Here is a 72,089-nt window from a genome sequence, read left to right as displayed (position 1 = left end):
TCTACTTGCGTTTCAGCACTTTCCGCGTTTAGCAACACCGGAGATAAGCAACGCCGTCATCCACACCTCAGAGATATAATCCTTTGGCTTAGTGGTCCCACAACTCCTCTGTCTCTCCGTATGTTCCTGCTCCAAGATGGCGTCTTATATCGCTACAGTATGCATCCTGACGGACCTGAGCTGCTGTTGGTCATACCACAACATATGCGTCAGACTGTCCTTGCACAGTTGCATGATATTCCGACAGCTGGTCACCTGGGAGTTTCAAGAACTTATGACCGCGTTCGACGTCTCTTCTTTTGGCCCGGTATTTACCGATCCGTCTGCCGTTACGTAACCTCATGCAGATCCTGTCAACACCGCAAAAAACCAGCAACCCTTCCAGCGGGACGCCTTCAGCCCATTCAGATCCCATCCGAACCATTTTATAGGGTAGGTGTTGTCTTACTAGGACCGTTCCATTTATCGGCCAGCGGAAACAAGTGGATAGCAGTCGCCACGGATTACACCGCTCGGTATGCCATCACACGGGCCCTTCCTACCAGTTGTGCGACGGACGTCGCTGACATTCTCTAGAAGACGTCATATTACACCACGGCGCTCCTCAGCAACTGCTCACTGATCGAGGTCGCTACGTTTTACCACAAGTTATTCAAGACATATTACACTTTTGCGCTACAAAGCACAAGTTCACAACGGCGTATCATCCTCAAAACAACGGCCTCACGGAGAGGCTAAGTAGAACCATCACGGACATGCTCGCCATGTACGTTTCTTCCGACCATCATGACTGGGACTCCGACCTTCCATTTGTAACATTTGCCTATAATACGTCTCGGCATGACACTGCAGGTTTCTCGCCATTTTTCCTCTACGGACGAGAACCTACGTTGCCTTTCGACACGCTCCTTCATGCCGTTAGCCACACGTCAGAATATGCCCGCGATGTGATTTCTAGAGCTCTAGAGGCACGTGAGATTGCTCGCCGGCGTCTGAGCGATTCGCAGGAATGACAACGACAGGTCTACAACGCGGGCCATCGTGATGTACACTTCGGTCAAGGTGACACAGTCCTTCTCTGGACGCTGTCGCGGCGAGTTGGCCTGTGCGAAAAGCTGACTTCACCCTACTCGGGTTTGTACCGTGTGGTGCGCCAAGTCACCGACGTGACCTATGAAATAGAACCTCTTAACGCCACCAGCACGCGATCGTGTTCTGATGTTGTTCACGTCACTCGGCTGAAACGATATTACTCAGATCAACCAAGCACCGAAACGGTGCCTTCGCCGCCGGGGGTGATGCTACGGGGTGCCACAAATGAACATTGTAGAAAAGAGGACGATGTTTCGGGCGAGCTCGTGCAGACCGGGCTCCATATTGTATGCCTGCCTGTTTACCAGAAGTAAAGGCATTTTTCAGACGCCTTCTCCCCGTAACAATATATATATATATATATATATATATATATATATATATATATATATATATATATATATATATATATATATATATATATATATATATAAATGAGGGTAAGAATTGTACACTCGTTTTTCTGCGTTTTGACACAATATTGATGAAATCTAACAGACAATAGTGCCAAGTGAGATATAGGGGAGGTTATTAGACCGAATTATAAGGTAAATGTGAAGGAAAAAAAGTGAATGAAAAGATAACTTGCTGTGAGCAGTAACCGAACCTGCGACCTTCGATAACGCGTTCGATGCTCTACCACTGAGCTACCACGGCGGCTATCCTCCCAGCCACTTTATTGGGTATATATGTGCATCTAAACGTGGTAGTGTCAGTCAGCGCCATCTGTAGCCATGGCGGCGAGTGTGGCACATTCTTTTGAGCCTGTTTAGCGTCACGTAGCACATGAACTTTTTACAAGCTAGCAGCTGACCAATGGTCCCTCGTATTCAACCTAAGGCACCAAGTCTGCCATTACTAGAACCTCGTTAACGAATAAGAGAAAGAAGTGTATACTTAAGTGCTTGTTTTTCCATGTTTCGACACAATATAATAAATCTAACAAACAATAATGCCAAAGAAAGTATAGGGAAGGTAATTAGACCGAATTATATGGTAACTGTGAAGAAAGAAAAGTGGATGAAACGATAACTTGCAGTCAGCAGGAACCGAACCTGCGACCTTCGAATAATGCGTTCAATGCTCTACCACTGAGCTACCATGGTGGCTATCCTCCCAGCCACTTTATTGTATATATATATAATAAAGACGAGAGTCTTTCTTGGGGACCTTCGATGCCAAAATTTTTGCCTATCTGTCTGTGCATTGGTATGTTTGTCCGTGGTAACGATATGCCTAACGGTACCAAACAAAGCCTCAAACGGCCAACCCAATCCGCAATGCCCGCAATTATTTCTCAAGTTTGAGCGTTCATACTTGTGCGATTGTCAATTAAAAACAACTATTGCGCATATCTGAGGCACCATAACAACTCGTAGATGTTTTGTATGTGTGGCTTTTTACTGGAGAAGGCACACACAGGTAATTCCAAGGACCATAGCGTTTATCACGCTGCGCTGACAGTGCAACGCTGTGCTCAAAAAGGCAAGTGTTTTCAACGCTTTGCTAAGAGGACACATATCTGTCTATGCAGCATACACAGATGTGTCGATGCTGATTGAAAAAAGCAAGTTACGTGACACATGTGACCTATGCATTGCAGCATTTGTAGAGTGGAGATTGTGTTGTACTTACTCGCTTATAGAGCACTGCCGACATATATGGCTCAATATTTATCGGTGAAAATGGCGATTGCTTTTTCACACACAGGCGATAAGGTATAAATGTGGCACGGCTATCATTGCAATCAATAAACGCCGCACATCAAATAGAGTAGCGTGGCGTGCGAAATTGGAGACCTCCGCAGTGGGGGTACAATTGCATCGGTCCGCCTTCTGAAGGCGACATGGCTAAATTTGACAACATGTGCTGCACGCGCTTGTCCTTTTCTATCTACCAGACTGTTATTTGATTTGCTGGTTGATTATTCCTAAAATTTTGCTTTTTGATGGTTCTGAAAGCATGTGTACTTTTACAACTATCACATTAGATACCCTTCCGTGTCATCCAATGGCGACTTCAAAGAGGTCGTCCTGATACCGTACAAGAGTACTGATCCTTATCAAAGTTTTCTGGACGGCAGCTCATCTCTGTTTAGAAATATCTATATAACAGAACTCTTTTTGAGCACGTTCCACGAAATACTGTTCTAACGTGTGCTTTGTGCAGCCACAACCACGCCGCAACCTCTTCTGTGCTCGGTCTCCGAGACGGCCACGCTGGTTTCCCTGTACCCGGACGACAACCTGTGCGACATCGTTATGTACACGCACGTTCGAGCAAGAACCAAATTGTGGCGGTTGACGACATGGACAGCTACACGACGTTCACCACCGTCTGTGGAGTCAAGTACTCGAAGACCACCTGTGGAATTTCATTCGACGCCCGGTGAGCGCACTTTGCCTACGGGCAGGAATGCACAAGATTAGTGTAGCATGGTCGGATTGTAAAATGATAGAGCCCGTGTCCACCACGGCTTCGCTGACTAATTTCCGTTACGCATATGACCTTGTAAAATGTATACTAACAGATCGCCAAGAAAAAAAATCTAGAAGGAATGATGCTGTCACCAGGTGTCGGACCGGCAAGCTCTCGATTTAGAGCGCGTGGCTCTAACCATTATGCCATGAAGCGTGCGTTGTCGGAAAGCTAACGGCAAGCCATTCATATATACCATACACCGTTTGGCGGTGCTCAGAAGTCCGAAACCTTAGAGCGTTTTTCTTCTGAGTAGCGAGATGGCATGATGGGCTCGCGTTGGGTAAATAGCTTTGGGCGTTGCGATCACTCTAAAGGTCGTCGCCTCGACGGAGTGCCACCTTTACGGAACGTGCTCTTTCCAGCTATGTCCTCCGAGAGGGCAGGAGCTTGGTGCACGCCTGCCATATCGGAGGCCATGCTCCTGCGTGCACGTTCATGAGACTCGCAATTCGGAAGCAGATGAGGGCCACATCGTTGGCTGCAGCGGCCCCGTTTACGTAGGGAGAGCACTGATGCACACGACGAGTTAAGAATTTTGACAGTAGTTTGCACTTGTACTGTGTATACTTGTGCGCTTGTTTCGTGCGTCTTTCAGTTTGAAGAGCGCACTTGAAAAGGGCCCTGAAACACTTTTCTGAGTAACCATTGAATTAATATGTGGAAAAGCGTATTGCCTCACAAATTTAACGCCGCAAAATATTTTAAGAATCTGTCCGGTACGAGCGGACTGACAAAGATATGTCAAACGCTGCAATCGCATTCTCTCTTCTCTTGTTTCGATGAAAGCGCTGGAAGCTAAGCAGAGAGGGATGGGAGGAGCAAAAAAAAAAAAAACGTCACGCATGCCTAGTGACCTTGAGAAGCTTTTTCTTTTTTTTCCTTCGAATACGCGGCTGTTTTCAGTGTGATCGTGGGTGCAACTTAGACAAGTGACGGCCTCTCGCAGCAATCGCTGTAACAAACGAGCGCGCCATGTTCAAATAAGCCAATCATTGATAGATGGGCAACCTACGTGTCATTTTTGAGCGCTATATGTAATTTGTCGAGGGAAGATAAAGCAATTTTTAGCCCACTTTGATATTTTATTGTGAATTCCAGGCCATGTGCTGTGCTATATCATCTGGCTTGCGAGTACTCGGGAGCCTCTACTACTGATCTTCAGCGTTTTTGGCCAGGCTCAAAAAGTGTTGCGGGGCCCCTTTAGGTGTCAAGCTGTAATAGTTAGTCCACACTCGTCCTGTGTACGCTCATTTCCTGCGTGCTTTCTGCTTGACATGTGCGCTGAAAGCTTTGACCTGCTTGCTGTTCATCACGTGACTGCAATTTGTTGCTGTTGCTAAAACAACTCACAATAAGCGCTCAACTATATCTGTGAATACACGTTTCACTTTCGTGTTATACCGATTCCTAGATAGGAAACTCGATGTAATATTCTTAAACTCCATTTGTTCCTTGACCTACTCTGCATTATTGCTTTATCTCAAGATTGACTTATCATATTCCATTGGATTGCTCACTCCGTTTTCCGGAACTTTATTTGAGCCCCATTTGTAAGCCTCCACGTTCATGCTCCGTAGGTAAGTACTGGTAATATGCCGCTGTTATATATACCTACCTCTTGAGAGATAGTGTTGGACAAACCATAACTAGGGCCTAATAAGCTAATAAGTAGGAACACTATTCTGCTTAAATTAAGTCATAATTAACTCTCATTATCTAAGTCAAGTGAAGTTGAGCTGTTGCAGTCTTCATTTTCAAGCATACCAAGTAGACTTAATACGCGACAAACTCAAAAAGCTGAAAGAAGCAAGGTGATCACATGTTGCTGTATTGCTCATATGGCTTGTAGAAGTAGTGCAAGCTGAACACGTTACTTTCCATGCATAGAAGATGCTACTTAGTGTTCGCTGCATAAAACGCTTTACAACTATACCTGCACCATGACAGTCGCAAGTTGAATTCCGGGGCCTTTTCAGAAGAGTGGTAATAAGATGGAAAAGAAGAGAAAAGTGAGCCCCGTAACTGTCTGAATCAGGGTGCGACACCTCAACAGTAGCACAAGGGATGGGGTTGAGGACGGAATAAAGGATAGGATTAAAAGTGTATATATAGAGAGAAACATGCGTTGGGACAGTGAGCGAAGACATATCGAGGGATAGGAGAGATAGGAAAGATGGAAACACGGTCACAGGAGTCCGAGGACGGGGCATCACTTGCGAGAGCTCTTGTCGGCGTCAGGAGATGGCGTAGGGCAAGTCCAGTAGGTCAGAGCTACGCTGTCGTCGGAGATCGACGTCAGGCTTTTTCAGTATCTAGAGTTTGTACGTGAGTTCACTCATCAACCACTTTTACGTGCGGAGCATCTCTTGCTCGGGTGTATGTACAGCGGCGTCGGCGTCCGCACTCTCTCAGCGCATGCGCAACTTCTTTCCTCTCCTACGCTCCCTCCTCTCACCTCGCCACGCCGATACAGGGAGCGTCTTCTAACGTACGCTCACTCTCCCCTCTCCTCCAGGCATTCCTTTCAGCTGTGTTTACACCCCCAGTTTGCATGCGCGTCCCTTGCCCTCTCGCACCTAGCAACTCCAACACAGGCAGTGTCTGCTAGCGAGTTTCTCGAGTGAAATGCCGACTGCTCGCGCTGCACAACCCTTCACTAACAACCCCATATATATAAGCAGTGGATCCTGACCTCCAACCACCATGATGCAAGTGCTCCTGTCGACAACCTGCCCGTATATTTGTCATCTATGTTTGATAGAAGCGAAATGAGCAGCACGACAGGGCTGCGCGTGCACCTCTGCTGCCTTCTGGAGTGGAAATTTCTATGCAGCAGGTGAAATGAAAGAAGCTCTCCGAATGCGACAAAGAACCTAGAACACGGCTGTGGGAGGCGCGATGTTGATAGCACGACAACAACGCTGACGTCGCTGCGCTGTTGAAGTGCTGACTGAGTGGCGGCGCTGACGTGCTCGCACGTGTTGTTTGTTTCATAAACTCTGGAAATACCCACATACATTTTTGACGCCAAGCTCGTTATTGTGTAGTCGTTTCTATCAACGCCGTTATCGTGCACTCCACACGGTATTCGTGTTATGACCACCGTAGTTCGAGGACGAAGGAAAGTCGTGCGCGCGAGAAGCCCGGGAAATCTTGCATAGCACCTTTGCTTGCGTTTTGTGTGTTTCCATGGCAACCTTGGCCTTGGCTGCCAAGTGCGACCACGGTTGCTCGCACAACAGCGGAGGTGGCGTACGCTGCTCCTTCTGCTTTCACGCAAATCTGCAGCTTTACGGGAGAGTTAGTGTAAGCGATTCATAACGGAGCGAGTTGCTCTGAGAAAACAGAGTGCACAAACCCTCCCCCTAATCGATCGGTGAAAGCATTTAAGAAGCTGTGTTGCTAGAGCCAACGCCACATCTATTTTTTTCAATGCCAGCCAGATGTGCCCAATTCAGCCTTTCACCGGAAGCTTCCGCAATGCTTTGCCAGCACTGGTGAAGCCAGATTTCGCCCTCCAAAGATCTCAGAGACATGCTATTTTCTGGTGGTGCCCACTTACAGATAAAGTGGTTTGGATTTGTTTGTTTAAAGAGTGCGTTAACTATAAATAAAAAGATAGGTGTTTACGAAGAAATAATCCGCAGGTACTAGTATCAGTGGCTTAATCTTCAATGAAATTTGTCTTTAATCAAACAAGTAACACAAAGATGCACTTTGAGCACTATCTGAACCTAAAAGTACGCCACGTTAAACTCGTTCGGTGTGCGAGGGAAACGCTCCTTCTCAATCGCTGACTGTGAACACCTCATCATGCCTCTAGTAAGATGCAAGCCACAGCCGCCATTTTACGGTTGCCATGGCTTCTCTTATGGGCGACAATATCCACTCCAGCAATTTTTTCAGACCTCCTTGAGGCCACCCAACGTTGGCGCCTCGCGACGGAAATCATCTGAAGTTATTTGTTGTTAAAGCTGCGTACGGATTTGTAGAAAGGGGGTCTTGCATACTTTGTGTTCACAACGTAGGCAGTCATGCTGGCTCCGAAAGAGATACGATTATCTGAGAAAGCGTGTCACCGTTTGTGGCACTGTGCGGGCAACCATAGAGGAAGCATCACTGCGACGCTGCGAGTTGCCGACTGTAAGAGCGCTGGGAGGTGGTGGCAGGAATGCTTCGAGCCACGAGGAAAGAGCACGAAGGAAGAAATCTGACAAACGTGTGATATTTGAGCGCAAAACACGTCTATCGTAACTCCATGGGAACGCACTCAGACGCATGTGTGACGCAAGCAGCGCTGCCCATCGCATCACAACCACTACCTTGAACTAAGGCGGACTGACGGCTATACCGTTGAGGAGCCTACGTTTGCACTAGCACTGAAGCAAATGCAAGAGGCGTTGGTAGGTAGAGCTTGGATGATGACTGCCCAGAACTAAGGAAACGTATGGAAGTGGGTACAAAAAAAAAAAAAACATCATGATATTGCATGTCGCACTTATGCGTGGTGATTCACAGAGGTTTTTGAAGGGTTTCTTGTATCTTTTCGCAGCTTTGTCAAGGCCTCGCAATTCACGAGCGACATATCAGAGGAGCTCGCTCTCTTACGGCGGCAGAACGTCGTGCATTTAGGCATCCTCAACATGTACGACTACGACAACAGAGTCCTGGAGGCGTCCTTCTACGTGGAGCCTGCTCTCGATGTAAGACGCATTTAAAAGCACTGACTTGGCGGCTGCCTTCACTACTTCGTAGTGCCTAATGATAGTTATTAAGAGAAAGCAATTAAGATGATCAAATACAGACGCTGATATAAAAAGCACAGCATAAATGCTTTATGGTATTTTGAAATAAGAAACATATAAATGGACAAATTGTATTAATACAAACAGAACACTATTTGCGCAGTTTGGTAATTGTTGATTCCTTTTCGTGTTAACGCTGGTCATTGCATCATTCAAGATTAATTGCTAGACTGTTTGTTATCGACAGATCAACCCTATTCGTTCGACGGTGGCAGAGGCAACGCCCAATGAGGAATAAGGAAATATATGGCATGATTTGTAACAGAGTATGCGGTTATAAGGACCCGATACCACTCCGAGTTTAAAGAAAAGAGAGTGTATTCTTTCTTGCTTTTACACCGGCACTAGCTTTTTCTCGCTATTTATTTCTACATAAAACAAGCCCGCAATGCCAGCACTATGTGTTGAGCCTATCAGGATAAGGCTTTCGGCAATACCCTATGATCTTTGTTTTCAAAGTAAAAAAAAATGCCTGAAATGAGGTGAAACGAGATGATCACGAGTGATAGTCATGCGAGAAAAGGCAGTACGGCTGCAAAGCAATTAACAACTTTATACCCTCGTATACGAACCTTTTGATAATACTAATAATAAAAATGAAGTTTTACGCCCTAAAACTAATAATGTGATGATGAGAGACGCCGTAGAGGAGAGCTCCGGAATTTCGACCATCTCGTGATCTTTAATGCGCACTTAATATGCACACTACATGGACCTCTACCATTTCACCTCCATCGAAATGAGACCACCATGGCCGAGATTGAACCGGTCACCTCCGGCTTAGCTGGTGATCAGCCCAACCACTGATCCAACGTGGCGGATGTATATGCAGCAATCAAGAACCTATTATGACGTCACGCAAACAGACTGCTGGCTTCGTGAATCGCGTCTAATGAAACAGAAAGCCAGAAGAGAATGGCGCACCCATTCTTCGTATTTTAGTATGCTTATGTTAGCTTTAAGATTTCGGGAAATGTGAAAATGAACTTTAATTAGCATGATTTTCAAAGACACACTATAGTGGAAAAAGAAAATTAGCGTATTTGGAAATTATAATTCCGCATTCCCAAAAATGTCACTTTTACCGCGAGACGACACTTCGTTAGGGAGCAAGCCCACGAAAAGAAAATGCGGGTGAAGACGCCCCCTTGAGATTCCCGCACTAAACAACATGACGTATATATATATATATATATATATATATATATATATATATATGATAATTTCATGGCGTCTACGAGATTCTACGTAGTTAATAATAGATAATATTGAAGTGCTTTCTCATCTGTGGGTGCCATAGACTTAGCATACGATGTTTCATAAAACTTCATCTAGCCAGTGTCACGCAAATACGATACAATTTGTTATCAGTGACGTAACGTGAGGAGATTTGGGCACAAAATTTGAGTATAAAACTTCAACATTGATTTTATCCTTATTTAATGAATCTATGATGACAAAAATTAGACAGTAGAGTGTTCAGAGTGCACTTCATCATTCTAAAATAATTCATCGTTCCACTTTTGTGTCCCCTTGAGCATAGAGTTTCCTATATATACAAAAGAGTGAACTCTGGCGCTAGTGTCTAAGGGAGTTTCAACGCACGGTGCTTCGCCGAGCATAGTACAAGGACTTGTCCAGTCTTCGTACTTCTGGCTCCGTGTGTGTTTGTGTGGCGTGGAGCTGCTTTCTCACGAAACAAAAATAAGTAACTGTTCAGTGGTTGCGCTTCACCACCTTATACCTTTAGGCTTACCGTTTGAAATCAACTAACGAAGTTGAAAAAAGTCGTTCTTTCTTACGAAACAAAACCTAAACACAGAAATTAACGAAGCCAAAAGTGCCATTTGTCCCCCGCAAGTACGAAGACTAGGCAAATTTGTGTACTACCAATCATTCCCATGGTCGCTGAACGGTAGCACTGCCAGAGTCCCCTCTAGTTAATTTTAGAAAGCTGTGTGCCTTTGAGCCTGTTGGCAGGAACAAGGCCCCGATATCAAGAGGGCTTTTGACTTAAACGCTTGATATCATCCCTTTTCAAACAGTTCGTTTTCAGGTGTTGTCTGTGTCAGTCACAGTTCCACGAAAAGTCACTTACGACGGTTTGAGCCGACGTGAGCTATGCGGGAATTACGAGACGTAATGCGGTGGTGATGTGCCTCACTATGGTAGACTACGAGGCTCCATGAACTGTTGCGCGGGAAAGGTTCTGGCACATAAACGGAGTATTGGGCATCGAAAACACCCCGTATAAACATTATTCCGCCTCAGATCTGCGCTTTGATTCGTAACGCCTTGTCGAGTAAATTTTAATATCACAGGTCGTACATCCCAAACCATGATTAGGAGACGTCGTAGTGGAGGTCTCCGGAAATATTAGGCCATCTGGCGGTATTTAACGTGCATGAACAATGCACAGTACACGGGCCTATATCATTTCGCCTCCACCTAAACGCGATCACCACTGCCGGGAGCAAGACCACGACCTCCGGGTCAGCAGCGAAGCACCATAGCCACTATTCCACTGAGGTGGATGTCGAGTAAATTTCAAGCTTAGAAAACGCTTATTAGACCAATAATTGAATAAACGAAAATTGTCTGGGATCCATTCACGATTACAAACATATCAAATATTGAAAAAAACTTCAGTGTTTAGCAGTACGGTTTATACTTAATAAATATCGATGGACAGATTCCCCATCTCAACTGTGTGCACTAGCAAAGCTACCCAGGATTGAAGCTAGGACAAAACACGAAACACTTAAGTATCTTTACCTCATTATTGATAACCGTGTTTATGGAAGGTATGCTGAATATTTCAGTAATTTTCGTACTAAAACTTCTAGGCATCGCCATTCAATACTTATTCCTGCACCTGCTGTTTCCACCAATTGTTTTAGGTATAGATTTTTTCCCAGAGCTATCAATGAATGGAATTCGTTGAGCGATGAAGAATTTCAAGCTCATCTATGGATATGTTTTTAAAACACCTATTGCACATATCCTGGTTCATAATTAATAATGCCTTTTTTGTCTCTGCATGGTCTAGTGCATTCAATGATTAAGGTCTTGGTTGCGCTATTGGTTGCGTTTTTTTTTGATGACTTCATTCTTGTCCTTTAATTTGTTACTTCTGATTATATTTGTTAGCTACGTTCTGTTCTTAGAGGGAGTGCTATTTTTTCACGTACTTTATTTCCCACTCCTGTAATAGCCCTATGTAAGGGCTGACAGTAGCCGTAAACAAACAAATAAATAAATAATAAAAGTTTACCCGTACTGCCTTGCGTGCTGAGTGATCAACCAGTGAGCTGCTCGACAGTTTCAAGAAAACTATACTATAACATAGGTATCAGAATGTTCACTAGCGAGACTGATGTTATTGCTGCAACACATGTCTTAGTTTTCACTAAAAAGTTCAATATCGCAAGTGCAAGGAAAGGTTTGGTTTTTCGGTATCTACGGTTGTGCGCCATTGTAGGAATTGAGACGGAAGAAACTCATTCTTTTAACAACTAAACAAAAACGAAAACGAGAAGTGGACTCGACCATGTTGACATCTTGCGGTCGTCTGCGTTTCTCGTGCGGTTAGCCACGATGAATAAGCGCCAATTGACCCATTGTTTTGTCCCACTTTCGATTAACAGTTTTCTCTGTATCCATTTTTGTTAACCAGAGAATAACGAGGCTGAAGGCACCAACGTCACGAGTTATTTATGGAATCGGCTTCTTCTTCTACAACAAAAAGATCTCTTGGAACAGGCTGCAGGTTCTGATCCTTGCGTCGAATGCGTAAGTTTTAGCAAAGCTTGAATTTGAGCTAGTTTGTGTATGGCATCGTAATGCTGCGCTAAGGGGGAAGGTTCGAAGATGTCATGAAACAAGAGGACAGGACAGATGGTGCATGGGCAAACTTTCAACTCTTGTAAGTTGAAAGTGTCAAGTCTCAACTCACGTGATTAAACTTGCAACTCAGTTGAAAGTTTGTGACCCTGTGTCCCGTGCTATTGTTTCGCACTTCTTTGTACCTTTCGCTCATCGCAACTACATTACACTACGTAAGTTCTACATCCCGGACACCATTAGCTGATCAATTCAAATACCCAATGCCTCAAGAGTGGTGTTAAAGCTTCCCTACTCAGTTTTATTAAGGCGCAAGTGCAGAGAAAGTCACAGCACGGATGAACCAGCAGGCGAATGAACGATTGCATGGATGGCTGCATAGGTGAACTGAATTTCAAAGAAGTCCCTCTCCAAAGTCGTAACAAAATGAAGGAACCGGAATGGCATGCGCGAAATATGAGATGAAGATGACAAGTCACTGCAATCACATCTCCAAAATGCAGATGTGTTCGTAGCGAAATGATAACATCGGGGTTAGGCACTGAACATGATGGCATGTTAGATATTCTGCAACAATCGTCATGGAAAAATACAATATAAGCATACTTATAAAAAATTCTTGTGACTGTAACACTGCTACTATCTCAATTCCTATTTTACATTGGATTTATTGAGCTGAAGAGCAGGATTGTAGATTCTTCGAAAAATATTTTTACTTATTCATAAAATATTTCACATTGCTCGATGATCCTCGTGCACTGAAATCTCGAGCATTAAGGGTTTCCCAAATGCAAAAAAAGCGCTATGGCTCCTTCATTAATCTATATATTTTCATCGGAACGCACCCGTCGAATCAGTCTCTCCGTAGCTGTCTTTTCTCTACAGATACATCGGTCACGTAATTTGTTTTCCATTCAGCTGCAGTTAAGTAGCTGTCTCATCGAGACCGTTCCTCGTATTACTGTGTTTGGTATACGCATTGCCTTGGTGAGTAATTTTTCTAACGAATGGTTTAAATTTCTTCGCTCTTCCTTATATATTCCGGCCTTCCGCAAGAGAAATAAGCGGGTGGGCTAACTAACTTCCATAAATCATAGCTCAGGCCACTTGTAGAATAAGTTCTCGTTAAAGCAACGTGTAAAGCCATCATTTTGGTCTATTGTGTGAACCTCTTTTCGCATTCAGGAAGGACATCATCGTTGTCATCACCTGCGTGCTGAGCGTGCCCAGCGCCAGTGCGTGCATCGCTCTGCCTCCGACGACCTTCAGGAGCATCAGCGACTACCCGCCCAGATTCGTGAGTGTGGACTGTCACATAATGGACCCTTTTGCGCTAAAGAGAAATACGTTTTTGACAAAACTTTGACATAGTCACATATTACTGGGCTAATTGACGTAACGTCTTCGATTCAGCAAGGCTTGAACTCGGGAAAGCTGGTGCAACATTTGAATGAAGTGGCCCTGAGTGAAACGCAGGAAGGTCTACAGACAAAGAGAGCGGGGTACCTATTTGGACAAACTTGGAACAGTTCATTTTGCTTAAAGGACGTCTAATGTTTTTTTTTTACAAGAATTTCATTAGAATTTTAGGAGCACATTGTTGGCCTCGTCTATGTCTCCCTGGCACATTGTGCCTTTCGCTCGGCGCAGTTGCATCAAAATATTCAATAGCAGCTTTGGCTGCTCTTTCGAAGAACTAAAGGCAGCCGTGTTAAAGTATCTCTACGGGCCATCATCAATAACAGTAACTGAGGTGTAACTATATAACTGTAATTTATACAAGAATATTTTACAGAAATACTTAAGGCTGCTACAGACATGCGTGCTAATCTTATTACCATTTTCTTAGTGAACCGCCCACCTGGCGTGCGTAAGAGGATATACCTGTAGCTACGGATACAATGATTAGCCAGCTGTGACAGCTAAGCACTATATTGACTGTTGTGATACATAACACATTAGACGAAGCATTCATGCTGTTCACTCACAACACTGTATTTGGAGCGCGCATATACAACTCACAGGGTCTCTTATGCATTGTGCTAAGACGACTCGTTGCAAAAGCTACCTACTTTTTCTCCTCTCTCGATGTACTGTTCCCATCTCGCCCCTCTCCGAAAGCTTACTGCCCGTAAGGCGGTTTTGTACTGCTTCCAGGTTAAACGCAACTTAGTAATCCCTCAAAACATTCACACATTCACACTCACACACACACACACACACCACACACAGCGCTCAAGTGCTGTGTGCTGCGTGTTATTCTTCAGTGGAAGCGAGTGTAAATGTGTGAGAGTTTTTAGGGATTCCTGTATATCGCTAAATCTACTTACAATATGAAGAGTTATCAATCAGCCCAACCGCAAGATTTAACTCTGCCTTTCTGCATCCCCCCTGTTTTTTCGTTTCTTTTTTTGTACTGCGTCCACAATGAGCTCACTACAAGGCAAGTGGCAGTGGCGGGCAATGTTGTCACCATGTGATGTCATCGCGATCCCACGATCACAAGCTTCGGCTATCTTTGACACCACGATGACGTCACGATGACGCCACGTGTTAATGGCATCACGTAAGGGTATTTCACATCACTCGTGTCGACGGCGACGCCACCAGACGCCAACGCCGATGGTCATTTTTCGTGTCTGATGAGCATCTAAGGCTTTCGCATTAATATGCACCCCAAGTATGGCACCTACAAGGCAAGTCCTTAGGGCAGGACAATAGCTCCATTTAGGTTAAGGACACAAATGCTGAGCGCGAGTCAGCCTGTCCTGAAGCACGTGTTTATACACCGGGCACAGTACCGCAAGTCTAAACAGATGCTTAGAGTGCCAGTTGTAGGGGCTAATGAGGCGTAGGTAACAAGATCAGTTTATTCATCGCCTAACGTAACTCCCTGAATGCCGATGCCTGTTATGTTAAGAATTAGCCGCTAGCCAGAAAACTCTATTTAGAAAGGCAACGCTGAGAGTATTGCAGTGTTCGCGTCTAACGAACATACAAAATGCTGAAAAGAATGTGAGACCGAATGAGAGGGGGTACTTTCCAGTTCTTCGATTTCTAGGTGAACAGCTGAAAAAGAATTCAAATAATTGGCCTTACTAGCAATTATATTTCATAAATATTTCCTAAATTTTCGTGAAATTTGGTGGCTATGTTGTCGACTTTTGAAAGTTATTGATACAAATGCACCTGAGAATCGTAGAATACGATGATAAAATATTTGCTGATGTTTTTTTAACGAGACCTTTGAGCACCCAAGGGCTTGATTGGCTGAATTAAGTAATGTTCTTGGTTTTCCAGTGCAACACAATGCCAATATTAAACAAGAAATTGAATTCGTAGTGGGCGCTGCTCACTCTTGGTAATTTATTCAGTTCATTGCAAAAAAAAATCACACTAGAATGCATTCTAGCTCAGTGTCATTTCTGTTACCGCTACGTTTACAAGATGCCAGATGTGTTAAATTCTACTTCTAGAGGTGTTCTAGTCACCAGGCATGCTACAACGTCTGTCGTTTCTGAATCCCATAAGCGCAATGTTAGTTGTGTGTTAGCCCTTCATAGAAGTGTGGCAGCTTGGGCTAGTTGGTATTACATGACGATAATTGTAGCGCGGAAACAGAACGACGACACACAGATGAGAAGGACACGTGTCTTTCGTGTTCTTCTTGTATCTGTGTCGTCCTTCTGTTCTCGCGCTACAACTATCGTTAGCCCTTCAGCTCTGAAAATTCCGGGAGCAAGATAGCTCGGACATGAAATCAATTAGGTATGCTATCAATATCTTGGCGCCATTTATGGTCCGAGTTAGTAACTTTACTAAGAACTATGCCGTTAAAGTGTTTTGAAAAATGCACATATTCAAGACCGTCTACTTAATGTGGAAGGCTCATGAAACACCCACAGAGCCATGCAAACTGCCATTCCTCTGCTAGTATTTAAAGATCACAGTAATCTATATCAGCGCAATCAATCGTTTATACAGTTATTCTGTTATAAAAGACTTGAAAATTCAATTCAGATGAGAAAGATTCTCAAGCTTGATAATATAAAATAATTATTTTTAATTTGCACCCTTGAACAAGAAGACCTTGCTCTTTTTATTCATAGAAACTGTGCATTACGATTCGGTTTGCTCATGAATGTATCAGTATTACGCTCGAATGAACCAGTGCAGCTTCAGAGGAACCAGCCTTGCCTCTATGAGGGGCAAGCTTAAGTATTCTGAACAAATTGAAGCTCAAAGTTATCCATCATCATTGTAATAACTGCGTATTTTTGGTCGCGCGCTTGGTTCCTTGAATTTTCTAATTTGTGGCAGCAGGCAAACAACTCACAGAGTTCCTCACTGAGTGAAAAAAAACAAACTCACGAAGCTGACTAGTTTCACAACACTCGCCAAATTCCTGATAACGACAGCAATTGCCCGAAGTTTGTTTACTGCGTTGTGGCGGAGTTCTAATTTTTCTCGCATTTTTCATCTCCAACTGGTACAGGACTACGTTGTGCAAATGGCTAACGACAGTTTCAAGCCCCCAAGCCAAGTTTTGGCGTTCGCCTTCCAGATGGGCACCCTCATCTACAACATGACTTATCCCCACCGGCGGCCCGCCGACGCAGTATACGAGAACTGTAGGGGCTTCATTATCGGCGACAGTTCACAGGTTAGCCGAGTTCTATGAACTGTGTTGTGTCAGAGGATATCAAAAGGGCACGTGGTGGACATAATTATTCAGAACCCTCCACTACGGCGCTTATACTAGCCTAAGTTGCTTTGTGTCATTGGAACCCATAAACCAAAACACTTGAAGAATTTCAGTATTTATTTCATAGAGACCTCTAGACTCTCCCTTATTAAGAATAAAACATTTTTAGTTTTAGTTGTGGGCAACCTTCAAGTTACCTTTAGCAAAAACATAGCGCGCTTTATTAAGCTATTCCGAGTGCAGTCACAAAAAAGAGCAAGAAAAAACAACCCGAGAACATTTGTACAATCTGAGCTCTAACAAGCGTGAAATCTGACCACAACCCGTTGTACAAAAGCGCATATGCTGATGAATACCCAGACAGGTTATAAAACACTCATTCCGAATTCTTTCAAATGTTTATTCACTATATCATTGCAGCTACAACCTCTAGAACGCTTTAGCTTTGCTTGTCATTTCCCAATAGTGATGTTTCCTTAAGATGCTAGTCATCGTCTCTCTCTAAAGAGCGTCTCGAGCGAGTTCCTCAGCGATGGTTGTGGTCTCCTTTGAGAATGGCATGACGTTGGGTTCGGCATACAAGTGTGATGTCACGTCATCGCCACATACGCTAGCCCAAACGCATGATTTGTCTTACATAGCGACAGCAAATAATGACGTGCGTACGAACCAGCGCACAGCCGGGCGTGGGGCTGTGTGGTCGGTTGAAAGCTTGCCTAAATGCATAGAATTATTTTAAAATTTCGCGGTGCATATTTCAATCACTACCCCACTTTAAATGCTTATAACTTCTAACTTGTCTCCCTAGCCAGCAGCTGTTTGGCGCTTTCATCTACTTCTGATTACGAGGGAGCCAGACATCTTTGTATTAGTAAGTGGATCTTTATTTTTATAACTTCTTGCCCTTAGACCTGCGAAGCTGAGGAAGAGATTCTGACAGCTGAAAAGGCCGCCGGTAGCGTCGCCAATGTTCAACGGAGGACGCTGTTCTACACCTATGACACCGTTGAAACGATGAGGGAAAAGGTACATATTCTCAGTCAGACTTTTCTGCGATAAAAACTAGAAGCAGACAAAAATATAGATTCATCACAGTTTTCACTGCCAAATTTCTTTACGACAGAGTTTTATTCGTGTAATAAATAATTCCGACACATCCTCATAACTGTACTTTTTTTTAGATGAAAAGGTGTGTGGATACGTTATGAGTTACTAGAAGTGCAATAAATACAACTTAGAATTATATCAAAACGCACTTGAAATTAACAGTGGAATACTTTAGGCTCATCGAAAAAGATACAACTGTGTTCGTATACACACGCTTTGTTTCTTTTGGGACCAACAAACGCTAATCACTACATCTTTTGTGATGGCACGCAAAGCAGATAAGCAAAGCGTCGTGCGCAAAAGCGGTGCGCGTGCAAGAGGTGTCAGAGGTAGCGAACTTGTGCCACGAGCAACAGGTCACTGAAAGCCTATGGTTGACAGACAGATGACGGCGTTGGAGGCAAAGAAAAAGAACGAGAAAACATTGCGGTGTGCCGTGCGTAGGATGGGCGCGCGTGCCACATGCCGCCGAAAAGTAGTAACCGATGTGCTTACGGATGCGTGAGACTGTCGACGTTCTCAAGCTCGATGAGAGCTTTCATCCGAGAGGGCTGTAACTGCGTGAGATTGTCAGCGTTTCGAATCTTGTTGGAGATGGTGCGGGTTATGTGGCGCAGTTGGCTTCAGGATATTTTCATAGGATGCCTCTGGTGTTCGGTAAAGGGCGTACGTTAAGACGTCCAGAAATAGAGAACAAACCACATTAAAAAGAATTTTGAAAGAGTAAAAAGAAGAAAACTAAACTTAAGTTTAAAGCTTTCCCTCAGGATTCAGCACACTCGATATTCCAGAGATGCAGCGAAATTCCAGAGGTACCACTCGTACCAGCCCTGCAAGCTGTGTAGTGGAACACCCTGGATTTATCCGCGATCTATGCATTTCAAGAAATGATTTATCCAGTGATTTTATTGGTATACAGTAGGTTAAAATGGGCGTACCTGTTTTGATTGAAGGAACGCACATAACATCCACGCTCTGCAACTATGAGCAAGCAAACTTTGTGCGTGGTACCAAAGACGACCGCTAAGAGTTCACACGAATCAAGTTAATTAGATACTACGAGATTTTCACTGCTCTGACACAAAGGATATCTTAAGAAGAATCGCTTTCAACTTTTGTATCCGTTACTTGTGTATTCTTTATTCTTTATTCATCAGATACCCCGCAGCACCCGAAGGCGTTACAGCAGAGGGGTTACATCAATAAATGACGTACATCTCCGTTCACCGACACAATACAACTTTGTTCACACATAAATAACTGAAATACATTTTCGTTCACACACATAGCAGAATTTTGTTCACACATAATATATCTTCGTTCAGGTTACAACACGGGTTTACAGCAGTGAATAAAATATATCTTCGTTCCCACTATGTACTTGCATTTCAGTTAGCCTGTTTCACTGTTTAATCGTTCTAGGAAGAAATGAATTGGCATACATGTTCGTTTTAGCTGGGTAATCCCGAATTTTTCAACTATGATCAAAACATTTTGAAGTGTAATGAGGGTTGTGTAGGTATATTTCTCTATTAATTCCAGTTTTATTGTAGTAAATGCAGTAAAGAAATTTTAATCTCTGCTTCTGGCGGCGGTCAGAAAGACACTCCCATCCTAGCTCAGCCTTCATGGCAGTGCAGCTCCTCCCCTTCCGTACCGTCCCAAGACGAACCTGGCAGCACGATTTTGTAATTGTTCCAGAGCAGCAATGAAGGTTACCTCGGCGGGGTCCCACACGACACAACCGTATTCTAAGATAGGTCTGATACAAGTAGTGTATGCCATACGTTTTAAATTCACATGCGAACATCGCAGGTTTCTTTGAATGAAATTTAAAGCCTTACCAGCTTTGGCTATGAGAGTGTCAACCTGAGGCCTCCATGAACATTCAGATGATAGTATTATACCTAGGTACTTATATGTACTCTCTTGTTTCAACTGTACATTGTTCAGATGGTACTGTGACTGAAATGGTTTCATCTTTTTGGTAAATGAAATATGTACACACTTTGTTATATTCAAATTCTTTTTCCATTTGGTACACCAGCTATAAATGAGCGATAAGTCTTTGTGAAGTTCTAATACATCATTGTGATCAAAAATTTTTCTGTACACAACACAGTCATCCGCAAACAACCGTATAGAAGATGAAATTCCTGCAGAGATATCATTAACATAAATTAAAATTACACGGGTTACACGGGTTAGACGTAAGCGATATTGGTCTATAATTACCAACGTCTTTTTTGGACCCACCTTTATGTATCGGTACCACGTGTGCAATTTTCCAGTCATGTGGTAAGGTACCTGTCGCTAAAGATCTTTCAAAAATTGCATAAAAATACATAGAAATTGGCCCCGCACAACGCTTGAGTACACGCGGAGAAATTCCATCTGGACCACTAGATTTACTCTCATCAACGTCCTTCAATAGTTTTTCAATTCCATTAACATTAAGCTCGACAGGAAGCATAGGCGAAATGCTCATAATAGTTTGATGATAATTACAGCTGTGTTTAGGTAAGAATACAGAGTGGAAAAAGTTGTTTAGGCATGCAGCCTTATCCTCGTCATTCGTAATTACCGTGTTGTTATAATTTAACTCCTGTATTCCAAAGGAATCTGAGCCACACTGTTTTAGGTACTTCCAAAACATTTTAGGATTTGATTTCATTTTGTTGCTCAGCTCAGTGAAGTAATCATCTTTAGCTTTTTTTATCTTTAGCTTATATTCGTGGGTAATCGACTTCAGTTTTTCAAAGTGAGCAACTGATTTGCTTTTCTTGAATGCGCCTAATGCCCTCTTCCTTTTGTTGAGAAGTTTTAATATATGTGCTGTTACCCATGGTTGTTTGTGCTTTTTTAGCCGTGATGAATGAACACTGGGGATATGTCTATTTGTTAACTCGGAAAGTATATTCTTAAATTTGTCCCACATATCATGCGAATTGCCCTCCTCAAAAAGACATTTGAAAACAGGGAATGAATTACGAAGTTTTTTAGAAATTGCATTGTAGTCACCCTTGTCATAAAAGTAGATCCTTCTACTCGTAGGTAACTTCGCACACACTTTTTTCTTTTGGATACAAGCAACAACAGCAAGATTATCACTAATTCCTGGAATCACAGTCACGTCATTTACGAAATTTGGCGAGTTACAAAACAACAAGTCTAACACAGCGTCATTGCGAGTAGGGGTGGTAAAGTACTGCGTCAAACCAAACCTGTCGACGATATTTTTCATCGCACGGTTCATGTGCCCGTTTATACTTATACAGGAACCATTACCCCAGGATAAGCCAGGCAGATTAAAATCCCCCCATAAGAGTATTGTCTGGGCTGATGCTTCAGAAAGAATTTCATCTAATGTTTGCATTATGCTACTATCTGAGCTCGGCGAGCGATAAACCACTCCGACCAAAAACGCGAAGTTATCAGGCAGTGTTATCTTGCACCATACAGACTCCAGTGCTTCGCACTTATAATCAACTTCAAATGACTGTAAGCAAGAATGAACAAGTAAAAAAACGCCACCACCTGCTGTGAGCCTATCTTTGCGATAGACGACTTAATTTTGCGGAAACACCTCACTATCAGCAATCGAGGGCTTTAGCCAAGATTCTGTACCAAGAACTATATCTGCGTTAACACTCTCAATTAAGCCCAAGAGCTCAGCAACTTTATTAACTACGCTGCGGCAGTTCACGATGACGGCAACAAGTTCTTGCCATCGGTATTTCTCATTTTTTATAGTTTGTCATCGCCTGCAAACTGGGACGACCTCTTCTTTTTCGTCATCCCACCTGAAAGCCCTACCGTTAATAATCAGTTTGTCAAAATTAAGCTTCACTTTATTGATCTTATCCTGTCTTTTTGTCTTGGCATATTCCCACAGCTTATTCCTGATACTTCTTGTCTTATGCGAGTAATCTTCGCTAACGCTGTACTGGGAATTCTTGAATCTTTTGGCATTGAGAAGCACTGCCTGACGCTCTTTGTACAATGAGAATTTAACAATCATTGGCCTCTTCTTATTCTCATTATAGCGTCCTAAGCGATGTGCCCTTTCCACAGATTGGAGTTCCATTCCAAGGCCCGTTTTGCAAATATTCTTTATTATAACTTCGGATTCATCCCACGATTCTGAGGTTTTATCATCAACGCCATAGAAAACAAGATTTTTCCGGCGACTTCTGTTTTCGAGGTCATTTGTTTTCTTTTGCAGATCTTTCACCTGTTGCATAAGTTGCCATATTATAGCTGCCTGCTCCGTTACATGCTTGCTGAGGTCCCTTATCTGGTTCTGAGTTTGGCTAAGATTATCTTTTACTTCCATCAGTATGTTCTCATTTTTTTCGAACCTGGATTCAATGCCGTTTAATTTTGAAATTAAAGTTTCCTGCCCACTCTGCAAACATTTCAGCACTTCCATCTCCGGTGTCTTAGCAGGACCTGGGTTCAGTTCAACATCCCCCGCGAGTATTAACAACAAAATCAAATACAGCACTCTGTTAGAAAATAATCGCAATCTCTTCAGACGCGACGTATGCATCGTACATCCGTGGTTTTTGTTACGAACAGTTAGCAACGTGGGAGGAGCCGGCAATGCATATACAAGTCTCCGCGATTGAGATGGGTAGTAATGACTAACCTGCACCAGCAACAGTTGCATCAGCGACATGTCGGCAAGTGTGCCGGCTCCAAATCCCACGAAGCCATCGTGCTGAGTGCCTATATACGCCTGATCGGCACCACGTGAGTTCTGTTGGCCCAAATTCATGGGTTGATCCTTGCTGATCCATCCGTGGCTCGGGCCACACGTGCCTCTGACGACAGATGACGACCCATGCACACGTGTGGATGATAGTCGAGATACTGTAGATGCTGACCAAGGATCAGACAAAAAGGGCTGTGTCCGGCGCTCCGCTGCATCGAAGTGGATCGCAGAAACCAGCAGCAGAGGTACCTGCACCAGCAACAGTTGCATCAGCGACATGTCGGCAAGTGTGCCGGCTCCAAATCACAACATTTGTTTCTTTTGCGAAAGTCGTGCGTTCCACGCAGTGGTTAGTGCATATATTTCGTATGTATGCACTAAATACTGACTAATTTATTATGTACGTTTTTTGTTTCAATATTGAGTGCACGTTGCCTTGGCTTTCTTTTTTTTGTATTCTAGCAGCTATTATATAGTCATATACCGAGGAATACTTTTACGCTCGTATAACAATAACTGTACATTTTTAAGCAGCTTGTGGGGCTATGCATAGATTGCGTATTCAGTAACAATAATATTTGTTGTAGTTTAATGTCCCGAAACCACGATATGATTATGAGAAACGCTGTAGTAGAGGGCTCCGGAAATTTATTTCACGTGCACAATTTTAAGTACACGGGCCTTAATCCTTTTCGCCTCCCTGGAAACACTGCCGCCATGATCGGTATTCGATCCCGTGACCTGGGGTTCAACACCATAGCCACTAGGCCACCGTGGTGGATGGTGAATTCAGCAGTTACAGCTTCCAGGATGGTTGTACCCGATTCTCTCCAGTAAAATGTTGGAGCTTTACAGAGAAACACGCAGGTAGTGTTTAAACTTAAATTCATGCCAAAATTATTGAAATTCTGATTAGCTGAATGTTTAGCGCTGCTGGAATGAGGCACCAAGTAGTTGTAGCTGCACGCACGAAAATATAAGCTTGGGTTTCAGAAAGTTGGAATAATGAATTCAATGAAACGCCTAACTTTGAATGCGCCCTATTTCTGACTGCGAGATGTCCAAGCATAAGTGATTTGAAAAATATATGTCGGGATGACTTGTACCCTCGTTGTGTTTTAGATACGAGCGTATGTGCACGACATTTATTGCCTGAAAGGCTGCTTCACGCAGTTTCTTTCTTGCTGTAGTCACGAATTCTGTCTCTAAGAAAAATATTCATTCCTCGTAGTAATCGCATTTATATGAATAATTGTGGAAATTTGGAAGTTCTTGGTGGTACGGTAGTTCATCTCAAGCGGCCTGTGACACCTTTATTGCCAGGGGACCGCCAGCTCGAGAGAAAAAGTTACGTTGAGTTTTAGTTGTAACAAAACCTATACTGCTATATTATTTTTCTTTCAGGCGGAGTTTGTCATGACTACAAACAGAAAGAGGGCCAACTTCACGTGGTTCCTGTTCAACGTGCACCTGACAGACATCTCCAAGAAGTGTCGCCCCAATGGCCCTTTTGAGCGCCTCAGAGAATTTAGAAAGTTCCACTACGACATTCATTAGCCGGCGTCGGCAGACACTATGAAACACTCTATGCGCAGCCAATTTCATTCGAACACCGATGCTGGGCGTCAGCTGTGCTATTACAAATATCACCGGAACGAACGTCATTCTCCAACGTTAAGAGTGTCCACCTGTGATTGTTATATTTTTTATACCGCCAAGGCGAAATATTCTACAATTGTTTTGCACATTATTGCAATTAGTTCACAATGTGCTTGTATTTAATTCGGTACAATTGAAAGAATAAAAGAATAAGCAAATAATAATTACAAATTTGGAAAGTCGTATCAATGTTCAGTACATATATATTTTTGTTGTGCGATAAAGTGGCACTCGAAATATTTTCAATGTAAGTGACTCAAATTACATTAAAATCATGCCATTTTGTTATTAAAGTGGGCGTAAAGCATGATTTCGTTTATTTAAGGTATCTTAATATTTTGATTCAACATACTGCGCAGTCATCCGCAATCAGTCCGCAGTACAGATCGGTGGCTCGGCGAAAAATGAATATCATTATTATAAACTAAAACAATAAGGGGCCCGAGGACTGAGTTATGCGGTACACCGGAGTACACTGATAACTCTTCCGAGGCACACACGTTATACGCCCTGTCTTATGTTTCTTAAGCAGCATGCAGTCCACGTTAGCACCGTCCACTCAGTACCCATAGCTAATAATTTTGTTTTCAAATCCTGATGAGGGACGACGTCAAATGCCCCAAAGAAAAAAATGGCATAGGTGTGGTCTTTCGCATTCATGAACCATTTCCGCTGCTGAATAATCGCAGGTAAACCAGATCTAAATCGATGTCTGAATAACTGCTGAAATGCAGGTTTTACCACACCCAGACAATTGAACAGGCATTAATGCATGCGTGTCTGAAGCTATGGAAACGAAAGTGCAGGGTCTGTAAAGTAGTACTGAATCTGTCAAAAAATATAGCTATTGCCATGGGAACTATACACACATTCTCGACGGATGCTAGAAGTTGGTGTCACTATCGTTGTCATGTTCCGTATAAATTCCAAACTCATGATATACCCCACGCAGCGTTTCTTCCACCCACGGGTAAAAACGTGCGATGATGGAGATGTAGCCAAGATCAAACGAGCCGGCTCGGAAAATGAATGCGATGACCTCACCGGGCGTGTTTTAGATCTGTCATCGAGTGCTTCTCGAGCGGAGACAAAACGACTCACCCGTCTTGAACGAACATAAAATGACTCACTCAACACCTCTGCCTAGAACATTTTTACTTAGTGAAACCTATTCTAGAATCACTCTTTCCGGCTGTCGCTTCATATAAGTAGTACTGCGCAGGAAGCCACGACTACACTGGTACAAGCACTTTCTTATGCACAAATTCGTGTTTAGAAAAGAAAAATGTTTAACTATTTCGTGTACTTCGTAATCGAGAGACGCGGAACTCTACAGTGCTTGTGAGTTCGTGCACTCATCGGCATTTTTGCCTTATACAATCTGCACTAGCTTGAACTCTGCAGCTGACGTCTTATTAAGGGGCGTTCTTGTGGGACGCGGAGGCGTACAAAGACACCGATGAGTGTCGCTTGTGCGTGATCGCAGATGCCGTGAAGTTGCACCACATCACGTGGGAATGTACGGCACACACTGAAGGACAAGAAGGGGACAGCAACAGGGAAATGTTGGAGGCAACGCTTTCCAGCCCGGCCCCTGAGGACTAGCGAAGGCTAGACAGAAGGGCTGAAAGGATGGCGATAGCCAGTGGTGCCTTGGAATAGATGATCGACCACACAGCGTTGTTCTGCTTTAGCGGCAACGAAGTCTTTTCCGCAAATAAAGTTTTGGTCTTCTTCCACGTTCCTCGATAGGCAGTTTATGCAGGTTAACCTGGGCTGATGCGACTTTAGTGAACGCCTGTGGCTGCCCATGATGCCGCATTGTCGTTTAATAGCGACATTTACACAGCCCCTTTACCATCTCTCGAAGTAGCTTATTCGCTGCGGCGTTCATGCATACCTTCCGGGAATTACGTCTTTCACAGAACGTGAATAAGGTGAGAGGACATGAGTAACATGCACGCTCCTAGCGGTTGCGACGCATTCTAAGATCCGGTTGAACAGAGTGAAGTTTATGTGAATGTTCGCATTTATTGGCTTTCACAAGTTCTTACAGTTAAAAAAATTATACCCTTGTAGGCACTTCTTTTTTGTTTATATGCCTTTTTTATTCCTTATTTTATAAATTTTAGGCAAGGCGAAGCGCGGGAAGAGATCGGCTTGCGTTCGTAGCGCGTGCCTCCGCTATTTCTCGCCCCTCGCTCAGCTACGTGAAAAGTTGGATCGCGCTCAGTTATATCGCTCAGTTGGCGCGTCAGCTACAAGAAAGATAAGGACATCAAGTTGTGGTGGGCAGAAAACGGATGCCGCAGTGAACTATACGCCGAACAAGTCGACGAGACAGTCGTCAAAGATGGCTTAGTCGAGCAATGCATGTTTCCAGTGACTCAGCGGTGTGCTAACCAGAGGGTTTCAAGTTACGTGAAGGTTCTTCAGCGTTTCCTAAAGGCAACGGGTGAGCAGAAAAGTTTGTACCAATAATTTGAGCAGGTATTCATTTTGCACGTGTACACATGATTAAACACAGTTCTCTGCGAGCCGGCCTGGACTGACAGAAAGGCAGTGTCGCTTGACTAATAGGTGAAGAGAACATACAAACTACTGCCAGGAAAATGCATTTACTGAAATGATTGCATTGATGAAATCATGTAGCCGAGTTGACTCGGCTACATGATTTTAGTTTCTTTTTATTTCGGCGAGTATTTCAAATGATGTCAAGTAATTATAGGTTGCTTCCTCGCCATAAAATTCTTGTAGCAGCGGATTGAAAATTTGTTACTCTTTAATTCTAATAGTGTCACTCAAGTACACGTGATGGACTATTTGCTCCTAAAGATTATTACGAAGAATGTCGTGGAGCCGAAGTTTTGACAAGCGAGCGTTTCTTCGTCAAGGCAACGCTGTTGCCCTGGCGAAGACAAGTAATATTGCCCAAACACAGTTTCCAGCGACGTTCTTCCTCGAAAAACTTCTGATCGCTTCAAGCCTCTCCGTGCCTCTGAACTTCAGCCTTGTTTGGTACTGAATTTCTGTAAAAAAAAAAAACTATGAGAACTGCCATAACAAACGTGATTGAGCCAAATACGACGTGCCCTAGTCGCAATTGTTGGTAATTTTCGCTTTATTTTGGATATTTCGGGCTCAAAGTTTACTAATTTTGTACGCATGTAAGTTTAACTGCTTTTATAGATTGACACTTTAGCTCTACGTGTATATCTGTTTTTTATACAAAACGTGCAATAAAAAAGTTCATTTTCTTTTGGCTGATTGAGTTTTGTTTTACTGAAAAATCATTAGCTGAACGTTGACCTCTTCAGAAAACACGAAAAAAAACGAAATTAAAAAAACGATTAGGAAAATTTTAAGAATGTCTGCATCGCCCGAGCGGTGAGCAGACCTAAAAGAAGGCACGAGAGCATTCCGCTTGCACGCGAAGTGGGAAAGGAGGGCTTACGCGGCAACCCTCCTGCTCTCGATTTTTCGTCCTTTTTCTCTATTTCAGGACGTTATCAGGGATGTCATGAAGGACATTATTTGTTCCTGAGTTATTTCTAGTAGAACGCCCGGCAACCACCTGTGGTAAAAGCGGCGCTTTCGCTGCCGACAGTAAATACATTGGAGGTATAAGTAGAGACTTTCCGCCCCTTGGTTAAAGGCCAAAGCTTAGGTATCCCCCTCCCCCTTCTTTTTATAGAGGCGAAAATACTGGAGGAATGGTTTGACTTTGGTGCACACTATTAAGCCGATTGTGTTTCCGATTTCTGAAGTCCTACAGAGCAGAGTGTCTTATAACAGAATGGGCGTTTCAGCACTAATTAGGCTGTCTTGGTGTATTTAGTTGCAGCAGTGAGCGCGACAGCACACTCCGAGGTTGCAGTCATATACGTTGCTTTGGCTGCTGCAGGAAGGAGTAAGCTATGCATTGTTGCCGTGAGAAGGGTTACTAGGTGAGTTCGTCGTTTTAGCTAATAAGAACGAACAGGTTCAAGAAATCACTGCTGTGAAGACAGCTAATACCGATACGAAAGGTGGCCGCCAACGCACTGAAGGTCTTTGTATTGGCACTCACTCTTTCCGGTTACATTCGTAAAAAAGTTTCCGAAACTTAACACTCTTGGTAATTACTGCTCATACATGCAATGGTATTCTGAATGTTTGCGCTACACTGCCATTTTTTTTCCTCAACGACGTATTCTATGATATACTCATCAGAAAACTTTTCAATATATCTCGGGCAAGCTGTACAGTTTTTAACAATTGATTTAAAATTGGCTGCTGCAGTAAATTCTCAGCGGAGTTTCGACCACTACTGAAGAGTGATTTTTTAAGGGTCAGAAGGTGCCTGAATGGCATACTATATAGAAGAACACGTGGTCAACACTCATCCGGACGGCCGATGATGTATAGCTGCGCGTAGGAATGAATACGGGTGCGCTCCACAGTTCAGACAAACCTATCGCAAAGAATCATTACTACACACCTCGGCGCATAATGCCCAGAATTGGTGTATCAGCGTTCCGCTATCACCTTCCTGTAAATAAAACCTTGGAATGTAATTGGAAAACTTGATGTTTTTTGTTTTTTGTGTTGCGGTTTTCTTAGCGTTTTCCGCGTCAGTGTTTTTTGAACTTTCGCTCCGCCTTTTCTTAATCACGAACTTATATACCAGCCGTAGCAGGGACTCCCGTGTGTTTATATGTGTTTCTATCTCCATCCTCCCTTCTATCAATCCTCTTTTCTCTACTTCTCTGCCTCCCCTTCCCCAGCGCAGGGTAGCCAACCAGATATTTGTTTTCCGGTTAACCTCCCTGCATTTCCGCATCACATCTCTTTCTCTTTCTTTATCCATAGCAGAACACCTAACTTGTCTTGGGCGGTTCTCAGTATATGCGCGCTCTTCGCAAACTATTCTTCTCTCACGCTTGTCCCTTAATTTTTACGGCTCTTTTCTGAAGAAAATTATTACCCTAACTTTTAACGCCACGCCAATGTCAGGCGTTTCCATGTTGGGGGTTCCCGTGCTGATTAGAAGAAGAAGAAACCCAACGAACGTTTTTCAACATGAAGCCCACGTTAACAGATATTCAAAAAAAAAGAAGAAAAACGGGTCGAGAAGTAATTTTCAATTCTGGATAAATCCGTGACATACCAAATTAATTGGGTTTGGCGAAACCAGCTGTCTGGTCGGCACCAAAGTTAAGTTGTAGCTATTAGTGTCTACTTTGTTGTTGATTCTTTTTTCTCACTATCTAAATGTTTGGTTTTTTTCTTTTTTTTAACATACTCTCTTTACTATACAACTACCCCAACCCCTCTTTTTTTTTTCGTTGTAAACAATAAGGCAGTTATCTTCCATATGAGACTATGGTATATGTTCTCTTGGCCAATCCCCCCGAGTGGGTACGAGCCATGAATTAGAGGATACAAACAAACAAACAAATCGGCGCACGTTCGTTCGAAGCAGCCGGAAAGCAAGCTCTCCCGTTCCATCCTTTCTGGTTTTGAAAAGAATCGATAACAGTAAGTCAGAACCAGTACGCATTCCTTAAGGACGACTCGGAAAACTTAGGGCGCAGTCTGAATCTGTTTGCTATTCCCTTTTACGTGGATGAAGCACTGAAGCAGTGGCACGAGGGTAAAGGCACAGTTTTTCCCCTGAAGATTGCACGCCAATGAACCAGCTATGGGATTTCTTAATACCAAATACTTTATAAATATGCTACCGTTTGAGCACCCACATTTCTCTCGACGAGTTGTCTTGGTTCCAAGCCGTTTAATTTTCTCTTCGATTCATTATCTCGTGCAGTGCTGACCTCATTAGTCTTTGTCTGGCAGGGTAGATTAGAAGGCTCAGGTAGATTTGCAGCTCAGGCTAGCGGCTGTGAAGCTGAAGGGCTTGGGTTTAATTCCCATTGACATGTCACTTTTAGAAGATAACTGTATAGTGGAGCTGACGAGCGCAGCCTCTTTTGCGGGTTGTCGGAGGAACGCCTTATCGAAGAGTTTTATTGCAAATAATTTTCGGAGTTGTCGAAGAATGCCTAATTGTAGAGTGTAGAAAACAGATTGAAGATGGAGCTCGGAGTCGAGGAAGAAGAAGTAGCCAGGGTCACGCTCTGCATATTTTTTTTCCTGTTCTGTCAACAATAAACCGAAGACGTATCGGTCCTGCGGTCTCTCTGGTCCTTCTAAAACATGGTGCCGTGACCAGGATATTTTTCTTCAAATTTATCCAAATGTCGATGAATTGTGGCCGCTAGAGGGAAGCTATTTGGTGTAGTTCCGAAAGTAACCCTTGTCATCCTCCATGTTTTCATCTTCGGGGTTGGCATATCTTCGCTGGGTATTCTTTCTCACCACATGAATCGCAGTGCGTCTCGGTCATTTTCATGTATCTTGATCTGCAAGAATGCTTTTTCCACGTCGGCTGACATAGCGATCTTGTGATGTCGAAAATTCATCAGCAAGCTTGTGATGTCGGGGTTTAGGTTTGGCCCCTTTTCCAAGTTGTCATTTAAGGATTCACCTGGGTTCAGGCTTGACAATGCGTCAAAGACGATCCGTATTTTTGTCGTTGTTCGGTCCTTCTTAATTACTGCTTGATGCGGCATGTAGTATACAAATTTGTTCTGTATATCGGATCCAGCATCTTCTTCGACGTTTTCTGATATTTCTTGCTCAAAGTACTCTCGAATAGCTTTGTCATAGGCTAGGAGTTTATTTTTATCCTTGCACAATTTTTTGGTCACCTGGATTAGCCTCTTCTCTGCAATGGTGGTGTTGTCGTCCAATGTCATGTTTTCCTTCCATGGTAGCCGCACTTGGTATCTTCCTGCCTTGAACTCCATTGTTTGTCGGACGTAGTCTAGCACATGTTCATCGCTCAACTTAGTTGCTAATTTCTCCTTGATGCCCATGTTTTCCCAGTCCCAGAATCTCTGCAGTTCGTCCGCAGTCGTGTCCGACTTGGCACTGACCTTGATTACCATAACCGTCGATGATTTCATCGGCACACAATGAAGTCCTACAGGACCTTGGACCGTCCATCCCAATATTGTTTCTATTGCCATTACGTTTGGATGAATCTCGCAAATGCGACCAGTGACTACAGTCCAGTAATAATCTGCTCCAATTAATATAGAAGTTTCCATATTTTTTCTTTCTTTGTCCGTCTTCTCGTTGTCATCAGCCAAACGAATTCCCATCGATCTTGCTCTTTCGTTATTGTCAAAGGTGGCGATGGTAGCACGTCACAGGATATAACTTCTATCTCCAGTGCCTCAATCGTGACTGGCTCCGAGATGGGATCCTGCCTCACGCTGACCTCGACGACTTTCATGTCTAGTTCCATCTATCCTCCTCCAAATGATCCTACAGTATTCCTTTCGGATCTTTTTACCTTGCACGCTAGTTTTCTTGCCAATCTTTTGAGGATGAATGTCCTCTGGCTCCCGTTGTCCAGCAGAATCCGTGCGTAGCACCCGCTGTCTTCTCTCTCCGTCCACAAAAAGGCTGTCTGCAGTAGTATGCACTTGTGTTCATGAGACTGCTGTGCGTGCATGTTGCAGGACTTGCTGGTGTCTAACCGGTCAGGTTGCGCGCTTTTACGCACTTGCTCAACATCACCGGTTTGCTGCTGTGCTGACTTTCCTGCAGGCGTACGCGGTCGACACATGGATGTTGCGTGTCTTCCCTTGCATGTTTTGCAGCGTACGTTAGCACGGCATATCTTCGCCGTGTGGTGAGGTCTGGTGCATCTGAAGCACCTTCGTTCCCGTTGCAAGGCTTCTTTCTTCTGTTGCATACTAATGCTTCTTCTGCAATCTTCCGTGTAGTGTCCAGTCATCTCACAGAAGATGCATTTTTTCATCGAGGTGCTTTGCAGCGCAGATGTTCTAGTCCGCCTCATACTGTGCGGTGACTGGGTAACGTCGTATTTTTCCTCTCGAGTTTCTTCTCTGCTGCGTATATATATGTTTAAAAACTCCATAATTTCTTTCAAACTGCTCGTGCTGTCTCTTGACGCTGAGTCTGGTTCCGTAGTTGCTGGTCTGTTGTCCCCTTTCTTTAACTCCTTCATCTTCATCTCAATCCTTATATCCACCGGTAGCGCAGATTTTACAACGGGAGCTATCACTGGACGTAACTACCCATTGCCACTCCTAATTACTGCAATGCTCGTGTGTTAACTTGCAACTTTTGTAAGAGTTTCTTCAACCCATCTACATCTTTAGGACTCTTCACTGCTTCCAAATTTGAAAGCTCTTTTATGTAGGTCTCTTTTAAATTATCTTTTCGTTCGAAGGTTTTTTTCAAAAGAGTGACTGCATGCTCGTAATTTTGATCAGAAAACTGCAAACCTTCTATGAGGGACGCAGCCTCCCCGCTCAGAGACGCCAGAAGGTAATTAAACTTTTGATTCTTCGGCATGTTCACTCTGTTATGCACCGATGTCTCGAACTGATGCCAAAACCTTGGCTATGCTGTTTTTTTCCCATCAAACTTGATCATCTCAAGACGTGGCAACTTAACAAGCCCTTGCGTCTCCGAGATTTTGTTAGTACCTTGCACTGAACTCGCCTGTTCTGTGACTATTCTCGTTGTCAGTTGCGTCGCTTGTTCTAACTCGCGTAATCGCTCCTCTATTTTTCTCGTTGGAGCGACGATTTTCATCTCATAATGCAAAACTCTTTAAAATTCTGCCTCCACGTCGTCTTCTTCAATGAACGGTTCTATCTGTTCGTTAACTTGTCTTAGCGTTTGTGACACGCTCTTCATCTGGTTCAGAAGCGTCATAAGTTGCGCTCGATCGGCGTCTTCTTCTATCTTCGTATCGATTTCGCTCGTAAGCGTCGTCACACTTGCTCGAAGCGTCTTCCGCTTCTACGATAGGACCTCTTTATTCATGCCTAAAACGTGTTGAAAGAGCTCTTGCCACAGCGCGTCTCCAACAGTCGTCGGTCGTGGTCCTTCTCTCGACGGTTCGTCCTTGAGCCAGACGCCGCTGCTTCGTTCTTCAACCCGTTGTTGCGAATGGGGTTGAAGTCTGTGCGTCTGTCTTCAGATCATCCTGGTCATTAAATTTGTGTGGGGCCGTCTATGTCTTCGAGTGGCGACGTCGTTTTAGCGTTCGTCAGCTTTCAGAGCAGCACTTTCAAAGGTGGCGAAACAAATTTATGAAACGAAACTTTTGGATAGCAGAAAGTTTCCGTATGTTGACTGGCATCCATACTAGCTTTACACAGTGTGGCTCCTTTATAGCCTACTCTTTTCATTGGACTTTGGTGTTGTTTTGAAGTGTCTGATTTTAAGTAATTCTACGGAAGAATATTTTGGAAGAACGACCTTAGTGACCTGTCCGACTTCTTCAGGTGTAATGCAGAAAACAAGATAAAATGCGAAATAACAAAACTACAAGAAATATTATACAGGCAGAGATAGTGCGCACATGTAGGACATCAAAAACTCTTTTTAAATGAGGCGTGCCGAACGTGTAGGTAAAGGTCTGTAAAAGCTATGCAGGTTTGTAATTGGTTATCCGACAGCATACGCTGAATTAATCACCCGAAACGTCAAACTTTTTTGACTTTTACAGTATGCAGTTTTTTCATTGTTATGAATTTCGCAGATTGTCACAGATCTCGCGATGCGTTATTTAATATTTTTACTGCATTTCACAACCACAACAAAGATGTGATTATATGTTCAACTTTCCTGAATGTTCTTGTTCGTAACCCACATAAAAATTAGTAACTTATAATGAAACTAGACCCCAGTGAAGGTGAATAATAAAAGAATTACTCAATGAGGTAATCACAGCTAGATCGCTCATCGAGTCACTCAATCAAATAGAGAAATTATATCAAGCGACAAGAGGAGTAGGCAAGATACCCCTCCAAGTGTGTAAGCACAACAAATAGGTTCGGCTTGCTATCGAAGATAGTTGTCTCATTTCGCCTATAAACGCAGTTGTGGGTTAGTACTTGTGTGTGTTGCCGACTATTTGTCTGTTTGCGATGTAGCATGAAAGTATACCACTCGTGTTACGTCACAATAACACTCTTAAAGAAATCAGTATTACCTACGTCACCACGCGTTTGCCTTTGGGCAGTGTCTCCCTCACATGTGAAAATTATCACCTCTTTCTAAACTCTGAGTCACAGTAACGTGAATGGCCATCATACCGAACATAATGTACGAAGAGGGATCGATTGGCGTAGCAAAGCGCCGTCATCAACAAGTCCCGCATTCAACTGTCAGTCAAGAAATGTCTTTAATAGATGGCTTACAGACTTATTGCTAAGTATGCCCAAATAATACTAAAGCAATAGAGAAAAAAAGTGTTCTTCCGCCTTCACTGTTTCACTAACTGCTATACAATGATGAGGAATGCATGGCCGAGGCAGCAAACCAATTTGGCTGTGGAGATCGTCTCGTGAGTCGCCATACCACTCACTTTTCAACGGTTGCGCCTTTGGGTGAAGGTCCGAGACAAATCTCAGTCTAGTCTATGTAACCATGTCACGATATCTTGCTCTTTTTTCCAGGAATGGCTGACCAGTCGGAAATGTCCTCCATGTCTTCGGTAGAATCATCTGAGATGTCAGGCATGTCAGGTATGTCGGGCGCACATCGTCTTGTTCTTACAACACTGCCACGTGCAGGAATCGAACATAAAATCTCACAATGTCACCGACATGATGGTTTTGGTTTAGGTGATGTTGCAGGAAAAAAAATATCAGAATATGCTGTTAAAAAAAACCACATTTTGTGAATCATAGAGGCTGTGCCCATACTTCAGCCGTAGCTGCAGTAGCAACCTGAAGTGCTTATTGGGCCTACAAGGAAGAATTATTCATTGCACATTGGTAAGTTATGCAGATCACTCAGCTAAAGTTCATAATCAAACGAAAGCGCTGTAAATGTGAAGTCGAAGGTTTACGCCGACTGCAGTACACCAGCTTAGGATACAGTACACCTGTGGTAAAAAAGGTCATCAGACTAAAACTATTCTTTTAACACTGGAGCTGCTGTAGCTAGGGCCTGACAACAGATGAGCGTCTGCGTCCGCGTCCCACTACAGCTCCCAGATGCACATACAGGGGGCGTAACTGACTGGGTTGCGTACTAAGCGGTAGATGAGCAGAGGAAAGTGGCAAAAACTGAACTCAAACTTCATCTGGATGCGAACTCAAGCGTGAACAGCCTTTAGTCACAGTTGCCAGGGTGGGTGTGCCAGGTACAGCCGAAATTGCAAGTGAAATACATAAAAAACCACAGCGGCATTGTTTTTGCACATTTGACGCCGAGTCTTATGGGTTGAGTTGTTTATCAAAATGAAACTGTTTGAGGCTTTAACAATTTACTCTCACAGTCGCAAAATTGCGTATCATTAAGTACGACAACAAAATAGACATGTTTTTCAACTGGCAGACGTTTTTTTATTGAATACACAATGTAGAAATGACTTCGAGCTATAAGGAAATACTTCCATTCCTATGGCAATCGTAAGCTGTAGGCTCATGGTTCACGTGTATTCACTGAAGTGTTCTACCAATTCAGCTGAGCACTGGTGTGCCCCCCACCGTGGTGGTCTAGTGGCTGAAGTACTCGGATGGTGACCCGAAGGTGGCGGGATCGAATCCCACCTGCGGCGGCTGTATTTTCTATGGAGGCGAAAATGCTATAGGCCCGTGTGCTCAGCTTTGGGTGCACTTCAAAGAACCCCAGGTGGTCAAAATTTCCGGAGTCCTCCTCTACGGCGTCTCTCATAGTCATATGGGAGTTCGGGGAGGATAAACCCCACATACCAATAAATCAATCAATCAATCAATCAACTGGGGCGCTTTGATTCGCGTCGCTAAATATGCCGCGCAGTTTGATCACCCTTCAAAGATCACGATTAAACTACGTTGTCGTAGTAATTGAAAACAGAAAACTTAACTTGGTGGCAGGTATGTCAATATGGTTAATTGGGCGAGTTGAAGATTCATTTTTGTTTCACATGCGAGCGTGATACGTAGACAGGGACAAAAAATACACGAACTTATCACACTCAAATTTTAAACTGAAATCAGTGGAATAGTATCTATTTGAATATTACAGTCAGCCACGTTTGTCAGATATGTGGACGTTTAAGATGCACATTGTATAAAACTAGCGCATCATACGGCTGAAGTCAGATTAAAATGGAGAAACGTACATTCGATTAGCTGCAAACTGCGCCATTATATTTCAGTGTGTGGTACTGTTTATGTAATAACAACGCTAATACACAGTTTTCACAAACTGGACAAGAAATGACCGTATCCTTGTGCGACAGACATCATTGTACCCCAAGAATGTGCCGAATATACGAAATTCGACACTAAAGTTCTAGAGAAAAAGTTTTATGTGAATGGGACTGTTCGAAAACATTGCCGGAAATTTTAAAGTTCATAATTTTAATAGAAAATGTACATAATTATCTCGTTAATTCAGACTCATTTGTGATGTATTTCTTCATTTAACCGAATTCAAGGACGCGCTCCAAATACATGCGACAAATATCAGCTGATAGTGAGCATTTCTGAAAAGGTTAAAAAGTGTTTGCAAATTTCTACCGAAGCACTCCACCTCGAACAACTCATTGGACGTGGTACAGCCTTAATTGAAGCCATTATTCACACATAACTTAAGTCACTCATAAGTCACCCATAATTGATATTGATATATCCCGCATAAGTCACCCGTAAGTGATATAAGTGAAGTGTGGGTGACCACAACGCTTTATTGACCGTTAGCTCTGTTCGTGGTCTATCCCTTGGAAACAGCACACAGAAACGGCAAAATTAAGTCACACACCTAAAGAAAAGTGCTGTGTCGCAAAGGGTTATAGAGATTTGCTATTGTCATTCATTCGTTGTACTCATGACATTAGGCGACAGTTGCACAATAATAGAAACTGTGCTCAACTTACACGGTATTGTGCTTAAGCAGATATCTTCATTGGGAATTATTGACTGCCCATCTATGTAATAGGGCACACCAAGTTGGCATATTTGGTGAATGTGACATAATATAAAGGTTTTCTGCACTCTGCGCTGTCGAAGTCGAAATCTGGCGTCAAAAATATTTTGAGTTCTCACCATGCACGCATCGACTGGATTTCACTTATTCATCATCACATGTGAGCGTCACTGTTGATTTAACTGGAATGGCTGTGCTGTGAAAGTCTAATGAAACGAATAGAAATCAAAGCGAAGGAAGCTATCGGGACGTTATTAGTCTTTGAAGTGTATAATGGTGATCTTGAAATAAATGTGAAGAAATAGAAGTGGACGAAAATGCGACCGCACACAGGTAGGCATCGATACTGTAAACTTTTAGAGCTTGATGCTGAGCTCCCACCTTGTTAAAAAGACCGCGTGCTACGTAACGCCAACTGACAAAAGAGATTATTCCACACTAACCTTCACGGCCAAAAAAAGCCCTAGCTCGTGATTACATGTACATGATTACTTGTGCTATGTATAACTGCCGCAAGACAGTGGAATACAATAAACGACATTAGATCGACAATTGGTGAAGTAATTGACATGCTTGACACCACAACCTTTCTTCACAAGACCTACCTTCATTCTGTTTTGTAATTCAATTCTAGAGCATATTTGCTGCAGTTTTCCACGTGCGGAAAACACAACGCCGAGGTTGATTTTTTTTTTGCACAATTTTTATCTTATGCGAAAACTCGTGCACATATGTGACTACCGCAAACTTATGTCGTTTATCTGCCTCCTTTAAGGGGCATCCCTTCCCTTTCTTCATACGCAATACCTTCTCAGCGGCGGAAATATGGACATTGGACGGAAAGCCTGCCTGTCGCAACCTAGTTATTTGATTAGAAAATACACGGGCCATTTTGTAGAAACATTATTTCGTTACAGCGGAATTGAGAAGAAAGGTTGTGGTGTCAAGCATGTAGATTCCTTCATATGTTGTCGATCTAATGTCGTTTATTGTATTCCACTGTCTAGCGGCAGCTTATACATTGGGCAGACTGGGCGCTGCTTGAATATTCGCTTGCGAGAACTCTACAAGGCGCTGAAATCAGCCCCGGGTTTACATTTGTCCGCCCATTGCAAAAAGTGTGGCTGCGTACTTGAATGTTCGCGCACATCTGTCTTATGCAGCCATCATGACATGAAAACTAGAGAGATTGCGGAAGCCTTTTTAATTAAAAAAATATTGATAGTTGTGTCAGTTCACCGTCTATATAACTGATAGATTGTGAAATATCGTTTCTGGACGACACCTGATCATGGTGGAACCATCTCCCTAGTTGTTTCCCTTTCTCATCTTTCTGGTGTATCATTTCTTCTCTGAATAAATTGAGTTTCAGTCTAAGCTTGTTTGTCTCTTCTCTTGTGTCCCGTTGGTTTGTGCTTCTAATTAATCCATTATGAAGTTGTACCAACTAGCCCGCCTCTCAACCCGACTGCATTATCAGAAAGTTGCACATTGGATACCTGTAGGTGCAAAGTTGATTTTCATCCAGTTTAATTTCTTGACATGTACACATTTATTACTGCAATACATTTAGAGTACTATATAACGTCCACGATACATTTCTTGGCGCCATTGGCGATTGGTTTTTCAGTAAACTTTTATCTAACGAAGAAATGGTCTCTTGAAAAGCGCTCACAGAAAACTACTGCAATGATCTACTACACTGCGTTGAGAAAAAAAATCAGCAGAAGCAAACAGACACACTCACGTTGGGCGATATAGCTAAATCACAATGAAGTTTTTTTCAGAGCTGTCAACCTTTCTCTATGTACAGAGCTATACGCGTAAGCATATTGTGTAAGAAAATGAAATAAAAGATTGCCAGTACTGAATACCACACAGTAAATTAGGACGGGTTAATCGTAAATGGTTGGTGATGCTTTTGCTCTGGAGTTGACTCAAAAAAATAAGGAGTGCATAATGACAATGACTATTGGGGAGCAGTTTATGAGCCGGGTAATATGAGCGAATACAATTTTCAGTTTTGCTTAACTCTTATCAAGACCGTAAGGGTGGAGGTAGGGACAATGAAAGCATATAATGGCGTTAACCATTGTATAGCAGCAAAATTATTGTGGGGTATATGTTTTAATTTGATATGTTTAGCAACGTTTCGTCCCATGGTTGATTCTCCACTCGCTGTTCATTTTTTTATTCACTACGATGCTGACTGCTTAACTCTTATTGTTTCGGAGACTTTTAAGGGTTTTTGAAAATTAAATAAACAAAATGTAAATGCGAAACCAAAATTATAATTCAAGCAGACGGCACCAAGATCGTGTAATCTTGTATGCAGCAAAAGTTAGTCACAGTGAGCCGGTACTAGCAACGCTTTTTTTTTTCGTTTTCGCAGACACGAGTACGACGGATCAGCAAGGAGGCGGTAGGTTCATACATCTCGAATATCATATGATATCATAGTACCGGATTACGCTATACTTCCCTATCGTAAGTTTTGTTGATGTAGACATGAATGTAAATATAAATAACTCCACATCTCTTACCTCGACTGAAAATCATAAAAACGACCCTAATAAAACACATTCTTGCCAGTTACGTGCTATATTTTTCCTTGCATCGCCCCATGTTCCCGTCGTCTTTTATAAGTGCTGGTCGCAAAGCAGTACAGGCGTCACCTGAGCTTCGATACAACACAAAAGTGGGTTATACCTTCTGCGCTGCCACACCCATTGGCCCTCTGTAGTCGATTGGGCTACTGTCACAACTGGCAACAATAATGAACGCCTCAGAGATAGGTCGCGTTATAGGTGTTTTTTTAATTCATTGGTATAGGGTGAAATAAGGGATAGGAAAAAGGGAGCACACACGGACAACGCTGTGTGGTTATTTGCCTTCCGTCTCCAATTCGCCGCTGCGCAGATAATTCGAAGTGAAACAAGATCTGGCTCTCTGAATCGTTGTCATGTGGTCGGGCTCTGCCTTGCAGGAAATTAACTAGACCACCTATGATAGGAACAGCCTCATTTACTTCTTCGCGGAGTCTTCATCGATTAAAGTTCAGAATTTCGTGGCCACATGGTCAGGCGCAATATCAAGGCATGGCCGGATAAGCCACTTGACTGCCAGCGAATCGCGACCATCGAAACGCTCATATGGGCAAAGCCAGCTGTCACACCAAAAGAACGCTTGCCGCCCAAATCACCGACAAAGCTAACGCGATCGAGTGCGTGATCAAGGCGCTGCGAAGGTGTTACGAAGAGCGGCAGTGGTTGCAGCTTGGCCACATGACACCCTGACAGCCTAAAATATTCAGCGAACAGGCAGTGCCTTTGCAGACTCCGACAATGCTTGCAGTTCAATAGAACTTTATGAGGGAGCGTCATTTATTTCTCAAATATGGGTTAATTTAGGCCTGCATGAACCATAAATTGACGGCGACGCAGTGAGCAGTGGAAAAGAACATGGTAGGTGTAACCTTAAGGGACAAGAAGAGAGCAGTGCGTATAATTGAACAAACGGGTGTTAATGACATGATAGTCGAAATTAAAAAAAATGTTCATTAGCAGTGCAGGTAGCGTTAAGGCAAGATAACCGCTGGTCATTGAGCATTATAGACTGGATTCCAAGAGAATGCGAGCGTGTGAGGGAGACACAGTTAGGTGGACAGATGAGACTAGAAAGTTTGCAGGTATAAAGTTGTAGCAGCAAGCACAGGACCGAGTGGATTGATGGAACGCAAGAGAAGCCATTGTTCTGCAGTGGAAGTAGCCTGGCTGATGATGATGATGATGATGATGGTGATGATGAAGGAGAACGCATTCATGAACCAGACTGGCTGTAATTCTTCCATGTTCAGCCGATTAGTGGTGCTATTTCTTTAGTCGTGCCGGCAGTCCGCGTTCGTACTTTAGCCTTGTAGTTTTATGAGACTATAGGTTATTCCCGTAGCTTTTGTTTGTGCTTGGAGTTTCTGAAACCTGTGTTGTCAATTCCAGTCTGCATCAATGGAAGTAAACGAGCTTATGAGGCTACATAAGTAATTGTGTCTTTCTTGAGAACCTGCCTATACAGTTTGTAGAAAATAAAAAATCGAACAACGCTACCTGTGAAATACGCGCTGTAGTGGAGAAGCCACTTTTCAAGACTATAAATTGAAGAGGTATTGCCACACATTCTACGCATGGTCAAAAAGCGCCACCAATCAGCAGTTGAGGCTCCCGAAAACACGCGAGCCAAATAATATTGCCCAGTATGTGGCCTGGAGTTGCGATAAGTTCTCAAATACAGTTAAAAACGCTTTCTCTTTTCTCGAGAAAAGACGCTACAGGCTTGAAAATAGCTGCGTCGCAAGCCCTTTTCCCGCAATTGGTTGGCTTGTGCATGACTCGCACAGGAGTTACTGGGGCCGCTGCGAGAGGTCATGGCCTCTCAGCGCGTACCCGCGTGATCACACTGAAAAGCCGTAGTTTGAAGATACAAAACAGACAGAAAAAGTGTTCAATGTGAAGAGGTGCGCGAGATACACTCTTCCCCAGTTCCATCTTTTCCTGATAATCTCCCAGTGCTCTCTTCGGGACGAGAGAGGAGGGAATATAACTGCAGCGTGTGACAAATATTTGTAACTCCGCTCGTACTGGACGAAATCTAAAAACATTTGGGGCACTCAATTTGGGAGGCAATAGGCTCCTTTATTGGATGAATTCTATGGCTACTTAAAAAAATTCTGCAGGGTCCCTTTTATAAGCGTTTATTGACGTTGGTTTTGAAAACATGTCGGATTCCACGTTTTCACTTTCTTTGATGCGTGCTACTAGTCGATGTAATATTCCGAAATGTTGATTTACACCGAAGTTTATAAGTTCATCATCTACACACTGCACAAATCTGTGGTTTATCGCTAATATGCTACGACTTTTACGAACTGTAGGCTATCCCGGAAAGAGAGATCACACCGTTACGATGCCCATGTTGGTGATCGGCTGTGTCTATAAATTGTCATTCACTGCAACTTCTACTCTTTTACAGCCCAAAGGTAAGTGTAGCACCCTTCTCTTAATTTTGGTTTTTCGCCATTAAGCAGGTTTTTTTAATTTGAAGAACCGGGGAGGGGGATAAAATTGTTTTCCAATGCTACAACGTGGGAGTGGGGTGATGGTACAGAAGTTGATCAATAAATGTTTATTTATTTATTTATAATACCCTCAGGGCCAAATGGCATTACAGAGGGGAGTGGATTACATTGAATAACACATGGTACATGGTGGGGAGGGAAAAATACAGCGTTAGTACGAATATAAGCAAAAGTCAGCGTACAAACAAAATACATTAAATAGGTCCTGCGTATACAATGTTAGCTACGGTATCACGAAAAAGATGGTTGTCGTTAATAGCAACAATTTCAGGAGGAAGGTGGTTCCACTCGCGAGAAGAACGAGACAGGAATGACTGCGCAGCTGTGTTAGTACGATAAGTGATAATTCCAACCTTGTGACGGTGATCGAAACGGTTGGAAAAATACTGGGGTTGCAAAATAAGTTCGTCGCGCAAGATGGGGTGGTGATACAATTTATGAAAAGTTGATAGGCGGGAAACTTTTCTTCGAAGTAACAGGGTAGGCAGGGACAGATTATTCTTCATTGCAGATATACTGGCAGTGCGATTGTAGTTCGATAATATGAAGCGTGTGGAATTATTCTGAACTAGCTCAAGTGATGTAATTAAATTAATGTGGCTGGGATCCCAAATCGAAGAAGCATATTCTAGTTTAGGTCGTATTAATGTTTTGTACAGTGCTAATTTCAATGAAGATGGAGCTTTGGAAAAGTTACGGTGTAGGTACCCAAGCGTACGGTTAGCTTTGTTGATTATTTGTTCGACGTGCATTGCCCAAGAAAGATTGGATGTTATGTGGACGCCTAAGTACTTGTACAAGTTAGTAGATTCAAGAGGTATGTCGTTTAGTAGTAAGTAAATTGACTGCAAACACTGCGAGACACGCGCATGACTTTACATTTGTTTATGTTCAATTCCATTAACCATGTACGGCACCAGTTATTAACAGTGTTAAGGTCTGATTGAAGAGTACACGAATCGGTTATGTTATTTACCTCACGAAAAATAACGCAATCATCAGCAAATAAATGAATTCTGGATTTAATGTGGCAGGGGAGGTCATTAATATAAATTAGAAATAAGAGAGGCCCAATTACCGATCCCTGAGCAACGCCGGAGTGTACTTCAGTAAAACAAGAATTATACCCGTTAGCGTAAACAAATTGTGAGCGATTTGTGAGAAAACATTCAATCCATTTAAACACGTTATGATCAAGTTTCAGTTGGCTTAGTTTGTGAAGTAAAAGTTTATGACATACCTTATCAAATGCTTTAGAAAAATCTAAAAAGATGCAATCAGCTTGTGATGAGTTGTCCAAAATGCGGTGTAATCTGTTAGTAAATGATACCAGTTGTGTGTCACAGGAGTATGATTTACGAAAGCCGTGCTGAGATGACGTGAAGAAGGAATTACTTTCAAGAAAATTTACAAGGTTTGTGAATATGATGTGCTCTAATAGCTTACAGCACGTACTGGTAAGGGAAATGGGACGATAATTAGCAGGGCAACTTTTACTGCCAGATTTATGAATAGGAACTACTTTCCCGATTTTCCATTCAGATGGGAGAGTAGAAGTGTCGAGTGATTGCTGGAATATCTTGGCTAATATGATGGAACTAATTTCTACAGTATTTCTTAAAAATTTACTATTAATGGAATCATAACCAGGGGAAGAATGGTTGCCTAATTTGTTGATAAGGGAAGCGATGCCAGAAATGTCTACTAAAATTGGTGGCATGGGGAGGTGATTGTAGCAAAAGGTGGAAGGAAGTGGAACATCAGATGTTTTTGTAAACTGGGCAGCAAATGTGTTGTTGAGGGCTGTTGCACACTGATTGATGGGAACTGTGTCACCAGATGAGTCTTGCAATAAGATGTAATTATCTTTTGGGGGATTGATAACGCGCCAGAACTTTTTTACATTTGTTTTTAACATTGACGGCAATACATTAGAGACGAAGTTATCTTTAGCTTGTTTGAGTGCCCTGACGTAAATACTAGATGCGGTATTATAAGCGGCCCATCGTTCGTTAGTTGGCGAGCGCTTAGCTGAACGATAAAGGCGTTTTTTCTTGTTAGACAGGCGTTTGATAGTGGTATTGTACCATGGCGATTGTGAGTGACTAGCAATAGTGTAGGTTGGTATGTGCTTTACGGTGAGGCGATGAACTTCGGTCGCAAACATATCCCAGTTAGACTGAACGGAATGGTTGTTAAAATTGGTCAGAAAGACGTCGGTAAATTCAGATAATTCACGATTGATAGCATCGAAGTTAGCTTTTTTGTAATCGCAAATAGTTTTTTAATGTTATAAGAGAAGTGTCAACCTGGGAAATTATCATGAAGATGTGCTGGTACAGTACGCACGGATTGAAAAGAGACATCATCTTTGTTTGTATGAGAATTGTTATGAGTAATCACTCCAAATCACCACTTCGGGTTGGCGTAAGTATTTCTAGTGAAGGGAACGTTGGTTGCGCTGATAGCGCACGAAGTGTGCTTGTACAGTTTCAGCACGAGAGGCATGTAATATTCTGTGGACATGGCTTTTGGTGAATTTCCCTTACACTAATCTAAAAAAGTATTACTCAATTGAAAAATACTGAAATTGGGAGCATGTATTTATATTATAGACTAAGTTCCCCCGCTATCATCGAGTACGTCGGATTATGTCATTCTTTTTCGCACAGAGACCATCGGCGATTTTGGTTCGCCGTTTGCTGTGTTTTGCTTCTCATCCTACTCATCGGGATGGTGCTTCTGTCCTCTTCCAACAGCTTGGCTGGTGAGCAAGCCATTGTCTTGTTTACGAAGTGGTGCCGATTGTTATTTTCAGGCTCAACTTGATGCTCCCGAGACTAGTTTTGTTTGACAGATTCGCGAAGACAGATTTTCTGGCTACATTTGCAGTAGGTCGTGTTTTCCACCTGGCATTTAAAGATTTGCATTTGTTTCCAGTGGGGGCACCTCTAAGAGACCTTACACATGTAGCGCTTGATTGTGTACCAATACGTTTCTAATTGGAAAGAAATTATATCGAAACAATAGGCGCATTCCCGCCATCGCTGTAGTGTTCCGTACAAAAACCGGATTGATAACATGGCCTCACGCGTCGTGTTTTCTATGCGTGAGGAAAAACACACGACAAGATGCCTGCAAAACTGCTCAAGCAGATATGAAACGCACTGGGAGCTTCTGTGAAGTAATTTGCCCTTGGAAAAAAACGGCAAAGGGTGGACGGAGAACACGCGCTATTGGCAGACAATGCGCACCATGACTGAGCAGTCATAGTCGGTCGCGTATCTTAAGATACGCGTGGTATACTAATCTTCATAAAGCCATGTTGGTAGATACAGTGGTAGTAGGGTATGACTATTGTGCATTTTATAGTTCGGCTGTGTGACGGCGACTCCAGAAGAACCGAACAACGCAGCAGTCGTACCTTGCTTGCATCCTATATCCCACTACCTGCTGAAGATAGGCAGCAGAGCCGACAAGCCGGTCGCGTTTTCTGCACCTGAGTGTATTCAGGATCTAAGTGGCTGAGTAAATAGGAAAAACAAATAATGAGCTAGCGACTGCGTCTACCATTTGTGGGGCTTCTTTCACGCTGCCCTACAGACGTTTTACACAATGCACGCGCAATGTGGTCTGTTCTATAACTTGTCTTGAGGTCGAACGCATATCGGACAGACTGGCAGGTGCTTAAAGGAAAGTCTCAGGAGCACTATTAGAACGCCCAACAGATCTATTAGGGTTACATTGCTGTGCTTGTAGCTGCGTTACACGACTCGAAGGTATGATAGTGCGGAGCCTCTCATCAGACAAGATCACTATAATCGGTTGCAACTTTAGAACAGCACTTCCTCCTCAAAGGCCGATGCACGCAAGCCTGCTCCATTGAGCATGTTCTACAGACTTGCGTCATGGGACGGACGGCTGTTGTTACCACCTGCAGAGAATGTTGCAGAGAGCAAGAGTGGGGCTATTCCCTTAGTCGCTGAGGTGGTCGGTTGCCACGCTTCTGTCGTCTTGACTTGCCCGACTTCTTAAGTGGTATAGATTAGGCAAGAAAGCGGTAAACATAGAAAAACAGGAAAAAGCCACTACCACTGACCGAAAAAGAAAACCAGTTTCTCGATCTGTAGTTACATAAGTAAGCGTTAGTAATGAATGGATGAAAATAGCAAGAAATTGTTGAAGTTCTTTTATTTTCGTGTATATGCTGTATGCTTCATGAAGTGCGTCAAATAATCAGCTGCTAGCGCTAGAGTGTTCCCATTCCTTTCCGGTCTTGCGCCCTTATAAATGCGAGTGCATCTTGAAGTTGGGCTATGCCAGGCATTCCCGGTGTCCGTGCGCCGGAAGGTGTTATCTCTCCGCTCCCATTGCTTTCCCATAGCAACAACTGTTGACGTGTGCACTTATCTTCGCCTCTAGAAACCGAAGAATGTAATGCGAGAGAGTGTAGGCGGGCGTAGGTGCAGTGCTTCGCCGCTCCTTGTCTCGCCGTTCGCTCTCTCACTTGCCTGCGCCCCACTCTCCCGTGCGGTCGCGCCTTACTACATACCGTTCGCTGGCTGGGTGCCTCTCAAGAACATCCGGAAACGCGTGAACACGCCACTCAGAAACGCTAACGCCGAGCCGAGAATGCTGGCGCCCAACTTTCCCGCCCACTGGTTCCTCACTCTTGACGGATGGCTGGCTGGGTCTCTCTCAAGACGATGGCAGAAGTCGGTGAAGATAATGACGCTAATGCTACACTCTCTCGGCGCATGAAATGCATTCGCATTTCCTAACGATTCCTTTCGAACAGGTAGGGTCATTTTTTTTCGTTTCAACGTTTTACACTTCGCATGGGTGAGTCATTTTTCTCTAGATTTTCGTTTCATTGAAGACACTAGGAATTTCTATGGCGACTGTATAAGTCCCTTTCCTCTTTATTCTTTGCTTAAGAAACGACCGACGATAACGACGGAGGGAACGATGACAAGTCTCACTATGCTGTAGATCCATCTGGCGGTGGAAAAACCCCTCCTGTGAGTAACAGTCACCCTTGCGTTGGTCGCAAGCTTAAGTCGTAAAGAACTAGTGGTGCTAACAATGGAGAAAGCGTATAGCCGAGTGGCCTCGTTGTTTATATTTTTCTTCTTTTTTGATTTATCTTCGTTTTTTTATTTTTTGCTCGTTTATTTGCATTTATTTTTGTTGTATCTATTTTTGTTTTTGTCACTTGGTTTACCTGTCTTTGTTTTTGTTGGCTTTCTGTCTTTCGTGCCCTCTCTGTTTCTACATTTTTCTCTCTCCTTTCTTCATCTCGTGTTTCGATTATCTGTCTGCCTCTCTTTTATTTATTTCTATTTCTTCTGCTTGTTTTTATGTTGAGCTTTACTCTGTTTTCTTCTTTTTTCCATCTTCGTTCCTCTCACATCTAAAGGGTACAGGCCACATCCATCCATCCATCTATCGGTTTATAGCACGAGAACAGAGCGACAACAAAGAGACAAGAAGGACACGAATGCTCGTGTCCTTCTTGTCTCTTTGTTGTCGTTCTGTTCTCGCGCTGTAAGTATCGTCATGTCATACCCAATAAGACCAATCTGCCACGCTTCAACTCAGCGCCGTGTGAACGGGAGCGCGAGCTGCCCGCTAGCGCATGCCGCCTCGATAAGCAAACTCTTTTAACCCTGTAAACCCCTGATCAGTTTTGCATTCAGAAAATTTGCGAGCAAACTCTGAACGTTTTCGTTCTTCTTGTGCAGTGCATTTTAGAAAAAATTTGAGTGGAATTCAGTTTGAGGCATAAATATAATTACCATAAATTGAAATAATTGCTGTTGTATAATATGTGTGTGACTGTACCTTCTTCATAACATGTGAAATTTGCAATAGCTGCTTATTGGGACACCTATGGTAGCTTTTAGTAGCTTTATTAAGGTATTTTATTCAATGTATGAAACATAATACAATTGGCATTGTAAGGCTTAATAGGTAACGCTCCTTGTTAGCAAGCTTGTTTAAACTCTTCGCTACTTTTCCCAGCGCTGATGATTCTCTAGAAAATTGGTTTCATGATTGCGGTGTCGTCGAAATGAATGGCGTGTCTTCTCAGTTTGAAATTATTCCTGTCTAATCACCGTTAGGCTGATCGCATCGAAATTAACGCAGTAACTGAATGGTAGTTGCATTGTTTTCTGCCAATGATAATGGCATAAAAAATGCAACTATCACTCAGCTAGTCGTTGTAGTCGAGTGCAATTCTGCCGTTTTTTTAAATTACGGGCAGGAGCAAACAGAACAATTCGAAACGACAGGCAGGCTGCCCCTGGCAGGAGGAAAAAAAGAGAGCCATGTTTGGGGGCTTGAGAACCAAGCCTCGCTTTCTAGTGCATCTACAATGATGTCACCTTGCGCCAATAAGTAACACTGCGCTCAAAGTGCGCACGCCTGCACTCCCGAAAAAAAAAACTCGGGGCCCTACCAGCGCGTCAGAATCGGGCGCTGTATAAACATACTGAACAATAGGGCAAGTGCTGATGAAAACATAATGTCACCCAAACAGAAGAACGCTCTCACACTTCAACTCACTCACATGCACCCACACTGACTGTGGAAGACGCCGTATGGCCAGACACCCGTGTCCCATTGATAATGAAGACCTAGGGCTACATTTCTGGGGCAAGGTAGCACTTGACGATATCGGCTCTAGCGAGCACATGCTTGCTGGATGGAGGATGCTTACACACAGAACACGACACTATACAGTTTCATCATCACGCTAGGATGACGAGTGGAAGCCGGCACAGGATTTCTGATTGTTCTGCGATGTCGAGTGCGTTCATCGCTCATGTTTCAGCAAACGCTGTTGAGGACACTGATCACAAGAAAAAATCGCCGAAAGAGCACAAGGTAATGAGAAGCACATGAGATCATAAACTGCCAAATAATACAAAGGCAGGCAACATGATAAACGTGATGACGCAGTGCGACACCTTGAAACAATGGGGAAATTTCATATACACATCCCCTTAGACGGCATCCACAGAAATGTGTGCATGAATTTCGTTTACCGTGCACACAAGCCACGCATATGTGCTTACAAGGTTAGGTGCCAGTTGGCACCATGCATTTCCTGTTTTGTTTCAGCTGTAGCTTCCTCGAGCGTCCATGGTGTGCTATAGACGGGCTCTGCACACATGGCACAAGCGCGTACGAGTAAATGCGTCAGTATGCACCACAATATACGTCAATCCGTGAGCAGTGTTCAATGCACTGTAGATTAATTTTTGAGTCATTCCTGTATCTCTGACCGAGAACGAGATGTGGGGACTTTGGCACTCGAAACTATATAGATGACTCGAAGCTTCACGGCGTGCAGAGCCGTGGTGCTTCTACAAAGGTTGATCCATCGCAGACGACTTCTGGAGGAGGCCACAATCCTGGCGGGAAGACGACTTCTGGGGGAGGTCACAAGCCTGGCAGGAAGACGACCTCGGGGCACGGTCCAACCCACGGCGGAAAGACCATAAGACCCGGACCTATCGTGACGAAGCCAGGCACACCGGGGCCCGGTCACCATACAAGTGTTGCCCCCAGAGGACCGACACATAAGCCTACGACTACTACTCCACCTCCAATCATCGGTTTGTATTTGCCCGGACATTGTGCACCAAGCCGGTTTTTCTGACGCTGTGGGGACGAGTATACAAAGTAGCATGAACGCATCCTCGAAAAAACAATGATACATCCTTTAGACTGTCTAAAAATATAATTCAATAATCTATAGTCTGTCTAAATCTACTTTTGTAAGGACAGAGGCAAACAAAAAAAGTGGGGACCCAAGAACTGTTTCGTAACAAGTTGCGAAAGCGCGCTTTTTATGTACCTCTGTTTTTGTGTTTTTTGTCTTATACCGCCGAAAAAATAGCAAAGCATCCTCCTGTAGCATTTGGAGGTGACTGAACTACGTGATCACCGGTAGATGACGTGCTCTTATGTTATGCACGTTGTAGTTTCTGTACACACCTTTCCCGAGCTTGCTGTCCCTCTCTTGCCACTCATTCTTCATTCAGGTGTAGTGTAAAGAATTGAAGATATTCTGGTGAGTCTTCCCGTATTTCTCGCATTTCATGTTTCTCTATTTTGTTTGCACTGTACCTAACTGTTCACCGCGAATACCGTTTCATTTAATTCCGATGGACAAGACTGCTTTCTAATGTTCAAGGGCCCTCCACCGCCCCGCGTTGAAAGACGAGGAGGTGGTTTTCTCCTTTTCTTCGCTATTGTTCACACAAACATTTTATCCTCCTCGCCCCTTACTACTTAAAAGCAAGCGAACAATGTCAGCAATAAGCGCTATAGCCTATCGAGATTTCACGCCTCTCGGCTACATGCTGTTAACACCGTTTGCGCAGTTGCAACAAACCAAATGAAATGTAATCGGTTCATCGCACACGACATTTGTGCGAGACAAGGAAGAACGGATGAACGACTGCTTGGCGAAGCAGTGCAGGAGACAAATCACATTTTATATTTTGCGTATTTGGACTAATCGAGTGCGAGACAAGGAAGCACGGATGAATGACTGCTTGGCGAAGCAGTGCAGGAGACAAATCACATTTTATATTTCGCGTATTTGGACCAATCGAGTTCGAGACAAGGAAGCACGGATGAATGACTGCTTGGCGAAGCAGTGCAGGAGACAAATAACATTTTATATTTCGCGTATTTGGACTAATCGAGTGCGAGACAAGGAAGAACAGATGAATGACTGCTTGGCGAACCAGTGCCGGAGACAAACCACATTTTATATTTCGCTTATATGTCCATTAGTGAGCGTGTACACTATAGACGTCACGGGAACTGTCTGCGTCACAGAAGGGCGCAAGAAGGACAATAACTATCAGGAGAGAATATTGCGCTTGCTTATTTTTTGTATTTTCACAGCCGGGTGAGTGGTTCTTTTTACGGAGCCCTCAACGCTTTTTCAACTAGCCGTAGAATAGATCAATCAATATGTGGGGGAGCTCGATCAATCAATATGTGGGGTTTAACGTCCCAAAACCACCATATGATTATGAGAGATGCCGTAGTGGAGGGCTCCGGAAATTTCGACCACCTGGGGTTCTTTAACGTGCACCCCAATCTGAGCACACGGGTATACAACACTTCCACCTCCTTTGGAAATGCAGCCGCCGCAGCCGGGATTTGATCCCGCGACCTGCGGGTCAGCAGCCGAGTACCTTAGCCACTAGACCACCGCGGCGGGGCGTTTGCTAGAGGAGCCTATTGCCTTGCGAATTCCCTACTGCAAAAAGTTTTCGAGCCCACACACAGCGGAGTTAGATTTGTCGCATGCTGCAATTGCATTTTCTGTTCTCTCGCCCCGACGAAATCGCTGGAAGCTAAGCAGAGAGGGATGGCATGGAGAAAGCAAGTGCGTCGCGCGCGCCTCATTACTATGAGCACTTTTTGTTCATTTTTTTTTCTTTGAATAGGCGGTTTTTCAGTGTGATGGCAAGCGTGTGTGTGAACATGTCGCCGCCTCCCACGGTGATCCTTGTAACGACCGAGCGCTCCATGTTCAATTCAGCCAATGGCTAATCCAATGGCTGTGACGAGTGAATTTTGAGCTGCTTCCATCATTTGTCGAGAGAAGAGAAAGCAATTCTTTGAATTTGAGAATTCATAGGGAGTTCCAGGTAGCGTGCTCCGCTATATTACTCTGGCGTGTATTCTGGTAGACTTGATGCCTACAGGTTTCAGCGAGAGATTATCCGTCAGCTGCCAGCTTGTTATGTGATTACGCGCTACGTGACGCCCACTGGCTGAGAAAGTGCGTTCTACACTCGCCGTCGTGGCTACTAGAAGCTCTGGAATTTTTCAGGATTGAATAGATATATAAGGCCCATGATGTGGATGGGGTATACCTGCCACTGTAGCTCAGGTGGTAGAGCGTTACAAATTACTTGCCAGCGCAAGTAATTTTTCATTCTGTTTTTTCTTTCAACCTCTTTAGATTAAATTTACTAGATATAACATTGCCGATACATTATTTAGACCATTGTTTATTAGTTGTTGCTAATATAGAGTCTGACAAAGAGACAAAATTTCTTTAATTTCCCCTTCTTTCCTTTACTACAAAAGGGGTTATTTTAAACGCGGGATCTTCCAAAGACGGGCACTAACATCCATGTTCCCCAAAGCCGTTGATGCATTAGACGGTATTCGCCATAAAATGCTTGCTTTCTGGCTTCTATGAACATTCATGGGCGAATGTTACGCGAAGACACAGATGTATGCTATAGGAAGGCTAGCTCACGGAGATTTTAGTTACTGAGTTCTCTCTGCCATATTTGCAAGCCGCTTTCGCTACAGATACATCAAGTGTTTGGCCCAGCAGACTTTTACTCTCACGAGACGTTTTATCATGAGAGAATTTTAAGGTCCACAGGCCTTAATTGTTGCGCTTAGAGATGATATGACCCCCGGTTTCTTTCACAGGACTATGTATTTTGGTTTATTGCTCACTTGCACATTTCAACTAATAGAATTTTCCGAATGTTCTTGTAGGAGTACTGACGCGAATTTTGGTGCGTTGCTTTAAATGAAAACATAAGTGTCGAGAGCTTTAGAAAGAATATCATTGGGCTCAACAATACATACATACATACATGCATACATACATACATACATACATGCACAGATACATACATACAAATTACATTCATAAAACAATGCAATGAATATATTATTACTACCGGAAACCTAAACAATCTATTTCGGTTTTGGTATCGATGGGGTGGCTTCGAACTGACATGTAAACAGAAATCTGACGTGATTGTAATACTGCAACTCGCCACATACTAGCAATAGTTGTCATTTTGCAGTCAGTCGCAGGTGATTCACTTAAGCAACGATGATTTATTTGCCATCTGGAGACTCTGACAGCAATTTTCGCGATTCGGGGGTCATGTAGGGCGCAGACTTCAGAAGCCCCGTGAACTGTCATGACTTGGGATAATGTAAGTTTGCTGAAGAAAACTTTTAAGTAAATGTTTGATACGTGTTGTCCCTCTCAGTTCTGTAAAGGACAGTGTTGATAGTACACACAATAGAAATGAAACTGCCCTTCTTGGGATAGCTCCAAGCCATGTCAGTACTCGCTTAATGGGATGCCTGATGGTCCACGCATCTTGTAAACCATGAGGGTATTTCCGTTGAAGTGAGCTAAAGTTGCATGAGCTTCCAAAGACAGGCACGGACATACATGTTCCCCAATGCCGTCAGTGCACTAGATGGTATCAGCCATAGAAAGTTTGGATGCATGTCGAAGCATGTCAGTACTCTTGTAGTGCAACGTCTCATGGTCCGCGCATCTTGTCAATTGTGAGAGCTTTTCCGGTGATGGAAGCTAATGTTACATGCTGTTCAAGCCTTTGATCTTCTTAAGACGGGCACTAACATCCATGTTCTCCAAAGCCGTCGATGCATTAGATGGTATTCGCCATAAAATGCTTGCTTGCTCGCTTCTATGAACATTCATGGGCGAATGCTACACGAAGACACAGACGTATATTATAGGGAGGCTAATGAGCCAGGTGTAGGGAGGACAATTGTTACAATATTTGAGGTAGTAACCTTACGTGGATTGTACGAATAGAACGGAAGCCGGTGGTATAGGCTCCTCTAACAGTGATTTCTGCGCTGAAATCAGTTTTTTTGTCACTGCACGTATTTCTTTCTGAAATATGCAAGAAATTTCCACCAGATATAGTTGACGTGATCTACCGGGCATGAAGCTCCTAAAAAAACTGCAGGAACGTAGTTAACAGGGCTCATTCATATGAATGTATTGTCACAGCGTGAAAAATAAACAAAAGCACAAACCTGATGAAACACAGCAACTCGAGCAACCGCTCACTTTCATTTGAAGCGTTAGTTTTACAAAGAAGCACTGATAAAGAAATACCCGAAATCACGTAAAGCACGTGCAAGAAATTTTTTTACACTATGCCTACAATGAATCCCCTAAATTTCTACACGTAACTAAGCCTCGCCCTCGCACTTTGGCCAGAAACGCACTCGCCGTTCAACGGAAATGGAAGACCAAAATGTGTAATGTGAACGAAATTGCATAAATATACACATTGGTGCCTGCAGAAGTGAGTGACTCCTGTTTTGCCATCTTGTGCAGCGACAAAGATGCCCCTCGTGTGCACAGTGAGCAGCGTGGGCAGCGCACAAATCCTGCTGCCTCAGTTGCATGTGTGCTCTTACGTCTTCTTCACGCACGTCATATCGAGGAACAAACACCTGTACGCCTCGGATGGCAGTGGGGCGTTTCAGGACTTTGCACGCGCCATAGAAGCGTCTGGCGGCTACACTGGTGGAATTTCCTTTGATATGCGGTAAGTGAGCATCAGACGATAGGAAAATACCTTAACAAACCCACAAAAAATACCATCGACAGTTTGAACACAAAGTATTCATGATTAAAAAGAAGCAGGATAGCGGAAAAAGCTATGGACCAACACTCAGACATATAATAACGCTGTTTGTCGGCGCTCGCTTGTTTCTGTTTGATATTCCATCGTTTTTTGCTCTGTTATAATTTTTGATCATAGAAAACCAACTGGCCTGATTTAACGCATTCGACATGTACCACAAAATATTATTTTTCTAGAAAGTGTTTCGGTTCCGACGTGATCACGCATGGTGATCTATATGACAAGAACACCTGTAGATTATATCGCCAAATGTAGTTCATCACGTACCATGGCGTCATGCTATGATGTTATTGCTCGACGTGGTTCCTTGGTCAAAAGTAGGCTCATCACGGAGGCAGTGCGAGAAGCTGCCCGGCGAGGTGCAGGTAGCTTGCTGGGCCATCGATCCAAGAGGCAATGCAAAACGCCGATGAGCACCGAAAGCCTTCGGAGGAGAAAGGAGCAGGACAAAATGGTTTTCCCCTCTAGTATTTTCAGGCGTATGTATGAGGAACACTGAGTCTTCCTTAACATGGCTCTCGTACGACTGTTATATGTCACAATGACACAATATAGGCTACCTTTTTTATTCGTTATCAAAATCAAAAATTGGTGCGACGCAAAATGTTCGATAAAGACTAGCGGTGCCTTGAACATTTCATTCGATGCCGGAATCAACCGCACAAGCTTTACAGAGAAAAACATACAGGCACACACCAACTTTTCATGCATGAGAAATGGCTTAGGCCTTTTTTTTCGCAATAGGCGGCCATAAGTACGAAAGTTGGTAAATAGGCGCGGCGTTTTGAGTAGTGCAGTTATGCTTCAGGAGCACAATGAGCTGCACTCTGTATGGTGATAAGCCACAGTGAGTCGATTTAGAGTTTGCAAGTTTTCATATGCATATAAAGTGAAACTTCAAGCGGAACCTCTTTGTGCCCAGGTACGGCATCAACGAAAAAACTGGGGCAGCCTTACTGCCGACTGCCTTGGAGGAGGCCCGCACTGAACTGCTCGAACTGTACAACAAGAGCAACATCAAACACTACGGCATCCTAAATTGCATCACAATGCCAGGTCTTATGCCCTATCTCGTGGCGGTTCTGCCCAGCACGTTTTCGGTGAGAAGTATGGTCATGCATTTCGACACGCACAAGGACCATCGTTTCTTACTTGTTTCCGCTGTTTTTGCCAGGTTTCTGATATTTATTTTCCTGTGTGTGCAGTGTACCAAATCACTAGTGGTAATTAACAATACTTGTGCCTAATTGGCTATGGTAAAATCTATCTTAATGTAGCAAGTGGCAATATATTATTCTTATTTCATCAAAAGCATATTCTTGAGTTTTCAAAGAAGAAACACCTTAAAGTGTCGTCATTATTATTTTCATAACAATTCTTCCCCTATCCTAGGTCCACTGCAGGCCGAACGCCTCTGCCAACGATATCTAATTTACTATATGTAGAGCTAACTACATATATTTACACCAGCGAATTGGTCAATTCACCTCTTTGAACAGGGTAATGAATGAAAAAAAACACACACTCACTGCCAGAACGAGCATTTATATGCTGTTTTGTCCGAGTGCATTGCGGTGGATTTGCGATTACGGCACTAGGCTGCAGACAGGATGGCCGTGAGGTCGATCCCAGTCGCAGCGGTCTTGTTTCGATGAAAGCAAAATGCTACGGGCCTGTAGGCGTGTATTCAAGTGTACATTACATAATCATAGGTAGCCAATATTTCTGGAGCCATTTAATACGGTGTCCTTATTGTTCATATCCTTGTTTTGGTATTCACTACTTCAAGACCCATAAAACTTGGCGGCTAAGAACTTGTACAACGAAAGAAGCATAACGAATGACGCCCAGTTTTGAAATATTTCACGGAGTATTATTACAGTTCTAATCCCCGAATTGTGGTACGCTGTTCGTTTAAACTGAACACGGCGTACACTGAAAAGCCTCCGAATTCACTTCGGGTGTCTTTCAATTGTTGATTACTTGCTCAGCGCGAGTAAATAGGAGCTAAAATTTGTAGTATAGTGGTGCCGCCGTAACAAAAACAACTTCTTGAAAGAATTTACTTTTCAAATAAATGAGACGCGCAACTTGCACCAGCTCATATATGAAGCCATATAAAGTTCTTCAAATGAAAACAGAGAAGCAGGGTAATTGAATGATTTACGTATCAGCAGCCTTTCTACCACAGTAAATTCTGAAACTCAAAATCAACTCAGAGTAAGACACTTCGTTCCTTATGCAACAAAACATTACGAACAATGAGGTGCTTGCACTATGGCAATGTAATGAAGAAGAAGTAGATCGGTGCAAGGATAGCAACATCGAGTGTACAGCAGAGGCTAAAGTGTTACTGAACTGTGCACAGTACTGCGAACTATAGCTCAACATCTCTAGCGAAGTGAATAATTTTATTACAGTAACGCTATAATTACAAGGTTTGCCACCCGTAAAAAATAATGTCTTTAGGATTTCAAGTATATATACTTGTGTACTGCTGCGTCAGTTCATTTACCATAAACCACACTGCCACGAACTACAAAAATGAGCTATTTTTATTAGGAAACAAACTGGTCAAATTTATAAAGCTTCGGTTGTTACCTACGGCAAGTTGATTTTTCTTCCTCCGCAATCCTTTCCCAATTACAATTCAACAGTTAAAGCATCCATATACTTTGGCGTAAACGGCTCTTGCCCTCTCTTTCTTGTGATTTGGTTAGGTGGCATTGACATTCACAGTTTATGATGTCGCATAACTTACTGCTTTCGTCGCAACGTCCAAGCCAGAGCTGGACATGCAAATGACTCGTGCGCCGTGCGTCTTTTTTTTACATGTGCAGAAAATGAGATCGCTGCAGAGAGGCGACCCGAACGGTGTGATTGTCCTGGCCTTTGGCGCATTCCAAGTCAACGTCTCTTCTGACTGGACAATGTATTATCGGCGGTACTTCCAGGAAGTTGGAAAGTGAGGACAGCACGCTCGTTTGTTTAGAGGTGTTCGATTTGCAGAATTACGTTCCGCAAAACGATGTGCTATAGTTTTTCAGTGTACAGTCAAAAGTCCTAATAACGAAATTATCGCCCTTCGCAAGTCGTTTTGGTAATGAAATTGGTCATTCCGTAGAATCAAGACGGAAACTTTTTTTGTCCTTCTAAATGCAGAACTTTAATCAACCGTCATTGTTTAAAGCTATGAAGCACCAGACCAGACAAGAACAAACCCATACAAATCACACCACATCCAACCCGCCTATAGTGATTTATTTACGCTGATATACTTAAGACATCAGGAAGCAGGCGCAGGGAATCCCTAGCTACCGACGCTAGCTTGCTTTATTCATGAGTTTTAATTCTTTTTGGCTGAGCGCTATCGACAAATGCTATTTCTTATTAGCTGAGCGCTTCCACACACGCCTACTGCAGCCATTCAATTAGTACAAACTTCAATGACTTCCCCTTTCATCTTGTTACAATTAACACGTACCATATATGCTTATTCAAACACTGCACACTTCTGTGTACCTGCTGCCGTGAAAGTTGTGCAGATTTACCCAAGCAGTCACTTGTTTCTTTTTTTCAGCGACGAATTTTATTGAGGGAACAGGAGTTTGTAGTACACGGAGGGGTGGCTGGCAGGTCACTGAGAGCATGATCACTCAATGTGCCACTACAACGCGGCATGCTTTGGGAAAGCAGATTGGGGGGGGGGGGGGGGGAGGGGTGATGAGTGAATTATACCATGGGATGAAAACTTTCAAAGCCCCGGCATTCTCTGCAGGACAGCAGAAAAGTACGCATATAATTGGCCAGTCAGATGTTAGCCGTTATTTTAATGCACAGATATGTAGTACAATTGTCGAATGACGCATACAGCTTAAGCATCGGCGTACTCTTCCTAGCCGTCATCCTCGCTACCGTACAAATGGCGCATATACGGCCAGCCTCAGCGGCGTCGAACTACACCTGGTTGCTACCATTGCCTCCGCACTCCTATAGGCTGAAACAAAAACTTAAGAAAAGTCACATGAATGTGGCGTTTCGAGTCGTGCCTCTCGTGCCGTGCCTACTACGTTTTTTAGGCGAGAGCAGTTCACTTGGTTGATCTCCTCTACTCTCGGCGGCGTGAAAGTGCTCCAGCTCGCTCTGCCACTGTGTGACGGTGGTAGAGCGAGGGTGGTCTGAACGAGTACATATACTCCAGCTGGAGCCCCATAATATGCTTACACACTCTGGCAAACGCGTTTCTGAGTGATCTTGCCCTCTCAACGAAAATCGCCGTACAATTGTAACTTACCGACCTCGAAAAGCGAACGCGGCGTCAGGGCCCATTCCGCAAGCAAGGATCGAAATCGGCCTACTTCGGAAATGCAGGTCAGGTGAATGCAGGTCAGTCACGTAAATCCCTGACAGTCTGCCGATATGCCATGATGCGGAGAAATCAAGGGATGCTTTTGCGAGTAGATCGGTCGAGAAAGTTTCGAACAGACCATCAGGGTAGAGAGGTCACCGTAGCCTCTAGCATTGTGTGGTGCGTACGAGCGCTATTGATCTGCAGTCCGCTGTTCTCTTCATGTAAACGGCGTGCAGCATGGTAAAAGTAAAAGCATTACAGTGGCCCGGATGCCGAGACATTTTTAATGCGACAACGTTACAGCGTCGACTCGGAGAAAGACCGGTCTATCTTTAAATTATGAAGAATTCACTTTCGAGGCTGGTTCAAGAAAGCACTTCGTTAAGATGGGTTTGCTGACCACATTTGTTCACTAATGCTTACGGATGAGACCATAAAATCCCACGGATATTTATCAGGGAATGACATTTTCTGCGTTTGATGAAAAACTTTGTAAATTAAGCTTGGTTATATCTAGTTCTAGCTTTGAATCCGGTAAGACTTCTCTTTGAAGTTTAATTGAGCTTGGAAATTCACCCAGGTTTAGAGTCGCAACCATCCTTTTTCCTTTTTTGCCTTCTATGTCTGTACATGGTCGTCCTTTATGAAAGGGAATGCGCGAACGCGTGGCCGGCACTCTGCGGAGGCTGCCTACAGCACCATCAACCGACGAGTGGAGAAAGCACGTTCGCTTTTGGCGTCCTCTATTGCCAAGCAATGCAACGAGTCATGGCCGGTAGACAAGTGCTGCTAGATTACGTTCCCTTCCTCCGCGCGTGGTGAGTGATATCGGGAGATTACTGCTGCTTGTGCCGTAGCCAAGCACAGCATTTGATATTTGATACGTTGGCATTGGACTACGCTAGGCGTGAGCAGAGAGCGAGTGCAATCTCGCAGCGCTTGTCTACCCGTCATAACTCGCTATTATTATTTTTAGGGGCGAAACAGGGAAGTTTATTGCAAACTGGTACAACATTTCAGGTGAGTACAACCATCTGGTGTAACAAAATCACTTGAAAAACCTACTTTTGGCGGCACCCGTTCGTTCTCGTGGCCGCAGTAGTAGTGTGTAACAAGTATTACATTTTCACCTTCAAGGTAGTGCCGGTGAGAGATTTCTTCTGTGCGTTGTTTATCAATAAGAGATAGTGCTCAATGTACATGCCAATGGCTGCTCAGGGGGAATGAGAGACAGGAGAATTCGGCTCTTAGTTAACGCGCACGCTGCGAATTTTTTTTTTGTTCAACAACGCATAGAAGACAAGAAAGGTTTGCAACGTTATACTCGCTAGGCGTAACCTCCTAGGTTTTAGAAATGTTTAACGAGCGTCGGGCCGCAGTGCCATGAATACAGTGAACTAGTATATACCATGAACTTGAGGTGGTTAAAGGTGGGAAGTAGACACGAAGCGCAAGCCGTGAGAAAGTGTGCGTGTGCCTCCTCTTGTTGAGTTTTTGAAATGCCCGCTGAATGGCGGTGCTTCTATATGAGGAATATATGATGAAAAGATGCGAAATTGTGGTACTTGGAGTGTTGAATAGGTGGATGAACGGACACAGAGACAGATGCAGGATGGACGCACGGATGTCTGCACGGATGAATGGACGCATGGACGGACGCAGGAGCGGATGCATGAATGAAAGCAGTGATGGACGCACAATTGAACGTGCGGACGCACGAACAGACGCACGCACGGACGGGTGGCTGGACGCACGGGTGGCCACACAGACGCACGCACAGATGGACGGATGCAAGAACGAACAGACGGACGGATGCTTCGCCCCACTATCCATTATTCACTCCGTGGATACGCTGTTATTTTTTTGCCAACAGATGACGCTGAAAATGAACGTCTTTTCTTTTGCTGTTAGTATATGGTGCTGTAGGCAACCGCCGCAGGGCGCAGGCCACGCGTTCGCGTGTTCTCTTTCATAAAAAACGACAGTGTACAACTGTTTGTCTTACCAAAAAAAAAAAAAGAATTAATTAGACAGCAAATTTTTTTAAACAGTGTTCTTCAGCAGCGATTTGAATTCAATCAAAGAATAATAAGATATTCGGCCTGATTCAATTTGAGCTTATTTATTCAAGTTCGCTTTTTTTATGTTAGCGATGAACTGTTGATTCCCTTGAATTTACTATTGTTCGCAGGACAGGTGGCGACATCCTACGCCGAGGTTTTTCCACATGTTACTTCTGGCATCCGAAAATAGATGTATTGAAGCGCTGTCTGTCCGTAGGGCCCCTTATTCTTTCATTAATTGATCATTATATACGAAACTTCAAGTCAATTTTGTGCCATGCCTTGTTACAGCGCCTGATCTTCTCATTTATTTCAGAGAAAGTAGCAGCAAAAGGCGAAATCTTCCGTGGTAGAAAAGCTGTAATTGCTCTGTGACGTTTGACAATGAATTGAGTGCCGCCTAAAGCATAAATACTACTATACACGTAATTAGAAAACGTGCAAGAAGCAGCAATTTACAGGTGTAGCAGAATAAGTGTACTGTTAGGAAGGCAAATGTGGCGTACTGGTATTTCAACAACATATCTAAAACGTTTTTATTACCCCAGACAAAGAGCCTACAATTAATTTAGGAGGAGTACGCATAGCTGTCAGTGTACCGGTAAACAATCAAACTATTACGGAAAAAGTTTGATTTTGTTTTTTCTTAGGGTACCCTAAATTACATCACGCAAAATTTTATAATTACCTCGGGCAGAGAACCGTCATAAAATTGAGGTGCATTAAGCATAACTCCTCTTAACTAAAACAGCATTCCAGTAAACACTAAATTTATGAGACCACAAAGTTTGATTCCGGTTTTGTATTTTTTTTCTTCTCATTTCTGTTACAAAGCCGGAAAAAACGGAATGTGCTTAAATCAGGAGCATGACGAATCGTTATTACTCATTGGTTATTCAGATCTTACTTTCCTGTATTGTAGTTAGAGGATGCTCAGTGTGCTCAGTGCATGTTTTCGATGTGTCGATAGCAACGTTCTTTGTTCATCTCGTAATCTGTCAAACACGCTCTCTCTCTCTCTCTCTCTTTCTCACACACACACGCGCAAGCGAACGCACACACACACACACACACACACACACACACACACACACACACACAGACACACACACGCGCGCGCGCGCGCGTGCGCCCGCACGCACGCACGCACACGAACACAAACAAACAAACAAACAAACAAACAAACAAACCAACAAACAAACTCAAGCGTTCCTTCCGATAGCACTTTTAGGTTGACAAATATGCTGTTATTTCTTTCTGCTTTCCTACCATCGCAATGACAAACAGCTACGACGTGGATATCTTGATCGCGGTTACCAGTGAAGAGGGTCAGATAGGAGACAAGGTCTGCTACGCCGCACCGACGAGCGTCTGGAACACTACAAACACGAACTTCTCCTCTATCGTGAGTACACGCAAAATTTGCCTTGCCACCGATGAATAACAACAAAAAATCATACTTTTAGCATATAATCTGTCCTACAGAGTCGTATTACGCCTGTTTATTTGGTGAATTATTGCCAAGAATAAATAGTACCTACGGCACACGCACTATCCAGCGCACTTTGAAGATCGCACTGTGCACTTTCAGGATGGGGTATTCATGATCTTTTTTTGTTTTTATTTTTTGAGCGAAGACGAGCAAACGCACACTGGTAGGCGAAACTAGACAAGTGGCGATGGTTTCCCCTCAAGCGCACAATGGTCTATGTGATGAAACACGCAATGCCTCAAACGGTAGATCGAAGAGGCCACGTTTTTCGGCCTCAGCCTAAGATTGTCGCTACATTTGTGCTTGAACACTTTTGTAGCTCTGACTTTTTATAAGCTTTTATGTTGCTAGTTTTATTGAGGGGAAAGTAGGCTGGGCTCACCATGTTTCCATATTGCCACCATTGATGAACGAGCCAATGTGGCTCATACTCGTTTTGGGGCCGCGAAGAAGAAGAGAACATTTTGATTGCTCCGGTTTAGGTGAACTTCTGGCTGTAGGTCTTGTTTTGCTCGTGACATTACTGATGGAGGTGCTGGGTAGACCTGAATAAAAGCAACCAAATTGTTCTCTTCTTCTTCGTGGCCCCAAAACGAGTATGAGCCACAGGGGCTCGTTCATCAATGGTGGCAATATGTTCTTATACAAAGTTCAGTACAGCGGAAAAAAAATATTTGAGAACAACAATCCTGGCACTCGAACATCTTTTGGTATTCGTGGATAATACGGTTCCCAGGCGATCTCCAATTATTCTTCTTTTGTGCGAGTACCTTCCTTACACACATTCTAACGAGTTCTGCCGCCAACGCGGGTTCCAGTTCCAAGGATACTGTCAGCTTGGACATTATCGCCTTCGCAGGAGAGGCATTCCAAGCTGCTCCTCGACTCGCAGCATTACCCGAAAAGCAGTCTGTACGTGGGCCTTTCGTTCGAGATGGGGGTCAATCTGTACCAGCTGACGCATAATCATACTGCAATAGAGGATGCTCCATTTGCTCCGTGCGATCAGTACACGCAAGTCGCATATGAGCAGGTAAGTGTAAAGAGCCTGCTTGACACGGTCGAGCCGCTGATGGCATATGAAAGCGCTGTAATAGTAAAGTGATCCCCACATATGTTATAGTTTGACCAGTTCGCATGACGTATGCTCAGTCATATATCGCTATGATATAGAACGCAGCAGTATAAACTGGTCCGGTTTAGTGGAGTCCCTTTTCGAGGCTTTCACGTAGCGTGTGAGCAGGAGCAGGCCTGCTTTAATAGGAGGAGCTTTCGTGAAATTAAAAGGGTTGAGCTATGCCCGTATAGTTTACTGAAACAGGGAGCAAGTGTACCAATACTATGCCGTGTAAATCTTGCCATACATAAAATGAATATCGGAATTTGCACGTTTCGATACTGTCTGTTATGTTCTCAGTACAGTGAAGCCACGCTGTATAAATGCCAGCGTAGTAGTTTTCGTGCAGTGAAGATTGACAATGGCGCTATCTATCGGCTACGCTGAAATAGCACAGCGAAATTTCGTAATGCCAAGCAACTTCCACAAAAAAGAACCGCCATCATGAGCCCGCTCGCATCGAGATGCCACACCGAAAATTAACATGCACTTCTGAAAAAGAGAACTTCTGCCGACAAACAAAAACATTTTTCCACGCCGCACCGTGTTGAATTTCGCATAGGACAAGGTTGTTCTTTTTTTTTCAATGCGAAATTCTTTGCGATTTCTTTTGAAGCTTAGTGCCGAAATCGAGTAGGCGACGTCCGTTCATTTCATATATTAATGTAGAGTTTGATTGACAAGAAGCAAAACTATTTATTGCCAACAACGTTGACATAAATGTCGAATAAAAGCGCATCACGGGCTCTTCCACGGACAGCGTAGGCACTTTGTTTCTTGTTATCATGTTTTGACACGCTGGATTTTCCGCCGCCCTATGCGTTTTTTTTTTTTCGCTTGAACGATGTTGCACAGAACGCCAAAAAAGTTGCGTGTTTCCGATTGGCGTTAAACGCATCGTCACTGTTTAAATTGGCGTCAGCTAATGCCACCGAGTCAGTGATTAAATATCTCTATACGTGTACACGCAGGTCTGTGATCCACACGTGAGACTGAAAACTCTTAACAACGTCGTTGAATCGGGAGTCATCTCTAACTATGTCTTCTTCTACGACAGCTGGGATACCATAAAAAAGAAGGTGAGTCTGCGAACATATGCAGACGTTTTTGGATCATGCGCTGATGGATCTTTTTTTATGATGCTTAATTTAGATATTTCAAGATGAACATTACTAAGTCAGTAATATGGTGACTTTGTTTTTTGAGATATTTTTCGAAAACTGAAATGCATACATGCAGCTAAGAAGATGAAAGAGCAAACTCGAAGAAATTGGTTATTTGAATGTTCACTAATAATTCCAACTGTTTAAATTAACACCGGAAAATCATTGTGTTGCAAAAAAGATTCTGCTTTTTTAACGCTATGTTCGCATGTAGAAGAGTTTCAAGTATGCCACAAAAGATTGTGATAATTTTTTCGCAACGCAAACCACCTTTTTGCACAGTAGTGGCTCAAATGCAATAGTTACCGGTGACATGGCAGCTGCGGATGCGGCACATAAACTTTGAGAAATTACAGGAAGTGTCACAGTCATCTTAAACATGCTCTCAATAAATTAAATAAATGGGTATAAATATGCTTTCTGACAATAATATCTCATATGGGGAAATTCGCTAACACTGGATCACTGCAACTGCTGGATTTTACTCCACGCATGAAATTCTCTATTTAAAAAATGGACGCTGCTAAACCAGGATACTTGAGTCATCGCTTCAAGGATGAAATGACCAGATCATGTTATGCGTCCACTTGTGACAAAAGCGGTAATGACCTTTGAAAACACTGCTCTCGAGATTTGGACAAAGGCTGCATTTGCTGAACAAAATATATACTTCCGAAAAGGCAATTAGGCGACAGAAAAGCAGCCTAAGAACAAGCGCACTTTTTAGTAGTTTGTATACTTTCGTACTAAGGAAGTTTGAAATTAAACTGGTGTCAGTATTGTCTTAATTATTAGACCAAGCCTGATAGCAGCGAGGGCTTAGATATAGACCGTTTTATGAATGTGTTTGTGGGCCGCCATAGTGGCTTGTTAACCTAAGTGTTTTGTATGTTGAACACCTCAACGAACATTGTTAGAATAGGCGCATACGCACAGAAACAGTTGGGTTCGTGCATATGATGTTTCATGGGCTTATTAATTCCCGTCGCGATGTGCAAAAACACAAAAACATGGGCTTAAGAGCCCAAAATGGTCGCGCCCATTTGCCTTGCGGAAAATAGCCTGAACAAGGCTCGCAGTCCAGGCAGCGTCTGGGCATGTAACTCTTAAGAAAGAATCGTTCATTCATTCAGTTTTCATTTCATTTCACTTTTTTTCCAATTCCAACATGATAGATAAAAAAACTGTTTGGACCCATAGCCAAATGCTAGAATAGGGTCCAATGATGCGATACAAGATGGCACAGTATCCAAACGATAGCACAAGGCAACAATAGTGGGTACGTCCCAATGAATAAAGGGGAAGAGGACGCACGCTGTCGCCTTGCTTTCAGGGTTCCTGTTATTTACACTCCTTTCGATTCCTACAGTATTTGCGATGAAGGCGAAAATGCTCGATACCCGGGAACTATGGGGACCTTATATAAAACAGCTGGTGACCGAAATTTCCAGGTCCCAGCACTGTACGCAGCCTCTTAGAATAATTTTTGGGTGACATTGACAGCCAGCAATTCCATTACAATATATATGCTTTTGTGTTGGCTCATTGTCAAGGTAGTTCATTTCACGACAGACGTTCCCTGCAGTAGAGTGTAGTGGTGGTAGAATAATATATGACGGTATTTTACTCCAGTAATATTTCCAGTGATCGCGATCACTCTATATAGTATATAATGAGAGCTCTGTTTATATACTTATTCATTCTACTTTCAGCAAGGATATGTTTACTGTTTATTTTATTTAAAGTACGCATTTTTGTATTATGATTGCATTATAGCGAGATGTGTTTACATTTTCGCGTTATCTACTCACCATTATTTCTGACACTGGAACCCGTGTAGAATAATATGTACTGTTAACTTTCCGCTTATATTGTACACTGATGTGCTCGTTTTGCTTTGCTCCCGATGTGGCTCCAACTATAGTCAGGCAATTACTCAGCCTTACACGGCAATTTTGTATCAAATGTAGGTTTGAATAAACGAAGCGTTACTTACCTAAACCTTACTAACCTAAAAATGGTTGATTACATGTTGACTGCTTCTGTTGCGACTTCTTGTGACAGGTTGATGCTGTGTTGAGCCTAAAATTGCCACCAAAGATCGCCTGGCTCTTGTACAACACTCACTTCTCTATGACTCCCGGAACGTGCATTTCGAGCTTCGACAGGGAGCGGAAGCTGCGGGACTACCTGGCCAGCAAATAATAAACATTAACCGCGGAAGTCACCTTAATGCCACGTATCAGTATAAGGTTTACGATGAATGTGCTTTTGGTGCTGTGTAAGTGATGTGTGAGCGCCAAGTTCATAGCCCCTAGATATTTCCCCTTTACCTAAGTAAGCACCAATGACGGCATCTTCTCTCGGCCCTCTCTCACACACAGCCAGCCTCTGCCACAATTATTTGTCTAACTATGTCTAAGTACATTAGCGACGCATACTTAAGTAAATGAGATGTGCCTTTCTCCTCCGGTGAGCAGACGAATCGTTTCACCAGGTGCTGCCAAAGGCTTAAGACGACCATGATTGCCGAAAATGAGCGTTAGGCAATGAGATTCTTCTGAGGTTCCTCGATGGTTGTCGGTACAAAAGAAAGAACAGGGAAAAATGTAGGCACTTTAGTGGCGTCTTATTTCGTGGCAGCTGCATTTCATGAAACCCCTTTTGGAGGGTGGCATCGATTAATCGCATCTTTCGTCTTCTCTCTGGCGCTCGTCAGAGTTTCAGTCAACTGGCAGGCGCACTTCCAGGCCACCGACCCGCGTCCATAGTCAGCGTCGAGAATCTAAAAGAATTGAATGCTAAAAATAGATAACTTCAGTGGTTTATGTATAGAACTCTTTTTTTCTTTTTGTGTGTTTATTAAGTTTATTTAAGGTTCTTCTTTTAGAAATATGACAACTTTAAATTATTTCCTATATTACCTAATTAATCCGACCCTCCCTTTCAACAAGTGAAATAATTTAAAAAGCAAGGCACCGTCCCATTCTTGGCCTATTCCCCTAGGCGGGCTGCGCCAAGGTGTTGAGGAACCAACCAACCAACCAACACCCAAAGTTTGAGCTTCACTCAGCGGCACAGTAATGCGTTTTGGGTTCGCATCGTGTCTATCTTGTGTTGGTTCAAGCTTATCGAGCGATACATTTTCCGAAGGTTACGAAATAAAGCATCGATGTTAAATATTGTATTAGGAGCGCTATTATCGATTGCGTGGCTTCTCAGGAAGATATGAAGCGGTATACAACGTTTACCGTTGAGAAAAATAAAGAATGGCGAATCGTCAACAAAGAGCTTTCTCTTTATGAACACACGCGGCCGCCATTGCTCGTCAGAATTGATCCTCGAGACACCTTCAGATCTTAAGCCTGTTCGGGAGCAGACAGACTCACAAAGTGAAGGAGAATCGTGAGTATCAGAGGTCACTGTGCTTCCGCAGGTTTACCCCAATTTTCTTAAGCTATGCAGAGAAGCGTTGGTATCAACTGGCACTTCAGATATGTAGAGTTTAGGTAATAAAACCGTTCCAGATGCGGAACTGTTAGCCTGAATATATGGTGGGGCACAACACATCCTCTTCGTATGTCGGTGTTCAAGTATATTTTGAGCAGTGTGAGGTTTGTATTTTTTATCACTCTGTGCTGAGCTGGTGGAATCTTGAGCCGATGGTCACGCCAGCTCATTATCTAAGATACCCTCTACATCTTGGCACCAGGTAATGGCTTGTTTTTTGTAACAGATTGTCGCTGAATATTCTCGGGATGGCATTCGCTTGTCTACCACGTACACACAATCTATAGACCTCTAGCAATTCACAGGACTACCGTGGAGCTGTTTTAGACTTCGTTATTTCTATTGGCTAGAGCAGTAGCCGCGGATGCCACCTTTTTGGTACAGGTTGTTTCAAGCAGAGTCGCGACAGTTTCAATGGCATGCGGCAAATTACCATGACGGCTGCCTTACTTGATTCGGCAGCCTTGTGGTAGACTGCCTCACTACGTTAGCCAAAGTATTTTCAAAGCTGTCGAACTCTTAGCTCGTCTTCTCGTTAGGTGGTACAATTTGCCGAGGGGTTTCGTAATGTGGCAGATCGTTGCGTCGTTGTTACCTCGTCGTCGTAGAAATGTCCCCCGGCCCAGTTTGTTCAATAACACTTAAGCAAACTGGGCATAGTGAACATACACCAATTAAGACATTGCTGCTGGGTTTTGAGACGCATCTCTCACTAATAACACTACCTTTTCACTCACCTTACACGACTAGCAAAACAATTTGCTTCATACATTCCGACATGTTAAATACAGAAATAATAGGAGAAGGAGAAGGTAGGGTTCACAAACACTCTGTGATCAAATTAACACAAAATTCAAAGAATATTTGAACAGAAAAAATATTCACAAACTTCAAAATATTGATGACCTCCAAAATTTACTAAGGAACATGTTATGAATAACAATAAAAGGATCAAGACAATCTATAGTTGACAAATGCTATACTACCAAATTAAAAACGGTCGAACAACAAATGTATAAAAGTAAGAAATGCTAGTTAAGAAAAATGGAGTGATAATAGATAATATACTTTTTTATAGCTATTTGGTGTTGCAATGAGTATTGCTTTTTGTTTGTGTTCAGTGATTTGTGTTTGCGGCGATGATAATACGTCGGATATTCTATGTTGATCAAATTTGTACTCGCTCTCTTATTTTAACGCGATAGCGTTAAACAGGTAGCTATGCAAAAGTTCCGGCGTAGATATCGGTGTCGTTAGTTGTGAGTGAAAAAGATACATTGCGTGACCGAAAAATCAAGAATGATTCAAATAAAATTATTAAAATATATGGGTTAGAGGGGGAACACGGGTCTTTGCGTGGAAAGCGGGTGTTATACCACACAGCCATGCCTCTGCTTGTGAAAGACCCTACTGCATTTTTAAGGCCACGTAGTTGGTGCAAGCAAGTTCGAAAAGGTTTCATACACCAAGTGTTTGAGGTACGCACTAGAGACAGAATATCACTATCGCTTTCAACTCTTCAAGTGTCCTCCAATTTTTCTGCATGTTTTTTATGTAAACTTTTGGCCAATTTAATTTTTTTTGCCAGTGCCTCTGAGTGGGCGTTTGTTGTTAAAGGCACAACGACCCAGTCAGGTGCCACCATATATAGTCCTCTTTCCTAAGTGTGACCTCGCCTATACTTGAATAAAATAATTAAGTTGAATTTTGTTGAAATAGACCTGATAGAGTGACCAAAGCGAAGGAGCTTTTCTGTGCACACTTTCGTCAGGGATAGCCGATCCTTCTGCCACAGAAGCGTCGCTGCCGCAAGCTCTTCTAAAGTGTTGTTCCCACCATGCACTTCTCCTTTTTCATTTGTTGCTTTGAGCTTTATACCTAGGACAATGAAGTTTCTTAGGAAAACGTGTAGAGGCGAAACTGGCTTTGTGAGCTCCGCTACGCTGGTTGTTGTTGTTGTTGTTGTTCTCCTATCTTTAGTGGCGCATACCCACTGTGGGGGATTGGCCAAGAATCGAGTGGCTTTAAAATTTACTGTTCAGATTTAGAATGATGGAGGTATAACAGAAAGATTACCGATAGCCTATAGGCAAGTGTGGTGCTTAATGTAATGCATAGAAATATTTACATAAACAAATTTATTCTTAGAATAGAGCATTAGTCTGATTTTATACGTATATAATTAGGTGAACATGTTAAGATAATGAAACTGGTTAATTAGTCAACCTATTAGTTTCATCAATATAGTCCCGGACGGCCGCGCATACTGTGCCATTACAGAAACCAGAAATGGAAGCTCCAAAAGACAAAATGACAGGCAGAGATAAGTCCATACCAATGCCACGCAAAGGTATTTCTAATAGGGTTTTTCGTAATGTGTTAAACCGCCTGCAGGTCAAAAAGAAATGTTCTATTGTTTCCAGTTCATCACAGAATGCACACAGTGGCGAAGGTGCCTGAGCAGACCTGTGTTTATAGAAATTTAGATTTGGTACCCGGCAACGCAGCCTTGTGATAGCTACTTCTTGTTTTCGAGTGCGGCAAAAGTCTCTTCGCCAGGGATATAATAAATGGCGATATTCTGTAGAGTTTGTTAGTGCTGAACCTTTAAAGACTTGCATAAGCGTACGTCTGCGGAATCGAGCAGCAGTCACATAAGCGGATGATGGACAGAGCGGTAGAATTGGTTCGCTGATTGACGACTTAGCTAAGGAATCTGCTATTTCATTAAGAAACAAACCTTTATGTCCAGGCACCCAAACTAATCGCACTTTTCTTAAATGCGCAGGTACTAATGCACGGAACGCCTTTGTTACGTGATTATCAGCACCAACAGAAAGTGCCGCACAAAGAGATAGGGAATCTGTTATTATGACAGCTGATGTAATTGCTGTATCTAACTTGCGTAAGGCGAGCACTACTGCCAGAAACTCAGCCACAAAAACGGGTATGAAATCGGGTAGTCGAAGGGAATAAATCCAATTTAAAATAGGGCTGAAAATACCAACCCCTGACTTTTCGTCGTATTGCGATGCGTCTGTAGCAATAATAACGTTCGTTGTAATACAGCGTAGGTGATCTTGGAGTAAACCATCCAAAATATTATGGGGAAGTAATTTGGCATTATTAGGAAAAATGTCGTCGAATTGAATTTCTAACGGGGCTGAATTATAACGACTCGGCATGATGTCGCATATACGTACGTTTAGAGGCTCCAGTAAATTTTGCACAAATATAATTTGTGGCGTGTGAAATCGCGGCCATCTGGCAGCAAAAAATGATTCCGGGGTGGAAATAAAGGCTGTTTCTGAATGTCGTAATGGTGGTTCATAAATTCTTAAGAATGTCTGAACA

The 72,089-nt window shown here is 43.2% G+C and overlaps 1 protein-coding gene and 1 long non-coding RNA gene across 2 annotated transcripts; both read left to right on the top strand.

Annotated features, from left to right (window-relative positions):
* The first annotated feature begins 29,868 nt into the window (after nucleotides 1-29,868).
* On the top strand, nucleotides 29,869-39,839 carry LOC142764894 (uncharacterized). The gene is made up of 3 exons (XR_012883948.1): nucleotides 29,869-29,929; nucleotides 34,957-35,025; nucleotides 39,810-39,839. It is a non-coding gene; the product is annotated as an uncharacterized LOC142764894 (long non-coding RNA).
* A 5,382-nt stretch (nucleotides 39,840-45,221) lies between these two features.
* LOC142766000 (uncharacterized) lies at nucleotides 45,222-67,448 on the top strand. The gene is made up of 10 exons (XM_075867810.1): nucleotides 45,222-45,315; nucleotides 47,487-47,569; nucleotides 49,945-50,173; nucleotides 54,727-54,940; nucleotides 55,962-56,139; nucleotides 57,880-58,004; nucleotides 62,741-62,858; nucleotides 63,805-63,978; nucleotides 65,034-65,141; nucleotides 67,290-67,448. The coding sequence occupies exons 1-10, from the start codon at nucleotides 45,282-45,284 to the stop codon at nucleotides 67,428-67,430; spliced, it is 1,404 nt and encodes a 467-aa protein (XP_075723925.1). The 5' UTR covers nucleotides 45,222-45,281; the 3' UTR covers nucleotides 67,431-67,448.
* Nucleotides 67,449-72,089: the final 4,641 nt, after the last annotated feature.

The sequence above is a fragment of the Rhipicephalus microplus genome, chromosome 6 (genome assembly GCF_043290135.1).
Source record: "Rhipicephalus microplus isolate Deutch F79 chromosome 6, USDA_Rmic, whole genome shotgun sequence".
Taxonomy (NCBI): domain Eukaryota; kingdom Metazoa; phylum Arthropoda; class Arachnida; order Ixodida; family Ixodidae; genus Rhipicephalus; species Rhipicephalus microplus.
This window is presented reverse-complemented; position numbering and strand designations above follow the sequence as displayed.

Bases quoted from the DNA above. Each gene is read 5' to 3' on its own strand.
- LOC142766000 (XM_075867810.1), top strand. From the start codon at position 45,282: ATGGTGCTTCTGTCCTCTTCCAACAGCTTGGCTG. The intron at 47,570-49,944 runs GTGAGTAACAGT...GATCCATCGCAG, and splicing joins GCGGTGGAAAAACCCCTCCT to ACGACTTCTGGAGGAGGCCA. The intron at 63,979-65,033 runs GTAAGTGTAAAG...GTGTACACGCAG, and splicing joins CGCAAGTCGCATATGAGCAG to GTCTGTGATCCACACGTGAG.